Source organism: Lactuca serriola, chromosome 6, assembly GCF_051521515.1.
Source record: "Lactuca serriola cultivar US96UC23 chromosome 6, Lser_US96UC23_V15, whole genome shotgun sequence".
In the NCBI taxonomy this organism is placed as follows: domain Eukaryota; kingdom Viridiplantae; phylum Streptophyta; class Magnoliopsida; order Asterales; family Asteraceae; genus Lactuca; species Lactuca serriola.
Window position 1 is genome coordinate 107260115 of NC_136413.1, and position 72089 is coordinate 107332203.

Genomic DNA, 72089 nt, shown 5'->3' on the forward strand with positions numbered 1-72089 from the left:
ATGTTGTGGTTTACCTACATGTTTGCTTTTATTTAGTGAAGACAGCTCATTTTTAAAGATAAGATGATGACTCAGCCAGGAGACTAATGGTTTCAGGAATTCAAAAAGGCATTTGATGGGAAGATGTGCAAAATGGAAACGTTTTTCTCTCTCTTGCATAATCATAGGGGTTGCTAACTGTCACGCGTCAATCAACTCCGAAACCGCTTCGCGTTTCAAGAAGATTTGGTGGCGAATCTTTCTCTCCTCTAGAGACGGTATAAAGGGTTAAACCCTAGGTTTTTATCTCTTTACTGCACCCAAATTTCTGAGAGCTAGCAAAGACGCTTTTCTACCACTGTTCATCTTCTTCGAAGCACTCATCAATGGCGGATTCCTCCTTTGTTCATGAAACCTCCCATATTCTCTGAATCCGACCCCAGCAAAGCTTGGTCATTGATCTCACCCCAGTTTCGTATGATGCATTCATGTACCCCATCGTGGAGTGTCTCAAACACTCTCCACTAGTTTTTGCTCTGACCAAGGTCGAAACTGTCCCTATGGAGTGTTTATCCCAAATTTTCTCTACTGCCCACTACGATAAGTCTGTTGATCGCATCTTCTTCGACATTCTTGATACCAAAACCTCCATCTCAAAACAGCGATTCTGCTCACTTCTAGGGTTTGAACCTGATGAGTCGAGGGTTAAACCTGATTCGATTTCAGTGGGACAGTTGTTCTTCATGTTTTACAACATGGGTTACATTGAAATCCTTACCATAGTGACGAAATTCAAGAAGTCGTGTCTTCCTCCTCAGTGGAATGGCTTTTTCACGATCTTGTTCAAGGGTCTATCAGAGAGGAGTGCAGGTTCAGATGGGTCTAGTCGTCTGTTCATGACGATTCTCTACGGGTTGTACAATGGGGTCAACCTCGACTAAGGCTCAATTTTATGGCAGCAGTTAATCCAAATCCTTGCCTCTACTTCTCGCCATTCTGAAATTTTCTACGCCAGGTTCTGGACGCTCGTCACCAAATGGGCAATCGACAAGTATCATGTCCCCATTATGGCTACATCTCCACTCTCCTCTATTGGCGTTTTCCACACCACAAAGATAATTGTTACTGATCCTTCCAAGTTTCAGTTTGTTGGCTCAATTCCTGAGTCAATGTATGCTTGTGTATCAGGGGATAGCCGCATCATCAAGACCTACAAGGAGTTTCTTCCTTCGGGTCCCAGAGAGCTCACTCCATAGATGCTTCAGTCCATCAACGATGCTGACAAACCTGCTCCCAGGGGAAAGAAACCAGAAGAAGGGAAGGACAAGAAAGTGGTCAAAGGGGCGAAAGGCCCTTCTCCTAAAAAGAGAAAACCAACGAAGGCAGTCCAATCACTTCCACCAAAGAAGAGGAAAACCCAGCCCAGGCGGAAACTCATTCTTGCCTCTTCCTCCAGTGAATCTGAGGATGAGGATTCAGACTCAGAGGAGTCGTTTCGAGGCGACTCTCCTCCCCGTTCGCCTTCACCTGAGGTACCTGTGTCAACCAAACTTGTCTCTTCTCCCCCAATCGCCATCTCTATTTCCATTCCCCCCATAAACTCCACTACTCATATTCCACCCACTTCTATTCCTGTACCACCTCCCATTTTCTCAGAAGCTACAACAACAACAACCACTGGAGTTCGAACCAACGTATCTGATACGGGGGCTCGTACTTCAGCACCCAAACACACACCTGCAACTGAACATACTTCCACACCTGAACCTACTCCCACAACCGAACCTCCACCTTCGCCTTCATCTCCCAATCACTCAGCCGATACCGAGACTTTTCTTGGAGGGGAAGACACGACCTTTGATTCTATCTACTACAGTCCCTACCAGGTTCAAAGCGATGATGACAATGATGCTCCTGTCACTAAAAAGCACATCAAGGAACTTCATGAGAAAATTGATAGTCTCGTCGCTTCCTCCTCCTCCTCCTCTTGGTCTAATATCTCAGAAGCTGTCATTCAGGGGATGGTTGATACTTTCACCAAGGCTCATGAAGCCTCTATCAACTCTGCCACTGCTATTATCGAGGCATCCACAAAGGCCTGTGCTGCTGCCACCGAAAATGTCGAAAAACTATTTCACGATGCTAACAGTCTTTTACAGTCTTTACAGGGGACTGCTGAATCTAATGCAGCGAAGGTTGATTCCGCTGTTGAGAAGCTGGCAACTTCATTTGCATCAGAACAGCATCTCTTTGCCGGTCTTCATCAGTCTCTTGAAGCTGACAATAAATCTTTCCAGGTAGTTGTTGAGGAGCGATTGACAAAGCTCCAAGAAGACCTTGCTTCGGAGAACTTTGTGATGGATGTGCTTGCACGCAAAACAACTGCTCTAAAGGTCAAGAGTCTTCAGCTTTCCCAATCAGAAAAGGAGGTTGCTTCTCTTCGATCTGAGCGAACGGTCGTTTTGAGTTGTGTTTCGGATGTCCACGGAGCCCTCTCCAACATTATTGAAGCACACGACCCAATTCTCAACTACTCAGTGAGGCGAACACTTGTTGAAAAGCTTGCTCCTGCCCTTGCCCTGCTCAGCAAAATTGAGGGGCTTCCTGAGTTCGTGGCCCATCCAAAACAAGGGGGAGAAGGACCTTCAAATGGCGATAATCAATCTCAACCGCCTCCTTCTTCTACATCAGCTTCAACTAAAGCAACCGAACCACCAACAACTGGTCAGGCTTCCGGATCGGGTGCTCAAGATAAAGGGAAAAAGGCTCTGGATGACAGTGATGGTGATGATGACAAAGAGACCATTGCTGATCTCTTGAAGAAACAGGCCAGGGATAAGGATTCAGACATGAGTGCTCGGATTGCTAGAGAGGCAGAAGCAAACGAAAGGAAGATGAAGGAGGCTCATGATCTCCTTGAAAGTCGAAAAACCCTATTTCCTCCATGGACTCTCGAGAATCTTATCAAAGAAGCTATCGATACCCCCAGCTTCCTCTGGCTTGAACTTGGACAGGGTTAATTCTGTCGACTCTCAGTTCGGCATGCCCTTGACCCGAAAGGCCTTTGTCTTTCACGCATTTTCTCACGTTGCTGAAGTCCCTCATCCTCACCCGAAGGTCGATAGGGAGCTTATTGACTTCTATCTGAGGTCTGCTCAGCCTCAATATCAGACGTGGAGTGCATAAAAGATCGTCAATGTTCGGGTCCTCAAACCCTTTCGGGAGGGTAACTTCACAAATGTCAGGTTCAAAGTGTTGAGGGGGTCAGCTAAAACCGAACACGCCATTTCTCTAGCTGATCTTCCTAACCTGAATCCACATGATTGGATCATCCTGCATAACATCCTCCTCACCAATGAAGCTGAATATGGGCCGATCATAGATCACTTCAAAAGGATGTTGGTTTGCTACAACATGGAGGTTGCCAAGATGGATCAGGAGATTGCTAGTGTATTCAAGAAGAAGCCCACCATCTCTCCAGTTGGTTCTACAAGTGATTTGAATATGATGCAGATGGGGAGGATCGATCAAAAGCGAAACTTAGTCATGTTCACCAGACATGAAGGCCAAAAATGTATGTTCGCCTTGGCTGACAAGCATCTATATACCACTTTGTGCTTGGAGCATGTTTTGGGGATCATTAATCGGTGCAAGCAGAATTCTGAAGATGACAAAAAGTATTTCTATGATATGATCCAGTGGTACATTCATTTCAGACAAACCATTATTGCCATCATTCCTCGTCTGTTCGATACCACGAAGAAAGTTCCTGCTGCAGGATCCAGCAAGCCAAAGTAAGATCTCGCTCCAATTGACGCAAAGGGGGAGATTGTAGGGTCCATTAAGTGTTGCGTCTTAGGCTCGTTGCTTAGTCCAATTTTGTATCCGGATTGGGCCTATCCATCCGTGATTTTAGTATTAGGGTTTAGTATGCTTGCATGCATATTTGTACGTAAGATTTTGGAGTCAATCATTCATAGCGAAAACCTTTTATCGATTGTAACCCTAAAAAGCCTCTACAGCGGAAGTTCTTTGTCGAGCTTTGCTGAGGCGTGAATCTATTGAATCATTCAGCTTATTTTGATTCATTCTCTTGTTTGATATTTCTGTTTGCATTATTCTGATTAACCTGTGTAAGATCTAAACGATCAAAGCATTTTTCAACTCATTAGATTGTGTAAATAATCTATTCTTCTATAATGGGCTAATGATCCATGGTTTGTATGGATTGGGCTAAAACCCATAAGGTGCTTCATGGATAATCCATGGAAGTTATAAACCCATGGATCATGGAATATGAAAAGCCGTGTCAATTAGGTTTTCCATGTGTAACCCTACTCGTAACACAACTATAAAAGGACCCCATGGCTAGAAAAATCGGCATTACGACTATGTGTTGAACAAGACGGCGATCCGATTTTGAGTAGTGTACTTCTCTCAAAGTTATTCCAAGATTTGTGGTGTTGTGTGAAACATCTGAGGCATCACACCTGAGGTACTAGGCTCACAAGGTTCTCAAGGAATCTAAGCCACAAGAAAGGTATGTTCTTCTACTAGTTTTTATGTTTAAAAGTTCCCCATGTCATGCTAGTTAGGTTAAGAACCTTGGAAAATCAAATTTTCATGTATCTTAGTAAAACATATATCCATGGTTTATAGGGTAGCACACCTTAAGAGTGTTAGAGTGCTCAAAATCCTTCAGTGGTATTAGAGCCTAGGGTTGTTCTCTTGATACTTGACGCAAATTGTTGAAAAAACACAAGATTTATGCATTCTACCGAGTGAAATCGCCGAGCCCATGGGGGGGACTCCACGAGTTCATGTGTTATTTCATCCTACTCGTCAAGTAGGTTCTTGCACTCGACGAGTAGAGGCCCTAAATGCAGATTTCGAGTTTTGTTGCTGGAAATGGACTAGAAACATTACCCTAAACTGTTTTGGTCTTATAAAACTTGTTTTAGATAGATTAATGGTTATGCTAATCCATTTACAATGGCTATAATCAAAATTTCAATTTTTGTATGTGTTATTTATGACTCTTGAAATTGTTGATATGAATGTTCATACGCTTATGAGTTTAGAAGATCATAGAAATTATTTGCAAATAGTTTGTTGGTTTAATTCTTGATCCTAATGTGTTTAAATGGAATCCATAATTTGTTATCAAGCTTTGAATTACCAAAATTCTTCTTTTTAAAGTCCATTAAGGAACACATAGGTTACATAAAATGAAGAGTCTTTCATTTTAATAAACCATTAACTCACAAGTTATGAAGTTGAAAAGTTTTGAAAGCTACAAAACTTGCCCTCAAGCTCTAAAGCATGTAAAGTCACTTGAAAAAACTTTAGTTCCAACCCCTAGAATTTTTAAAGTTAACATTCAACCCTTATACTTTATAATATTATAAGTTAATATATATATATATATATATATATATATATATATATATATATATGTATATATATATATATGTATGTATGTATGTATAAGAACAAGTCGTTTTACCGTTAGTAGGCCTCATTTACGAAGTCGGTCTATAAGGGGGTATAAGGTTGCTGCCTATAAAATGGCAGTTTAATGGGTGTCCACTCTCACCCACCGCTTCCTTGACTGGTGGATGGTCGTTAGCCGAACGGGTAAGACAAAGACTATATTCTCCCTTCATTATAAGTATAATGATAAATATAATGTAACTAAATCATTTATAAATTCCCAATCTTAGTTACTTTAGGAAAATGTGAATTTGCTGCTAACCCATGAAATTACACTTTGCACTTTGCTTAAGTCGGTAGTGGAGCGCGTATGGTTAACCGACACACTAGCCTGGATTTAACAAGGTAGGAAAAGGGTAACTTAATGTTTATCATAGAATCGGTGGAGCGTGTATGGTTAAACGGCACATCGATTAAGTGATAAATATTTAGGGTACCAAGTATATTTTCATGGTTATTCACACCTTGTTTTGTGATCCTCGGCATCCTAGTCGCAAAACTTGAGAGGACACAATCGAGATTGAAACATGCCATTGAAAAGCTAAATGAATCTCAATAGATCTAGGAGTTTCAAATCCAATTAAAACCTAATAAATTATTTCGTTTTTCATGGTGGAAATTGGTGAATCGTCATTCGCCTACCTTCAAATATTTTATAGCTTCGATTACGACATCCCTCTTCCAAGTTATAAAATATTGTGTTGGGTCCTGGCCTTAATATTTCATATTGGGTGTTCTATTAAGGACTTAAATAACCTAACTTGAATTTCTGCCATTTTCATATCTGGTTCAGACAACTATGATCGTGGCAAATCTCTTGTAACAAGATTTCCTAACGAAGATACTGTCCCATGGTTGGATCATGGAAATCACTCTTCTCTTCTTCTACCTCCTCTAATTATTCTCCTTAACCCACAAGTTCTTGAAAAGCTCAAGGTCACTCAAGACCTATTGGCAAGCAAAGTCTATGTGTGCTTACATCTTGGAGATAAAGTCACATATTGACAAGCCGGGAGAGTTGGGTGTCAAAGTCTTGAGAAAGTTGGTTGTTGACTAGGTTCTTCAATCACTTTCTAAGTCACATAGTGAGTTCTTTAAGGACTACTATGTAACAGACTATGACATGACTCTTGATCATCTTAACTATTTGCTTGATGCTACTTAATCAGTAATGATTTGGAGAACCTATAAAGCAAATTAGAATGGAAGATCAACTTCCCAAACATCCATGGACATTGACAATGGTAACATTGAATATCCAGAAAAGCTTTCCCTTCCCAATGGAAAGGGATCGACCATAGTAAAATCGGTTGACCTAATGGTAAAGAGAAAGGCTAAGTCTGAGATATTCCCATGTACCATTACCAAAGAGTCCATATGTCTATTTCCAAAGGAAAGGGCATTGGTTGCAAAGTTGCCCTGTCTACCTGAAAGATCTGAGAGAAGGAAGATTCAAAGAGTTTGACTCTGTTTTGGGTAAGCCCACTATCTAACTCTATTAAGTTCCTAATTGATGATTCTTAATACAAAATGTGACTCGGTTACATTTTGATGTTTGGCAAGATCAAGCAAAGGGAAGGAACTTAAAGGAAGAGTATGTTGAATATGATCGCGAAGATGGATTTCAATCGCATGGTTTAAAGATCAGATTCTTGAGCTACTACTTAGGAGTTATGATATATTGCTAAGAAATATGTAATAGCATAGTTTTCATTTAAAGTTGCATTGTAAGGAAAAAGTTTTTTCCGCATTTTAATATATAAATAAAATTTTGTTTTATTATATATATCTCTTTGTAATGGCATTTATGGAAAATTGATATTTGTATGTTTCTAGCAATAATGGAAATATGAATTTGATTCTTTCATTTGTGGTGGTGTCTAAATTTACCAAATAAGGAAAGATTCTCATCACCCAAGTTTTCAGTTGGACCGAAACTCAGAATCATGCAAGTAGTATGATGAATGAGAATTTTCATCTTTGAAAAAATTAAGACTAATTCCTTGTTCACATGTATATGTGAGTCAAGTGAAGGACTAAGGGATCGAGTACACATTCTAGTGTACTGGTCAAGTCCACCACAAAAGATCGATAAGACTATTCGTCATGATTTACTAAAGTTAAGTAAATATAGTTATACGTACAAGTTTAAGTATAATTCTGAAGCATTGGAGAAGTGTTGATGTAAGGCAAAACGAATGAGAAGAATCAAATTTGGTAGAAAGATAAAAGTTTTTCAAATCTGAAAAGATGGGAGAGTACTTTAGTATCCTGTTTTGTGATCATCTTCATGATTAAGAAAACCATATCAGAATTGGTCCTCTAAGGACATCTTAGTGCATTCCTATGGCTAAGAAGAGGAATCATGAATTGTTGAATTGGTTAAATCAAGAAGATGAGTCATACTTCGTTCCAAAACAATTCTTTGAGTCATACTCAAAGATTGTAACTTGAGTGACACATGTTAAAGAAGGTTTATTAACACTTGTCAAATGTATGAGTAAAATGTGTTCTACTCTGGTACATTTGAAATTGGTACGTTGTGATGTTTGGGATAAAAAAAATACCAACTAAGGCCAAATGTGTGAAGTGTTTGTCTTGATAAGAATCCGCACAATCTCTTGAATATTTGTTTGTCAAGGAATGGTTCTTGGCAAGAGATTCTTTTAATGTCAAGAGGACATTGGGAGTCTAAGAGATCCTAGAAGAGGTTCAAGATCTAATTAAGAATAAAACCTGTAGTCTATCACTAGCATACAACTTGAGGTTTATAACCTATCGTGTGACATGTTCCTATTTCTTTGCCCATTCCAGTTAAAGTTGGCTTTGCATATGAGTTCTGAGAGTTCTCAATTTGTTGTATAACAACTTGGAAGCAATAGCAGGCCCTTGTGCCGCCAGGTGGAAAGAAGACACACATGTGTGCTATTTAAGGATAGGTTTATGATTTTGATAAAGTTTTATTAAAGCATCTCGTATCAGAAATCTGAACTTTGGTAAGAAAGTCAATAAAGTATTGATTTCTAGAAGTCCAGCTGATTTCTAGATACATGTCAAGGCTAGTGGGAGCATAAGTGTTATGCTAATAATCATCATGTTAGTGGGAGCATGATAATTATGATAAGTGTTACAAGTTAGCAATATTAATTATAGAAAACAAAAGTTTCAATTGGGAAAAGTTGTTTTGCTATAATTAAGGGAGTGGAGATTATACTTCATTTCCATTCTAAAAAGCTTAGATTGAGATTTGAATCATCTTTAGTCAAGGATATACATATATATATATATATATATATATATATATATATATATATATATATATATTTTATGTTGGAATGGCTCAACTTAAGGAGATTATATATATATATATATATATATATATATATATATATATATATATATATATATATATTGCGTTCTCAAAATTCGATTATGATTACGACATCCCTCTTCATAGTCGAATTATGAAAACATGGTAAATTAAAAAATATTGTAGCAAAAGACTGATCAAGGATCATGTCTTTATGTGAGAAATCATCAATTGTGGCCTATATGCTTCGGGTATAGGATTGATTACATCTGCTATAATATTTATCCTTTCTTAATTTTCCAAATGTTTGGGGGAATTAAGAGGGGAAAAGTGTTAGAATTGGATATGACAAAAATGATTAAGCAATTGTCGAGGACAATCTAAGGTTGACCAAAGATTGGTTGCTCAGAGATAGTTGGAAGTATAGTGTTAATTTTGGAAGGAGCATATTGATATATTCTGAAAGAAGGCAACTCTTGTTCATAAGTGATAGTTAAAATAGGAATATGGAAATGTCTCCATAGGTGGAAGTTATTTAATCTGTGTAAGATTAGAAAACTTAATGCAAGAAGGATGTACAAAGCAATGAATTATGAATATGTGACTTCATTTCCATGGAGTTGATCTCCATTGGAATACTCTGTAATGACTGTTAACAAGTCTTTGTGACTTTGTGCATAATCATTACAAGAGAATCAATGCATATAAGTTTAAAATCTAACAGATCTCGGTAACTGGTAGGAATTTGGAACTCTTACATTTACGATAAGGATTTGGGATTGTGAAATGAGAATCATTGGAATTGTGTTCAATCAATCTATTTCACAAAGTAATGATCATAGACAACCTTAGTGTGCATACTTGGTGTATGCCAAAACTAATGTTTGGACAAACATAGTGTGCATACTTGGTGTATGGCATGACTATTGTTCGGATAAACATAGTGCGCATGCTTAGAGCATAGCATGACTATAGTTTTGATTCAACTATAAAGTTGATTAGTTGAAACATTATACAATGAATAATGTGTAATCAATATGGTAATAAATAAAAGGTGTTCTATTTATATTCATAAGTTCTGAGACCATATTGGATTTGATTATTCTTGTGTTTCACTTTGCATGTTTTGACTTCCAAAATAACTAGGTTATTCTTCCCGAATGACTAAGTTATTCAAACCATCCACAGTCGGTCATATGTTGGAAGTAGATATGAATCAAGATTGTCATGAAGTTGGCTTGTAGATGTCTAAGATGTTGGTCATAGCAAGAGTTGCTACAACACTCATGGATACTCATAAGTTCTGATTATTGGATTTAACTCATGCTCACTTGTATCACTTTATGAAATTTATCACGAGTGATCGTGAGACGGTAATATCATATAAGTCTTCAAACCTAGAGATATGAGTTGTTGACTATGAGTTGGTTATACATTGATTGTACGAAAACACATTGGTAACTCGATGTTATAAAATGTGCCTTTGTGTACGATTCAACAAGTAGTAGAACAAGCATATGAGTCGAAGTTTATCTATTCCTTCTTGGATTAGAAGTGATATCTGGGCCCCTCGATGATTTTGTGTTGACCTATGTACCGGGCCCGGTCTAAACTAAATTGATGTGCTCGATTAAGTTCTATGTCAAACAAATCGGAAATCAGGAACCAAACTGTTGGACAATAATTAAGACATTGTTCCATGTATTTGTCTGGCTGATATGTAGAACAGAGGATTATATGATCACTTATCTTAAAGGATGTATCATCATCATCTCAGTTCCACGAGACCTTGAAAGAGCTACAATTGTTGATCGGTTCCTGAAGTCATTTTTCCAGTTATAGTATTAGACTTATCCAAGTGGGAGACTGTTGAATTAGGCGTCTAAGTTCATAACTATTTCTAGAATGTACTTGACCCGGTTAACATGGTCCATTTTGGGTTGCATGGCATTCCAACACTTGGATAGACTAAATGAGAGAAAGGACGCTCATGGTTTATTAATATATTATAAGTTCAAATATATTAATAATAGTATTTAATTAGTATTGATCAAGAATTAATTTAGAATTAATTTGGTTATGAAAAGGGGACTGATTAAATATATGGGGTTGATTGTACAAATCCTCCATTCTTTTATAGTGGGTTAATGATCTATGGTTTTATTGAAATGGACAAAAACCTATAAGGTGCTCCATGGATAGTCCATCGAGGTTATAAACCCATGGGACATGGAATATGAAAAGCCATGTCAATTAGGGTTTACATGTGTAACCCTATTTGCGACACAACTGTAAAAGGACCCGATGGCTAGCAAAATCGACACTACGACTATGTGTAGAACAAGACGGGTAGCCGATTTTGAGTAGTGTACTTCTCTCAAAGTTATTCCAAGATTTGTGGTGTTGTGTGAAATATTTGAGGCATCACACTTGAGGTGCTAGGCTCACAAGGTTCTCAAGGAATCCAAGCAACAAGAAGGGTATGTTCTTCTACTAGTTTTATGTTTCAAAGTTCCCCATGTCATGCTAGTTAGGCTAAGAACCTTGGAAAATAAAATATGCATCTATCATAGTAAAACATAGATCCAAGGTTTCTATGGTTGGATGTACACCTTAGGTGTGTTAGATTGATCAAAACCCTTTAGAATATACTATCAAGCCCTAGCTGCAGAACAAAACCCTAAACCCATCCTGGTGCCCTCTCCATATATAACTAGTTCTCCCCAACTTGGGGTTCGAACTAATACACGCTGGCCTTTACAATTAATAATAGCACCGAAAAGACTCAAGCAATCCATAACCATAATCATGCAAACATACCGCATGGGGATAGGGACCAAAACAATTGGATAAGGCACTTCGAAGATATCCAGAATACAACCCTAATATACTGTTGATGCAGAAACCCTATGTTCGTTGGCAATAGAAACTTGCAACGAATACTCTAACTCCCCAATGGGCTTATCAAACTCTCTACTGAACAATCAAGACACAAAGGACCGACTCACACCCGAGTCAAACAAAACTAGAGCAGGCAAAAAGTTCACTAGGAATGTACTGAGAAGAGGAAAATAGATAAGCATAATATAAAACATAATCAACATAATAATGGATAGAAATGTACCATTCACTACATCTGGAGCTGCTCTGGCCTCCTCGACCATGAGCTAGAAAGCACGACCTCATGCCCTCAGGGTCTCCACCCTGCCCTCAGATAGCCACCTCATGGCTATGGTCGGGCCCTGCACCGCATCAAAAGCCTGGAGCTTCATATTGTCGAAATCCCAATCTTGAAAAAAATGATCTAGTCCAACCCCAGCAGTCGCAACGGTTGCGGTGTCTACAACAACAACGGTCTCAGACAAAGCAGCATAACGCTCATCAAAGTACTCAATCATGGCAATCTTAATAGACCCAAACATCTATGGAATCTAAGATCAGAAAAGAGCAACAACCACCTCATGTAGGATCTCCCTTATCCTGTCATCCAATGCAGGTGACCCACCCTGACTGCTAGCTCCCGATCCCGATCCGAAACCAGCCTCAAATCGTCTCGTAGTCACCATACTGAAGATAAACTAGGAGAATGTCAGATAATATGCATATCATATCAGGGGAACCAACTCCCAACAAAGCCCTAGGGGTTGTGACTTCCTTGTTATGCGTATGGGTCATATGCTTTCAGTAATACAGACTTATACTACCTTCCACACCTACCTGTATTTGTCTCAGAGGATCATCACAACAACCCTAACAATGCACACTAGCATAATCATATACTCAATCCTCACTACGTTGAGGAAACGCTAAACATCTCGAAACTGGCCGGCTGATCCCACACAACTAATCCATGAAACTTCCACCAACCCTGCAACACTTGTGTGTGCTAGTCATACATAACACTGGACCCTATAGATAGTCGAATAACTTATCCAACCCTAAGCCCTTTATCAAACAAGAACAGTAAATAAGGCCAAACAAAACATTCTCAGGCTATAAAATCTTAGTTATGCATAACCATGATGCATACACTAAGAAACTATAGTAACGATGTCAATCTCGAAGAAGAACCCTAGGCTATCAGGCATCATATAGTCATGCATTTCTATCATGCAAAATCCTGAAGATCCCTAGCCTTTCACTCGCATGTTGTTCTAACATACTACAATATCAAATAATACTATGATATTTTGAGGTCTACTTATTGGCTCCGACTGATCGTACACCTCACATCCTCCTTAATAATTTTTAAAACCATTTGAAAAAATCATTTTTAAAATCCTTTTCCTTAGTTTGAGACTGGATTCACAAAAGTGTTCCTCCAATTCACTCAAACCAAGTTTATGATACCAACTTGTAATATCCATAAAATTCATGATAAATTTAAAGCTTAAAACAACCCATAAATCAGCATTGTTTACAAAATAGTTTTCAAAACATGTTTAATAACAGAGTTTTCCCAAAATCATAAAACCAAAAATGAGGAGGTGCACGATCATGCCTTCTCCTTCCCGTGATCCTCTAAGTACCTGAAACATAATCCAAAACTGTAAGCTTAAAGCTTAGTTAGCTCCACCAAAATACCAACATACAAAGAATATCACATACACAATAATAGCATGTACTGGGTCCACAGCTAACAGACTGGATTACCCCTGAGCCTAGAGCATAAGTCTGGATTGCTTTCAGCCCACAGCTTATGTCTTCCTTTCTCCTCGACCAGATCAATCCTCGGACTGAATACCATTAAGCCATCATCCAGGCCCTCAACTCATATATGGAATGCTCATGAGCTCTCAGTATGAGTCCGGCATGCCCTCCCCGGCCCTCGGCTCATATCTGGCTTGTTGTAGGGTTTCTTGGCTACGGAATAGACCAGTACAACCTCAACTCAACCTACACAATTTGTTGACATATAATAGATAATAACATACACAAATAAAGAGACAATATCATAGGTAGTCCTACAGATCCACCACACTACCATATCAAAACAAGCATGCATATCTATTCCATACTCAACATATCAACGATTATCAAGTTATCAAACCAATGGGCTGAGCTTGGTGCCTTTGACCCGAAAGTATAGTGAGGAAAACTCACCTCACAACTATATGGAACTGATAAGGTACGTCTCCAAATTTGAGCTCTCTACTCAATACCTACACCCACCAAGTGACCAATTCCATCAAAATCCCGAAATATCCAAAATGCCCTCAAAGTCAAACTTGGTGAAAATGGTAAAACTTGGTCAAACTCAAAGTCAACTGGTCAAATCCACTAAACTAACTGAGTCAACTGAACTGAGTCAGCTCAACCAAATCAACTCAACAAGGGCTGGCTCATACGAATATGCGGGGCATAACCCAGACGAACGCTAAGTGTATCCAACCTCGCATTGACTAGCTTACGGGGTGACTGAACGCGTACACGAGGCGTACTCCCACCTACGCGAGGCGTAATCTCTCAAACCTCAAATCCTCATTAAGTGCTTAATGGCTTAAGCACTTAAGTCCATACTTCAAATCCATGGTCCAAAAGCACCCTAGAGGTATAAAGTATCGACCTTTATGATTTTGCACGTCCGCAAACTCCTTAACACAAGGTTTTAATCCATTAAGACCTTCTACAAGGTGTATGGGAAAAATCTAGCCATTGGAACCTCAATTTTATGACTTAGGACCCTTCCTAGGGTCTGGAAGAACAGCTCAAAATGACCACAATTAACCATGCATAGAATGTGACCTTTGTGATAAGAAAAGCAACATAAAGCTCCCAAAATTGGGATATAATGACCAAGACATCAAGCTGTAGGCTTTATATCTTTTGGAGCTTCATAAAAGGAAAAGATCACAGATCCACAAGCTTGCTTCCACTTCAAGGCTTCTTGATGCAACTTCTCCTTCCTCTAACACATCAAAAACACAGTCCAAGGCACAAAACACACTATAAGGGGAGAGGGTTTTGCAAGGACGTCTGAAAGGGGTGTGGAGGCTGAAAAGGTGGAGATAAATGAGACATAAGGATGCTTAAATACCATAAAATCCCAAAAATTTAGGGTTTCATCTAATCATTAGTATGCCTACCGTACATAAGTGTACGCCTAGTGTACTAGGATGCGCCCTAGTACGCTCAACGTACCGTCATGTATGCTTAGTGTACTCTTCCAACCCTAAAATTACAATATTACCACTATGGCTTTTCATGGCTATTTCCTTCCATTACAAGGACCAAAATGACATGAATTGAAACCATAATGATGAATTTTAATGTACCTAAATATCGGGGTGCTACAGGTTCCTTAGGAATTTTTTCGACTATGTCCACTCCCCACTTCATGAGTGGCCAAGGACAAATGATGGGGTGTAAAGGTCTCAATGTTTGATAAAGGATTTTGTTGTTTCTTTGGCAAGCTGAGCGTGTAAGAAGGCATCTCTCTTCATGATTGGCCAAAAGTAACTTGTTATTAATACTTTGGAACATAAGGATCTGCCCCCAGTGTGGTTGCCGCAATCCCCTTCATGTATATCTTTCAAAACTTCCATAACTTCATGACCTTCTAAGAACCTTAGATACGGGTCTGCCATGGACTTTTTATATAATACTCCTTGGATCATCACAAAGCATAAGACCCTCATTCTGAATGCTCTATCACTTTTTTCTTCTTTTGGGATTGTATCATTTTGAAGGAATTCTATGATGGGTTAGATCCATCATCTTCAATGTTGTCATGGATTCTAAATGTTTGGTCCAGGATCCTGAGTATTAGGATCACGATGAGGGTTTGGAGACCAGGATCTTCGATTACTGTGATGCTAGATGTTTGATCATGGGTAATGAGATCTTTTGGTATCTTGGTTGGATCTTTGATTGCTATGATGCTAGTTTTTTAGTCATGGGTGGTGAAATCTTCTGGTTTCTTGGTTGGATCTTCTATTGTTGGGATCATTATCTGGACTATTGAGATCTTGGTTTCTAGAGCGATCCTGAGGGAAGATCCTATATTGGCTAGTGTGTCTACTTTGACATTATCTTCACTAGGAACTTGATTTAAACTAAAATTTGTAAACTTCGATGCCAATATTTTGATTAACTGAAGGTATTGTGCTAATATTTCACCTTTGACTACATAGGATCCATTAAAATGGTTAGTTATTAATCATGAATTGACATATACCTTAAGATCCTTGGCTAACTGTATTCCCATGATTAGTGCTTCATATTCTACTTCATTGTTAGTTGCATTTAATTCACAACTAACTTCCTAGGGTAGGATGTCCTCCTGTGGCAATTTTAGTATGATCCCAAGGCCTGTTCCTTTGAAATTGGATGCTTCAGCTATAAAGTGTTTCCATTTCCTAGTGCTTGCTTATTTTTTAAGTTGTTGAGTTTCTAATTCTACCTCAGTTTGCAGATCATCAATAAAATCAGTTACAAAATCTTTTATTGACTTTATTGCTCTCGTATTTGATGTTAAGTTGTTGAGTTTCTAATTCTACGCCAAGTTGTTGAGTGTCCATTTCCTAGTGTCATTGACTTTATTGCTTATCTTTGCTCGTATTTGATGTCATATGTTCTTAGATTTACCAACCATTTAAAAATTCTACCTAGCACTTATGTTTTTCTCATGGCATTCTTAATATGATAGTTAGTTTTGACATTTATAGTGAAAGTTTCGAAATAATAACGTAGCTTGGTAGAGGTTGTAACTAGTGAGAGTACTAATTTTTCGAGTTGTGAGTACATGGTTTCAGGGTCCAAGAGACTTTTACTTACATAGTAAATAGGGTGTTGATCTCCGTCAAGATCCTTATCCAGGATTGCACTAACAACAATAGATGATACTGAAAAATAAAGGAGGAGTGGTTCTCTGTCTAATGTTTTCAGCAACAAAGGTGTTGAGCTTAAATATCTTTTAAGCTCTTGGAAGGCATCTTCATGTTCTTTGTACCGCTCAAATCTCTTGTTATTCTTCAATATGTCATAGAAAGGTTTTCACCTCTCTAAGGATCTTGACATGAACCTATTTAGAGTTGCCACTCTTCCTGTTAACCTTTGCATATCCTTGGCTAAAGTTGGGGATTTTAGATGAATTATTGCTTTGATCTGCTTCGGGCTTGCCTATACTCCCCTCTTAGTGGTCATGTAGCTAAGGAACTTGCATGCCTTCATTCCTAAGTTGCATTTGGATGGATTCAGCTTCATGTTGTATTCATCTAATATGTTGAAGGATTCTTGAAGATCCCTACGGTGATCTTCAAGTCCTTTTGATTTAACCACCATGTCATCAATGTATACTTCCATGGTGTCCCCAAGTTTGTCTTTAAACATCCTATTTACCAATATTTGGTATGTTTCTCCTACGTTTTTAGACCAAAGGCATAACTTTATTGCAATATATACATGTGGGTGTTATGAATGCAATATCTTCTTGACCGGATGGTTTCATCTGTATTCGTTAGAACCCAGCTGATGCATCCATGAATGTTATTAATTCATGTCCAGCTATGGCATATACCATAGATTCGATGTGTGGCAAAGGGAAATGATCCTTAGGGAAAGCCTTATTTAGATTTGTGTAATCCACACATAGTCACCATTTACCGTTTTTCTTCTGCACCACCACCACGTTGGCCAGCCACCTTGGGAATTTAGCTTCTTTGATAATCCCAGTCTTAAGTTTGTGAGTTATAATTTCTTTGCTTATACCTGTCATATTTTCGTGTTTCCATGAAAAAAAATTCTTCTGTCCTTTAGGAACTTCACTAGGTCTTTCTCAATTTCTTCGGATATTGAGGATCCTATAAGTACACTGGCCTCATGATCCTCAATATTTATTGGAACTTAGTTTACATATTTTTCTTTTGTTTCTAATAAATTTCATGCCCTTTAATTTAATTTCTATGCTTTTCATGCTTTTATGGATGGCTTCATCAAAGTTTTATAACATTCTTTGGACCATTTTTGATAATCAATGATCTTCACTGTCCTCTAAGGGGTATGCATCTAGACATATTGTTGGTATGTCGAGGGTACTACTTTCATATCATGGATCCAGGGCCTACCTAATATCACAATGTAGGAAGATAGAGCATCAATAACACATAAGCGTTGCACAAAATTTATCCATTCGAAGTGGATATGTGTAACACCAGTCAAAATAGTTCAACAACAATCACATGTGATTATGTCAATCATGTATTGTGATTTTCTTAACCTAGTAATGTGATAAAATTAAAATGTAATTCATGTTAAAGTATGAACATTCATACATAATTTATGATACAACTCAAAGTATACATCCATACGATTCCAAAAATATAGGGAACGTCTAAATCTGACTTCGCGTGAAGACGTTATGATAAACCTTAACACTATAAATCTCTATTTATAAGATTAATTTAAAATAGAATTAGAATTAGCTATCGGAGTCTAAAAGAGAGTTGTAGTACTCGTAAATACCTATGCGTGGATATAAAGAACGTCAAAAACGGAGCTCGTATGCATAAGTTATGACCTTCCGAAGATGCAGCTGTCTAAGGACATGACACGTGGCAGAAACCCTAGCCACCTTAAGTCACTACGTGAAACATGTCAGGGACACTAATCAGGGATAGAAAACATGCGTTAAAGATACCAGATAACTCATGGAAGTTCACGAGGTGACCCTAGGTATGTTAGGACGCGAAATGGCCCAGAATAGCCTATAAATAGCGATCAAAGCTCATTCATTCCTTACACCTTTTCCTTTCACTCTCTCTCTCGTTTCTGAAGGCCGTTTCCCTTCCCGAGCCTGACAAAGACGAGCTTTTGCCCCTTTAGATTCTATAGATCATGCTACTAGGGTGAGTTTCACGACCCCATTTTCTAATATTTTTGGGGAAAACGCATGCTAAATATTGAATACAAGTTAATACTATATTTATATGATAGTATGTTCGTTAATCGGGATATAGTTATTTTGTATCTATACAAATATCATAAACTTGTTAGCGTGTTATTGTTATAGTATTATACTAATGTATATCTTGAGTTATACTTAGGATTCTATATATATATATATATATTTTGTGTGTGATATAGTTCCAGAGTTCTACTCAAAAGTTCTATATGTTAATTGATACGTATGTTGTTATTATTAGTTTTATGTCAAGATAAAACTAGGAACGTTATATGTTGTTATTATTGGTTTTATGTTAAGATAAAACCTGGTTTTAATTCTAATTATAGCTGTTGTACTGCCTAAGTATTATAAATATTAGGAGTAATGCTTAAAGAATAGTCTAATAACTTAGGGTTTTAGACACGAATATGTTTTTACTACTAGAACTAATGGAACTCGACAAGTCTACATGAGTTATTGTATTCATCAACTAAGATTGGAAATCTTAGGGAAAATCCTCTGACCTGTAACCGTTAATCCCGTGTGAGCGAGGAAGTCGTGTATGAATAAGATATGGGTTGACAACCCTACTTGTGGTTGCTAGCTACAACATAGCGATGTGCGAGTGACGAACTGTCCTTTTGTTTGTTTATTATTCCGAAATTGATGAAGTGTGAGGAACTTATCTTAAGATGCGTAACTTGTAGCATCAAGCAGAGGTTTGAAACTAGTCATATAGTCGCGGTTACGGACTCATGGTAGCAAATTGTTAAAAGCATTATCCTTTGTCGTTATACAAGTATTAATGTTAAGTATAAGTTTCCCAAAAACTTATACTCTAGGTACAAGAAACTGGTAGGTATACTACTTGTATATTAAGTAGATAATTATACCTAACACACATACTCGTATAGATTGAAATAGATTTATACGTAGCGGTTTTACTCATATAGAATTGAAATAGATTTATACGTAGCAACTTTCATTTGTAATGAATTACAAACACTTATATTCATAATATATGATACTTATAGGTAAACTACTTATTTGGTAAGTAAACTTTTATACCTAGGGTATATATGCTAAACGTTGGAGAGTGAAAATGATACTTTCAAAACTATACTTTTGAACTTGGAAAATGTATTATTTTTATAAGGAATTAAAACCTGTTGACTCACCAACTTTATGTTGACGTATTTTTAAAATGCATGTGTTTTCAAGAAGCTGGTAACTATGATACGAGAAATGACGTTACACTGCCCAGTGTTTCCGCTGACGGCCGGGGTGAGACAGATTTGTATGAGAGCTATTAACTATTGTGAACTAGTACTTTCTTAGGAAAGCATGACTATAGTTTAGGGGTTACTCTGTTAGGTTTAGGTATATCCCTTAACCTAAAAATAAAAAGTATTATTAAATATACTACTGAAGGACTACTTACGGGAGTGGTGACAGGATGGACACGTCTCTTGGGTTGCTGGATTTTAGAACGGCTATATGCTAAAATGATCCTGCCCACCGACTGTCCTGACTGGCCGGTGCCTTATCAGCTAGACCTGAAGTAACAAACAATAATTAATGATACCTTTGAATACAACAAAAACAAAGATATAGAGTTATGTATGAACTCAGTCCCGCGATGATAGCACATGTATAACCCAATAATATAGAAAACCTAAACCCTCGATAGCAATACAAAATAATGTTTTAGGTCAAACTACTTAGTCGAGTTTTATTGTACATGGTACGAACCACAACTAAACGTAGACAGATCACTTATGTTTAATTATGGTTAGACCGATGCACAACTAAAATTGGATACGATGGTTGATAGACTAAAACACCTGAAGATTCTAGAAGATTAAAGATAGATCTTAAATCAGGATACCATCAACTCGGAGTACAAGAAGACGATGTTCTGAAAACAACATTTAGGACTCGGTATGGTCAATCTAAGTTCTTAGTTCTACCTTTGGATTTACCAACGCTCCAACAATGTTCAAGGACCTCATGAATAGTGTTTTCAAACCGTACTTGGATAAATTCGTGATAGTATTTATCGATGATATATCGATATATTCACGAACCAAGGAAGAACACGGTCAACATTTGCAAATAATATTGGAACTACTAAGAAAAGAAAATTTGTATGCCAAATACTCCAAATATGAATTTTGGATTAGAGAAGTACAAATTTTTAGAGCATGTAGTTAGTAACAAAGGGACACATGTCAAACCCTCCAAGATTGAAGCAATTAAGAATTGGGAAGCACCAAAGACGCCAACAGAAGTGTGTCGATTCTTAGGACTTGCTGGTTACTACCGTAGATTCATAGATAATTTCTCCAAAATAGCCAAGCTGCTTACAACACTAACCCAGAAGGATATGAAGTTTAACTGGGAAGACAAACAAGAAGCTGCTTTTCAGAAACTAAAGCAAATGTTGTGTAATGCACCTATTCTATCCCTTCCAGATGGGACAAACAAGAAGCTGCGACGCATCAAATCAAGGATTGGGATGTGTGTTGATTCAAAGAGGAAAGTTATTGCTCACACATCTCGACAACTTAAGGTGCATGAGAATAATTACATTACCCATGACCTTGAATTGAGAGTTGTAGTTTTTGCAATGAGAAGTTGGAGACACACAACTGGCCATAGAACATATAGGTGATACCTTATGTGCCAAGCTAGAAATAACCCACGAGACAACTCGAAAGATCGTACAAGTTAAGGATCGATTAAAGGCAGCACGTGATCGTCAAAATAGCTATGCTGACGTAAGACGTAAGCCTTTAGAATTCCAAGTTGGAGATAAATTCATGTTGAAGGTCTCTCCTTGGAAAGCCGTAATTAGATTCGGGAAACGAGACAAACAAAACCCACGTTATATAGGACCTTTTGAAATTCTAGAAAGAATTGGTTATGTCGGATACCAACTCAAGTTACCTCAAGAGCTAAAAAAATATACATAATATTTTCTCCAACTATTTAACAAAACCCCATCCACAAGATAAATTTTGGGACGAAATTATTCTAATGGGGGGAGAATGTAACACCAGTCAAAATAGGTCAACAACAATCACATATGATTATGCCAATCATGTAATGTGATTTTGTTAAACTAGTAATGTGATAAACTTAGAATCTAATTCAAGTTAAAGTATGAACATTCATACATAACTTATGATACAACTCAAAGTATACGTCCATATGATTCCTAAAATATAGAAAACGTCTAAATCTGACTACGCGTGAAGAAGTTATGATAAACCCTAACACTATAAATCTCTATATATAAGAGGAATTAAAATAGAATTAGAATTATCTATTGGATTCTAAAAGAGAGTTGTAGTACTCGTAAAGACCTACGCGTGGATATAAAGAACGTAAAAAATGGAGCTTATATGCAAAAGTTATGACCTTCCGAAGATGCAGCTGTCTAAGAACAAGACACGTGGCAGAAACCCTAGCCGCCTTAAGTCATGATGTGAAAATGAAGTTCACGACGTGAAACTTGTCAGGGACACTAATTGGGGCTAGAAAACACGTGTTAAAGCTAGTGGATAACTCATGGAAGTTCACGACGTGACCCTAGTTATGTTAGGACGTGAAATGGCCCAAAACAGCCTATAAATAGCGATCAAAGCTCATTCATTCCTTACCCCTTTTCCTTTCACTCTCTGGTTTCCGAAGGCCGTTTCCCTTCCTGAGCCAAACAAAGATGAGCTTTTTTCCGTTTAGATTCTATAGATCATGCTACTAGGGTGAGTTTCACGGCTCCACTTTCTAATATTTTCGGGGAAAACGCATGCTAAATATTGAATACAAATTAATACTATATTTATATGATAGTATGTTCGTTAATCAGGATATAATTATTTTGTATCTATACAACTATTGTCAACTTGTTAGCGTGTTATTGTTATAGTATTATACTAATGTAGATCTTGAGTTATACTTAGGATTCTATATATATTTTGTGTGCGATATAGTTCCAGAGTTATACTTAGAAGTTCTATATGTTAATTGATATGTACGTTCTTATTATTGGTTTTATGTCAAGATAAAACTAGGAACGTTATATGTTGTTTTTATTGGTTTTATGTTAAGATAGGTTTTAAATCTAATTATAGTTGTTGTACTGCCTAAGTATTATAAATATTTGGAGTAATGCTTAAAGCGTACTCTAATAACTTAGGGTTTTAGACACGAATGTGACAACCCGATATTTCGAGACAATATGATGGATCACAAGTCAAATTTAGATCAAAATTTAACTTTCCTAAAATCTTATTTGGGTTAAATAAAGTAGTAGGAATCGTATCAAGGTTTTCGTACGTATAAAGAACCCTAAAATCCGAGTTATAACAAAGAAGTTATGACCAACCGAAGATTCTCAGCAAAACCGGCAACACTGATAGACGTAAAACGCGAAGTTTCAATACAATAACTTTTTAGCCTTAAGTATCTAAATGAAAGTTGAAGATAACATTAAACCGTAAGTGTACATAAAAAGAACCTCCAAATCTGACTTCATATGAGGAAGTTATGATTTTTTGAAGTTTCAGACATAGCAGTAGACAGCTAAAAACTCGAAATCGAGATCAAGTGGATTTTTTGCCAACATGACCTAAACGAGAATCGAAGATCTCATCAATGCTATTGCAACTGTAAAAAGTTTGGCGAAAACAGACAGCGGATGAAGGAGTTATGAAATTTTAACAGACTTTTCCTGTCTCTGCCTATTAAAAATATAATATTAAAAATAAAGTCAAAATTTGCCGACGGAGTTTAAACGAAAGTTGTAGATCGTAGTCTCACATACGCGTTGATATAAAGAACGTCGAAAACGGAGTTCATATGAGGAAGTTATGAATTTTTGAAGTTTATTAATAATTAAAATACTTAATTTAATTATAAATACCCGATATTATCCATTGGAGGAGGAGTCACCGGTTTGATCCGGATTACGCCCAGCGTAATACCTTGGTACACCCAGCGTAGGATTCAGACCCTATATAAAGGGTGCGAGGATGCTGGCCATTTTTGCTCAATTCTTCCCTTTCTCGCGCCGAAGCTCTGCGTTTCAACCCTCGGAGTCATCCCAAAGGCCAGGTTTTCATATCCATGTTTGGAAGGAAGTTTTACGCTCCCGAGATTCCCGAGAATCCCGAGAAATCCGATTTCTCAAGTAGAAGTTCTGCTCGCTTTTCGTCTCGCTTTCTTCAATCAATCAAGTGAGTTCATACCCCTATAATCCACACTTTTAAATGTTTTATAAATGCTTTTATATGCTTTTAAGGGGGGGAATACAAGTAAAACACACGATTGTTATCGTGTGCTATATAAAGTTTCATTATAAACTTTTTATGAACGGAATCATATGTGATTTATAACTATTATAAGGAAACTTTCATATGCAAAATGTATCACGATAACATCATATCTTTTGAAATGAAAAATGTTGTTATATATGTATAAATCAAACACTCTGCTTATACTATATGTATATGTGTCCATCTTAGACACTATAGAAATTATACTTTTCATAACAAGTGAACATTTTACTAGAGATTGCTATACAAATGAGACACACTTAAAGAAAACTATAATAGGTATATGATAGGCAAGTTCCTAAAGACCCGGCCAATATGACAGACCCGAAACCGACTCCAGAACCCGATCAGGTGAATACATGGGTCAACCTAATTCAATCAAAACCTTCCATCACTTGATTGTAGATTTTACCCCACGTGTTCCTCCACATATCAGTCAAGAGTATTTTGTTTTATTTCCATGTTATTTTATTTTCCTTATTATTTTAGTTTATTTTGGTTTCTCTACAACAGTTATTTACTTTCCCTAAATGTAGCTACGTGGGTGGTGGGTTTTGTTTTTCCTTTTTTTCCCTGTATGTATGGAGGGATGATGAATGGAAAGAGGCAGTTTTTGGAGGTTTCCTTAAAATTAATTCTCTAAGTTTAGAGATTATTTTCCATTGCTATCCTAATTTTGGCAGGATTAGGAGGTGATCTTGGAGGCTGATTTGAGAATCTCGTGGTGTATATGTATCGAGAATTTCAAGTTGGATTGCCCGACGATTCCTTTTGGGTGGTGACGACTGTATCTCAGAAGGAGCGTTGCTGCTCTTTTACTTTGTTTTGGTTTTAATTTTGGTTTAACTTTTGATGCAAATACAAAGTCGTTGGCCATCAGTATAGTTTTACGAGAACATCACGAACTCTTTCATAATAGAAATACTATTTCAAAGAGATACATTCATATACAAGAACAAACGAACATTTTCATATGTACTTCGAGTAGTTTTCACAAACGCTTTTACATGTTAAAACATTTTTAGAAACTGGCATACGAACTGTAGGTTTCCTTTTTGAATCTGTTATAGTTGCACTTCAAAACAAAGGTTTTCTCACACTTAAACTATTTTGTCAAACGGTTTTCGATTTGATTTATAAACTGACATCAAGTCATAAATTCTTATCTATTAAACTTTTCAATGGTTTTACAAAACTTCTTTTATGCTTTTATATTATAAATTGCATGCCTCTATATGTATAGTTATATAAGAAATGTTTAAAAGACTTAGGAAGGCTATCCACCCTGTTTCCTTTTCCTCGATTTGGATGTGGTCTGATGGGATATTGGGTACTCATCCGAAAGTCGTTTAAATATTAATTATATATCATATGTACATATATAGTCATAAATGTTCCATCAGTTAATTTAGTTCCGACACTCTTGGGTAGCAAGGGTGTCTAAACCTACTTGGACACTCATCAATTACATTCTAGTAAACTATTATATGAATAGTTTAGGGGATACAAAACATTATCCCTATTACAAGAAATTACACCAGAGTCAGTTCATTCATGAGTCTAGACTACATGATATATGAAGGGATACTCTTACAGAGATTCCTCTTACATGGATACATTTATATGGATACTCTTACAGAGATTCCTCTTACATGGATACATTATTATGGATACTCTTACAGAAATTCCTCTTACATGGATACACTTATAGGGATACGTTTACAAAGATACGATGTGGTAAGAAACAATAAGGGACTAACCATTCCTGAACCCACCTGTTAGCAACAGAGGTAATGATCATCTACGGATGTCTACGGTTAATACTTATACTAGGAAGACATTTACGGGACTTACCATTCCTTCAACCTGCTGTTAGCTACAGAGGTAAATGAACATCTACGGATATTCAAGGTGAGAACATTTCGGCAGTCGCGATGTCGTGTTTATCCTAATACCAAAGGATAATACTTATATGGCTATATTTTCCCTATTACTTTTACTTTGTGATACATTCACGTAAACGATGAAGTAGACTATATATATTGTTAATAGTAGACATAAAGGGGAAAACCATCTTTGTTACAGCAAAACATACAAGTCTCGGTAGAAGACTACTTTCAAAACATTCAGGTCTTGATAGAAGACTACATTTATGCTAATAGAAAATATCTTCTAGGAGTTTTCAAAGCATATACAAACAATTACATTGAACGATTTCAAATGTTATCATCAAACTTATACGAATAATGACATTAAACACTTATGAACTCACCAGCTTAAATGATGACCTACACTTTCAAAATAACTTGTATTCTCAGGTCACCAGTAGACAGGTACGATGACCAGGTTTTGCGAAGACGGAGCAGTCAAGACTCGCCTTTTATTTTGATTATTTGTTGTAATGTCTTATTACTATGAAAGAACACACATGTATTTAACTATTACTATTAATGCAATGGACGATGTTGTTGCTTGTTTACTACTTCACATTGTTGTGAAACATACATGACGTCCTCCGCCCCAGAACGTTTCCGCCGTTCTCGGTTTTGGGGTGTGACAGATTGGTATCAGAGCATTGTTTATAGTGAATTGAGTATATCAACCCATAAAAGATATACTAACTATAAATACAACGGGATTAAAAATACTCTGACTTAGAGTTTATACTTCTAAATAATAACATATTTAAGTAAGTATACGTGCCTGCATTCATACTAAAATCGGTGTCACAACGACAAGAACAAAAGTATTACGATTGTTGAATATCACAAGTAAGCTTGGGGATGTATAGTCAGTCTTGGGAGTGGCATAGCCTGATCAACTATACTGGTCCGAGGAGTGATTAGCATATGCCCAAGAATGGTTGTGATGTAGCAACAATTCTAAAAACTTACCAACATTACCACAATGAGAACATTATAACAGAACCTAAGTCTAAAATACCATAGGGGTGTTTTGGGTTACCATAATTACTTACTTGAGAACTAAAAAGAATCTTCATTACTAAGTTGATAGTTGCTAAGTGGATGCACTAAGGCTATATGTAACTAGGATGTTATAGACTTAGAATCGGTGAAATTTTTGCTTTACCCTTATTCCTTGTGAATTTGGAGTTCAGGTCACTTATTCGAAAGCCTATCCTGTATTGATTACATATGACTGGTATGCACTTTACAAATAGCGATGTAACTAATGAAGATTTTCTAATAATTATCTAGATAGTTCATCTAATAATTATTTCCTTACCCCAATTCTCGCGTAGATAACATAATTGGACTCCATCCCCACGACAACCCGTACCTTCCGAACAAAGGCAATGTTGGATGGTTTGAAGAAGAACTAGAGAGTGATCATCCAATCCCTTTGAATGATCACCATGCTGAAAACCTTTCGGATGTTGATAACTCCAAACCCAAAGTTGAGAACCTACCCCAGGCAGCTCCCGTTCCAATTCCTAACCCTCGTCCGACTTTTCATGGCCTGACGCCCCTTGGGTAGAATGTTTGGAGATAGGGAGCGAAGAGCAAGATCAAACTATGTCATTGGATGGAGACCGAAGCTTCTACAACACAAGTGAAGGAAGCTCAGCAGACATAATTCTTCCAATTCTGGCCCGCAGAGTTGCCCGAAACGAAATTCAGGGCAGGACGGCTCTCCAACGTATCTAAGAGGTTAATGCCAATGCCAGAATCCATACCATTCGCACCAATCGACTTGATCACAAGTGAGAAATCCGAGAGAAACCATGAGACCCTGCTGCAAGCACTAGCTGAAAACCCGAGCCGAAGTCATAGAGCTCCAAGTACGCCAGAGGGTGTACGAGAGATACCTGCTTGATATGGAATGTCAACTAACCGAACTAAGGGTTCACCATAGGGGTGACCGTTGCCAGTAGGAGATACCTTACTTCCTTCTTTGTTTTAAAGAACCATGTTCCTGTCTATGTTCTGTGTAGTACTTTCTATTTGACTACCTTGTACTGTAAGTACTTTTGGTTAGGTCTTTATGATGTCAAGAACTATCTCCTATGGATATGATGTAAGACCTTTTACAAGGTCATTTTCCCGAACTTTTATGTCATGAATATCAAAGATATTCACAGTCGGCTAACTTCTGTGTCATTCTTTATTCATTTTCTCTTATCATACTTTCATTGGAGTCTATATGAAACATGCTTTAGTCAAGTCATTGGACTATAGTAATTTAGCTCCGGAAACATTTCCAAGTCTCTTTTAGTGGTTTGATCATGTTATTCACCAACCAACGATACCTCGACTTGAACGACAAGCGTCTTGAGACCATTCTACGAACACACTTCCACTCAGTACTAGGACTGCATCATAGGGATATAGGTCAAACTTCCACAAACATACTTCCAATCCGTACTAGGACTGCATCATAGGGATGTAGGTCAAACTTTCGAGAACATATTCTTACTCTTTACTTGAACAATCGAAGTACATCTAGAGTTAACTAGAATCACTCACAAAATCTTTATCTTTCGTGTTATAGAATCATGTCGTCATCCGGAAACAATCAGCCGAGCAACGAAACCCATATCCTCCATATCGACGTCGCTACATTACAAGCTACAGTAGCAGCTGCTGTGACAACTTTCCTTACACACATCAACTCAGGCAACACAAGCAAGACCGACAAAGGAGTCGAGAGTTCTGATGGTAGTACCAAACCGGGAAACCAACAAATGCCAACAGTCATAGACTTGCGAATCCATAAGACCGAAAGGAAGAGACGATATCGTCAAGCCCTAAAGGAGCGCAAGAGATCCCAAAGACTTGCCATGCCACAGCAACAAGTAGCAACTCCCGCAGAACGCTTTAGGAAGCAATTTCCAAGGTGGTGTAATGAGGAAGGCACTCGTGTCCACATAACACTGGCTAAACACCTCACTCCCTCCACCAAGGATAGCGCTAGCCAGTCATGCTACCACTGCGGGGAGATAGGGCACCTCAAGAATGATTTCCCTATAACAAAGAACTTTGGCGTAGACGGTAGGATTCTCAGGATCACAGTTGCAGGAGGACCTACTCCGAACCCACGTTAATGTAATTTAGGCGTTTCGTTGTAACATACTTATAAACCATCCAAAACTAGTGCAACCAGAGTCTTATCTTTTGCGGGATCCCATCGGTATAGGGATGCTCGTGCTGCGTATACTTGCCTTTTGTAGTATACCTTATTCGCAGCAATAGTCTTGTAGTAGTCAAAAGTACTGTAACTCTGTTGATGGTTGCACGGTTGTGTTTTGTCTATAAACATCTTATGTTCAAATCTAATGTCTTTAAGTTTCCTTATGATTCTGACATTATCATACGACTTGATTCAATTTGATCCTCACAAAATAGCTTCATACGTACATCTCTTTCTTCGAAATTGCCTTTCCAGCGAAATCGTCATATCAGAACACCAAGTACTCATGAATGGAGTACCTCATAGTTTTTTTCCTTTCCGAAGAAATCCCCAAAGTATCACTCGTACAATACGTCAAGTTCAAATCCAAAGATCCATACGGTTGATCTGTCGCTGATGAATGTATACATAGGGGTGATATATAATCAAGGTTCTATAGGTTTAGAATTGACGATTCCACTGTAACTTCTTTTTCCTCGATGGGATGTGAGCTTAAAGAAGAATCAGTTATTCGACTACCTTTTCAATCTTAATTATATACGACTCGTATACATGAGATTGTGATCGTTGAACCATGTATGAATTCTAATATGAACTTCAGGACGGAGACTGCCCAAGACTACGAGTGATCGTGCTGCCATGCGAATAAACATAGAAGCCAAATACATGCCCTTCCTGTCGATTGGGACAAGAGAGACAGATAGAACAAAAGTACCTATCCTTTTTCCTTAATTCATGAGTAATCATACTTTCTTTTAGATCTTTACGACATCTAATCAACCACAAGGTTCTGACGTCATAATCAGTATGAATTGGTTGTGTTCTTATGCAAGAGGAAAGGTCGCTACCTATACCTCAAGACAGCTTAAGACACAGGAAGTTAACTATACAACATGATCTTGAGTCAGGAGCAGCGGTAATTGCTTTGAAGATCTGGAGACACTACTTGTAGGGTACAAGATGTACTATTCTCACAGTCCACCAAAACATTCAACATACGTTCGACCAAGAAGAGTTCTCATGCCAATGAAGTCAAACGAAAGAAGTAAAGTCGTATCCCGATAGTGAAATGTTCGCTGGAATGCCAAGTGAGTAACCGAGTTCACTTAAGAACACTAGAAGCAAATAAAACTTCTAACGGTAGCATGATTATCAATTCTGGTTAAACTCAAATTTCGGGACGAAATTCCCTCTAACGGGGGGATGATGTGACAACCCGATATTTCGAGACAATATGATGGATTACAAGTCAAATTTAGATCAAAATTTAACTTCCCTAAAATCTTATTTGGGTTAAATAAAGTATTAGGAATCATATCAAGGTTTTCGTACGTATAAAGAACCCTAAAATCCGAGTTATAACGAAGAAGTTATGACCAACCGAAGATTCTCGGCAAAACCGGCAACACTGATAGACGTAAAACGCGAAGTTTCAACACAATAATTTTTTAGCCTTAAGTATCTAAATGAAAGTTGTAGATAACATTAAACCGTAAATGTACATAAAAAGAACATCCAAATCTGACTTCATATGAGGAAGTTATGATTTTTCGAAGTTTCAGACATAGCAGTAGATAGCTAAAAACTCGAAATCGAGATCGAGCGGATTTTTGCCAACATGACCTAAACGAGAATCGAAGATCTCATCAATGGTATTGCAACGGTAAAAAGTCTGGCGAAAACAGACATCGGATGAAGGAGTTATGAAATTTTAACGGACTTTTCCTGTCCCGGCCTATTAAAAATATAATATTAAAAATAAAGTCAAAATTTGCCGATGGAGTCTAAACGAAAATTGTAGATCGTAGTCTCACCTACACGTAGATATAAAAACGTCGAAAACGGAGTTCGTATGAGGAAGATATGAATTTTTGAAGTTTATAAATAATTAAAATATTTAATTTAATTATAAATACCCGATATTATCCATTGGAGGAGGAGTCACCGGTCTGATCCGGATTACACCCAGCGTAATACCTTGGTACGCCCAGCGTAATCCGAGGATTCAGACCCTATATAAAGGGTGCGAGGATGCCGGCCATTTTTGCTCAATTCTTCCCTTTCTTGCGCCGAAGCTCTGCGTTTCAACCCTCGGAGTCATCCCAAAGGCCCAGTTTTCATATCCATGTTTGGAAGGAAGTTTTACGCTCCCGAGATTCCCGAGAATCCCGAGAAATCCGATTTCTCGAATAGAAGTTCTGCTCGGTTTTCGTCTCGCTTTCTTCAATCAATCAAGTGAGTTCATACCCCTATAATCCACACTTTTAAATGTTTTATAAATGCTTTTATATGCTTTTAAGGGGGGGGGGAATACAAGTAAAACACACGATTTTTATCGTGTGCTATATAAAGTTTCATTATACACTTTTTATGAACGGAATCATATGCAATTTATAACTATTATAAGGAAACTTTCATATGCAAAATGTATCACGATAACATCATATCTTTTGAAATGAAAAATGTTGTTTTATATGTATAAATCAAACACTCTGCTTATACTGTATATGTATATGTGTCCATCTTAGACACTACAAAAATTATACTTTTCATAACAAGTAAACATTTTACTAGAGATTGCTATACAAACGAGACACAGTTAAAGAAAACTATAATAGGTATAGTTTTACGAGAACATCACAAACTTTTTCATACTAGAAATACTATTTCAAAGAGATACATTCATATACAAGAACAAACGAACATTTTCATATGTACTTCGAGTAGTTTTCACAAACGCTTTTACATGTTAAAACATTTTTAGAAACTGGCATACAAACTGTAGGTTTCCTTTTTGAATGTGTTATAGTTGTACTTCAAAACAAAGGTTTTCTCACACTTAAACTATTTTGTCAAACGGTTTTCGATTTGATTTATAAACTGACATCAAGTCATAAATTCTTATCTATTAAACTTTTCAATGGTTTTACAAAACTTCTTTTATGCTTTTATATTATAAATTGCATGCCTCTATATGTATAGTTATATAAGAAATGTTTAAAAGACTTAGGAAGGCTATCCACCCTGTTTCCTTTTCCTCGATTTGGATGTGGTCTGATGGGATATTGGGTACTCATCCGAAAGTCGTTTAAATATTAATTATATATCATATGTACATATATAGTCATAAATGTTCCATCAGTTAATTTAGTTCCGACACTCTTGGGTAGCAAGGGTGTATAAACCTACTTGGACACTCATCAATACATTCTAGTAAACTATTATAGGAATAGTTTAGGGGATACAAACATTATCCCTATTACAAGAAATTACACCAGAGTCAGTTCATTCATGAGTCTAGACTAAATGCTATATGAAGGGATACTCTTACAGAGATTCCTCTTACATGGATACATTTATATGGATACTCTTACAAAGATTCCTCTTACATGGATACATTATTATGGATACTCTTACATAGATTCCTCTTACATGGATACACTTATAGGGATATTGTTACATAGATACTATCTGGTAAGAAACAATAAGGGACTAACCATTCCTGAACCCACCTGTTAGCAACAGAGGTAATGATCATCTACGGATGTCTACAGTTAATACTTATACTAGGAAGACATTTACGGGACTTACCATTCCTTCAACCTGCTGTTAGCTACAGAGGTAAATGAACATCTACGGATATTCAAGGTGAGAACGTTTCGGCAGTCGCGATGTCGTGTCTATCCTAATACCAAAGGATAATACTTATATGGCTATATTTTCCCTATTACTTTTACTTTGTGATACATTCATGTAAACGATGAAGTAGACTATATATATTGTTAATAGTAGACATAAAGGGGAAAACCATCTTTGTTACAGCAAAACATACAAGTCTCGGTAGAAAACTACTTTCAAAACATTCAGGTCTTGATAGAAGGCTACATTTATGCTAGTAGAAAATATGGGATTTTCTAGGAGTTTTCAAAACATATACAAACAATTACATTGAACGATTTCAAATGTTATCATCAAACTTATACGAATAATGACATTAAACACTTATGAACTCACCAACTTAAATGTTGACCTACACTTTCAAAATAACTTGTATTCTCAGGTCACCAGTAGACAGGTACGATGACCAGGTTTTGCGAAGACGGAGCAGTCAAGACTCGTCTTTTATTTTGATTATTTGTTGTAATGTCTTATTACTATGAAAGAACACACATGTATTTAACTATTACTATTAATGCAATGGACGATGTTGTTGCTTGTTTACTACTTCACATTGTTGTGATACATACATGACGTCCTCCGCCCCAGAACGTTTCCTCCGTTCTCTGTTTTGGGGTGTGACAACGAATATGTTTTTTCTACTAGAACTAACGGAACTCGACAAATCTACATGAGTTATTGTATTCATTAACTAAGATTGGAAATCTTATGGAAAATCCTCTAACCTGTAACTATTAATCTCGTGTGAGCAAGAAAGTCGTGTAAAAATAAGATACGGGTTGACAACCCCACTCATGGTTGCTAGCTACAACACAACGGTGTGCAAGCGACGAACTGTCCTTTTGTTTGTTTATTATTTCGACGTTGATGAAGCGTGTGGAACTTATCTTAAGATGCGAAACTTGTAGCATCAAGCAGAGGTTTGAAACTAGTCATATAGTCGCAGTTACGGACTCATGGTAGCATGTTGTTAGAAGCATTATACTTTGTCGTTATACAAGTATTAATGTTAAGTATAAGTTTCCCAAACACTTATACTTTAGGTACAAGAAACTGGTAGGTATACTACTTGTATATTAAGTAGATAATTATACATAACACACATACTTGTATATAATTGAAATAGATTTATACGTAGCGGTTTTACTCGTATAGAATTGAAATAGATTTATACGTGGTGGTTTTACTCGTATAGAATTGAAATAGATTTATACTTAGCGGTTTTACTCGTATAGAATTGAAATAAGATATATATATATATACATATATATATATATATATATATATATATATATATATATGTGTGTGTGTGTGTGTGTAGCATCTTTCGTTTCTATGGAATTACAAACACTTACATTCATAGTATATGAGACTTATAGGTAAGCTACTTATTTGGTAAGTAAACTTGTATACCTAGGATATATATGCTAAACATTGGAGAGTCAAAATGATACTTTCAAAACTATACTTTTGAACTTGGAAAATGTATTATTTTTATATGGAGTTAAAACATGTAGACTCACCAACTTTATGTTGACGTATTTTTAAAATGCATTTGTTTTCAGGAAGTTGATAACTATGATACGAGAAATGACGTTGCACTGCTCGGTGTTTCCGCCAACGACCGGGGTGTGACAATATGTAGTTTGATTTATTTAATTGTATGCTTTGTCTCTCCGCTAAATACTATCAACATTGAGGATCTTTTGATGATATCAAATTCAGGGATGTTCATCTGGGTTAAAGCTTCTAAGATTATCATGTTCATAGAGGATTGTCCATCTACCAGGATCCCGCTAACAAAGTGATTGGAAATGTAGGGAGTTATCACAAGTTTGTCATGGTGAGAATCTTGGACATTTTATCTATCTTGTTCATCGAAGGTGATTTCTTTCTCGCTTGTAATAGATATGTTCTTCCAGGGTATTTCTTCTTTCTCTTCCTTGGATATAGTAGCGTGTCTTTTTACTACAAAATAAGAAGTTCCAAAAATGTTAGAACCCCAGAAATAGTGTTAATTACCTTAGCATCTGGAGGAGGGGATCCTAGTTTTTCCAGGATCTTCGCAGGTTCTTGCTCATTTTCTCTGTATCTTTCTTTTCTCCATCCTAGGATCTCTTTAAGATATCATTTGCTTAGGAGATAGCTAATCTCCTTCCTGAGGTCTATACAGTCTTCAGTGACATGGCCAAAATCTTTATGGTATGCGCACCATTTGGAGTTGTTCTCACAACTTGATTTTTCGTCTTTCCTCGGCCACCTTGCTCATGGTAAATATTAAACCTGAAATATCCATAGAGAAACAGTCAGAGATCCTAGGAATTCATCTTCATTTCCCTATTATCAAGGGCATTAACCATGTGATGGTCATGTTTGAAGTATAGTTTTTCTTTATAGGATCTTTGGGTCAGGATTCAGCCTTCCTATTGGGATTGTCATGTGAATTTGGGGTGTTGGTCCTCTTCTGAATTACTTTGTCTTCTTCTAGTCTGATGAATCTCAATGCTCTACTTCTGACTTCATCCATTCTTCTGCAATGGGTCATCACAAGGTCTTTATAGAATGGAGAATCCTTCTTCAGGCCCATTTTAAAAGCTTCCACTATAGTGGTCATGTCAATGTTGGGAATGTTCAATGGTTCCTTGCCAAACCAGCTTACAAAGTCTCTAAGGGCTTCATTAGGGGTCCAAGACCACTTGATAAATATCACTAGTGATCTTTTCAAATATCATGATGCAAGAGAACTGATTATTGAAAATCTTAACTAAGTGAGAAAAATATGTAATGGAGTAAGTAGGAACATTGAGAAGCCATTTCAAGGTTGATCCTGTAAGAGTCGAACCAAAACCCTTGCATAAACAAGCCTCTTCTAAGTGCAATGGAATAGGAATGATTTCCATTATTACACTATATTGTGATATGTGTTCCTCAGTATTTGTGGTTCCAACGTAACGTTTAATGTTGGGAGTTTGGAAGCGTTTTGGAACTTCAGTGTCAGCTATCGAGGGAATAAATCACGAGATCTTGTGCATGGTGGGGGATACTTCCGGTATAGGGTTAACTACTACTGGCATGATCGAGATCATCTGCCTTAGTTGTTGAAGTTCCTTAGCCATGGTTGGCCTTATTAATGCATCAAGATTCATGGAGTTAGTATTAAAGGCATTATTTTTCGAAGAAGTTACAAGTGTCATTGTTCTTAGGAGTAATGACGGTTTCGTCAAGATCCTGGATCACAAGAGCTTGATATGTTGGGGTTACATCCCAAGTCAAAACAACAGTGTATGCTAGGGTTGCAGTCTCTTGGACGTTTCCTTAAGGATCCTATGCTATCAAACTTTAGGATCTCTACTCTTATCCTTTCCACTTCCCTGAGCAATTTCATGTTGTCCTCCTATTGTTGAGGCATTTGTTGCGTCAACATCTTCATCACGGAGAAGAGTTTATTATTGGAGATCAAAATAGGAGGATCTTGGAATCCCAGGGATCCTGTATTCCTGTGGCTAGTGATTCAAGAGGTGCTCATTTTAGAAGCATCAAAAATTTTGTTCTAACCAGGAGGTCCATTTGGAGGTGGTGGAAGACCTTTTAAATAAATGGGAGGAGTAGAGGAAGGAGATAAGGTTGATTACCTAGACATGATTTTCAAGCATTATGAACACCACGACCCAACGGTGGTCGCCAATCTATTTTGGTTAAAACCCGATTTAGAAGATATCAACAAAATTTTATGAGAGGCTATAGTGTTGCGGCTAATATGGATATAAACTTGAGATTTAAAATGACACAAATGATTTACTAGGAAAGACCTTGATCCTTGCTAGGATCTTCGGCACAAAACCTTGGGAGGTGATAATGATCACCTGTCATGTTTAATTTTATTGATGGAAAAGCAAGTTACAGAAATGAGATTGAAATTACGAGAATAACTGTTTCAATGAGTCTACGTTGTGTTATAGTGTGATTTATACATGTGTATTTATATCCTAGGTCGAATAACTAGAAGTCTAATATTACCGGGATCCTATTGAAGAAGTATTTGCACGTTTCCTTGACTTGGTATTTTCGGGTCTTAAGCTTGATTGAAATGATTATACATAGTTGTTGAGTATTTTGTTGACTAATTATACACACATGAAGAATAAACAAGAAATATATATGTTAATTTCGTTAGGAATTAATAATGGTGATTGTTAGAATCTTGATGTATGTTTCAGGATCTTGAGACTCTTTTAAAATCTGGGATCCTGAATAGGTTTAAGGATCTTGACCCCTAAAACATATCTTTTATGTATCATATTAATATTCTTGATTTACTAATATTGACGTGATGAGAAAAACATTAATGGACTATACATATCTTGTATGTATCATATTTATATTCTCGATGTAATGCTCTAATACCATGTTGATTAGTGTTTCTCGAATCACGTCAAATGCACTACATCAAGAGTATAAATATGATATAAAGAAGATAATAGGGTTATAGTTGTTTGGGATAAATACAAAGGGTCATATAACAAAAATAAAATACAGTAAATAAAAATTTTATCGTTATGGAATATAAGTGATTACCCTACTCTAGGTAATCATTTACTAAGAAAGTTATAGAAAATGAATTTCTACTTAAAGTTGGCTAATTATACTAGTTTTTAGTTGGGCTTTCACAATTATTTCCGAAGACTCCGTTGAACATGTGAAACAAAATTAGTTAGTTCAAGCACATATTAGTGTAGCATTCAAGACAAATTTCGCAAAAGCTTTCAGCTGATTTTGAATAGTTTAGCTCAAAAAAAGACAACATCATAAGTAGTTGAATACTTGAATGTTAAATTTAATGGAAATGGCAAAATTGGTACGGTATTTGCAGAAATCTGGCGACTTTTTTTTAATCATGTAAATGTCTATTTCATGGTCCTTCGAGTTTAAATTTGAATAATTCATGTTTAGCTTATTTTCTGCTACATTTACTTGTTAAAAAAAGAGGTTTGGTTATTCTTCTAGCAATTATAACCCTTAAGTTTCATGACACTATGTCGCCACAAGCACAATATATAGTAGCTCGCTAGGGGACTGCATGAAAGCATAATTCTCACATTGAGCCGATTTACATGCGATCAGAATCTCACATATTGCAACTTTTAAGATTCAAAAGTTTCACCATTTCAACAAAATATGCTGACATAGTTTTTTTTATGTAATGTCAAGATTCTTATATAAAAGGACTAAACTTATGAGTTACTATATTATTACAAATACATGTCGTAATTAACTGTAGAAGCACCTTCCCATTAATTTTTTTGCAAAAGCAACATCAATAATAATATCATCAATGAAAAAGAATTTAGAACTTAAACCTCTTTGGGATAATTTTAACTCCTTTGGGGTAATTTTAACTCCTCCATGCATGATTATATTTATATTTGGATGAATGGAATAGTCAAATCAAGAGCTCGACGAATCTTTGTAGGGTCAAATACTTCAACCACAACTGAAAAAACTGATCTAACGGGCCGATGATCGGACATTTGTGAATCCAAACTATCATAACGAAGTTGTTCAATGCCTTTCCCCTTCCATAAAATCCGATCACACCTGCATTTTATGAGTAAGATTCATTAAATTTTTCACTCGATAATCATATCCATTTTGACTTTTTCCGGACCTTTAGCTTTTTTTTTTTTACAAAATGTGAATAGGAATATTATGTATTAACAACCAACAAGGTGTTGTTGTGTAGAAAGAGGGTGATATTTTTCACTAAAACTTAGCTTATTTTTAAAATCTTATTTTATATTTATTTTAAATTTATTTATTTATTTACTTTTTATTTCATAACAAATATAACAAAGATATGTCACTCTTTTATTAAAAGGACGAATGGAATTTAATACTTTCACCCATACCCTAGACATTCAGAAATCCACGGAAGGATTCGTCATAATTAAAATTCTACTTTTACTTCCGAAATTTTAAATAGGAATGAGCACAAATAATTTCAGTTTGTAGCTATAGAAAAAAGGACATAAGGATCTTCTAATTTTTTTTATTATTATTTTAAGTTTTGCATAGCATGAGACATATTTAGCATTAGAAAAGTTGTTTGGTTGACTTTAAAACTGTCAAAATGTTCACATACCATGCTGGTGTTCTTCTTTTCTCCCCTTCTTTAGGAATTTCACCTATATAGTGATCCGAATTGATTTCATACTTGTAAGTGGGTGGAAAGTTGATAACACCTTCCTTCCATCCCTCGAAGACACACCCACTTCTAAGTTCTTTGCATAGCTGTCATTAACATTAAACTATAATTATTTTGGATGACGAAGAGAATAAGGGCTTTCATGTCTTTTGCACAGATTAAAGACTGAAAGCGAGTCTTTGTTATATCTTCTTAGATGTTATAGAAATTCAAAATTTTGTCCCGTTACATTGCAATGAACATCAAAGGCAATAGGTCGCCATGCTCTTTTATCACCTAACAAACAAACACGCCATATGCTAAACTTTATAATCATGAATCTAATTAACTTGCCTGATCACTGTATAACAGTTTCTCCCACTGCTTTAGGGCAACGAGTTTTCTGACGTCTGCATCTGCCATATTGATACGATAATTCAAATCGCCAAACCAGAATATCTGGCTGTTTAATGGAGAAAAAAACGACTTAGTATCAAAAGTATGAAAATGAGGCTTTCTCGGTTAAGTCCTATTTTTTTTAGAAATATACACTATTTTTTTTATCAATCTACATCATTTTCTAAAATATTATTTAAACCATCGTTCATCTAGACAACACTTGAAAGAAAAAAAAAAACATGGCCTTACTCATGAGATGGAATTGTTTTAGGTTGATCATGGTCTAATACCGATAAGAAATGAGTTCGTCTCAAGATCTCGTTAACATCAGAGTTGCGCCGCCCATCATCCCCGTCCTTGTGTCCGGAGCTCAAATGAGAACAAACGAAACATATTCGTGTTTGATAAAGAGACATGCTAACGGAAATAGATCCCTGTATCAAAAACTTTCGATTACTTTCTTCTCAATAAGAAGGTTTAGATGCATAGCATTTTACATTTATTTATATTTGTGTTATAGTATATTAATATATTACTTTCACTTCTTGGCATTATAAAGTTACAACATTATAGTCAAGGTTCTAAATAATGTTAGGTGTGACTTGTCGACAATGACAAGCCTCAAGTTTTTACGAGCTATCGTGAACCATGTCGATTGTAAGTCATGAATTAAGGCGATAATTTTTGTATATAACTAATATTTATATATATTTTCTACTATTATTCATTTTTATATACATATATGACTTAAGGTGGTATTTTGTTAAAGATTGACATCAAATAGAAGCCTTCAAGCCATGACGAAGCTATGACGAACTTTTTAGAACCTTGATTATACTTTCATTTTTTTCTTATTAAGACACTGTATGAGTTATCTATTAGAAAAAGACATTTTATTTTGAAAAATCTACCCTTATAATATTGTACTTTTCCTTATTTTAATATAAAAACATTAAAGTGTTAAAGAAATGACAATGCTATAATTATGTAGATTTTCTAAATTACATTGTATTAAGAGGATATGAGTGTACGTTGAAGTTTTTCAAATTATGACACTATATGTTGAAAATTATAGAAGCATATGAATGTACTTTCAAATTTATTTTCTAATCAGGAAATTGAAAATTTTACCTAATTATAGGAGTGATAATTATTTTGAATTTGTCTGCTACGACTCGATGTATTTATTAGAGTAGAATGTTGTAATAGGAGGAAAGGAAAGTAGGATGTTATAATAAACAAATTAATTGAAGTATATTTTTATTTATAGTTCACATACAAAGACTTCTAATCATGAGTTGATTCAACAAGATGCAAAAAGTTACCTTATTTCCCATATAGCCCATAAGCCCGATGCCAATGGGCGTTACTTTTACATTGCTGATATTCCTTCTCAACCTTCTCCGAACCCAAATTGAAAGGTATATACCAACCATCTGTTTACTCACGATTCGAACATACCTAATACATAACAAGTACTTTTGGTTTAGTTTGGTCTAGCACTGTTAAGTTCAATTTGTCATATTACAAACTAATGTGTATAAAAGAGAGTTTAAATTAATTAAGATAATCATGCTTTATATATTCCGAAAAGGGAGATTGTTTCTTTTTTCATATAAAGGACAAAATAATAGGAAATACGGAAAAGCACTTATAGGTTCACCATTTTATCAATTTAATCACATCACTATTTTTTGTATTATAACATTGTACTCTTTGAACTGTTACTAAAGTGACCATTGTTGTTGCTCACACAATTTTGAGAAATGATAAATACATTCTGTCATTTATTGATATTGCCACAAAACTATTAGTTTCTTTACTTTGGTTATTATGGTTAAAGTGATAAAACAGAACCGTTTATTAGCTAAATCGATATAATGGTCGCCAAAATCGATATGGTAAAAGTATGTTATCATTGTATATATTTTTATAATTATATCAAAATAGGGCAATAAGAAAGATGTTTTTCTTAAAATATGCGTAACAATTCAATCTCTACCAAAAATAGTTGGACAACTAAATTCGATAATCTAGTGGAAATACAAGGTATTTTTTCCTACAAGGTTGAGAAACACACCTATCAATTTTTCCGCCACTTTTTATCTGTGGATTTCCTTGCTCGACTTCTATTCTGTCCATGAGAGAATCATCATCTTCTTCCATTACTAGTTCGGATACATTATATAGAGAATCAAAAAGATCATCCCTCTCTTGTTTCTCCGTCCAAAGCAAACCCACGTCGCACGAGCTATGCCGCAACATTCTCAAACCCCCAAGATCAACCACATTACCTCGTGGACCGAAATTGTTAGCTGTCAAGTAGGAACAAGAATATTATGGTTAGTTGTGCTAGCAAAAGTCAGTGTAGTATATATATTCCATCTTAACTACTATAAAGATACAAATACTTTGTAATTCTAATGAAGAATACAATTCATATGATTTCGTTGTTGAAAGCTCTCTAATACTCAAAGTGTCGCTTACATTCATGTGTGAACCAATCTTTACGAACTTGATCCGAGCTACTTAGCACTCTACGTAAGTTGTTACCGGAGAAACATATATCGTGTTTTCTATCCGGTGTGTATTCGGGCCAATCGAGGCCGTTGAATCCCGTTAGCCCGATCATCGAAGTAATCTCTTTCCTTTCGGGATCAGTTATTTCGGTTGATAGAAAATCCACACTGCTTTTGATCTCGGTAACAGGAGAGGTCGGGGCACTATAGCTTTTAGGTATGTATTCGAGTTCTTGTGATTTGTTAAGAGATTTTCGAATGACTGCCTCCCATTTTATTATCGGTGCTCGAGTCTCGGCTCCAAGCACATTCCCCGCGTTCAAAGGAACGACTTCTTGAAAACTGTTAAACGAAATTTTTGTTAGGGATTCTGGTTGCGAAAAATGTTTCATAATAGTTTGTTTTTGTTAAAAAAACAAGTCATTTAAAAAATAAATTCGAAATCCTAATAAAAAATGATATTAATTTGGATGTATCATGTGAATTAGATAACTTTTCTAATCCAAAATTCAATGTATTCTAAACATTGTTATTATCAATAACGACACAACAAAATTTCACAACGTACAAATATGAAATTTGGCTACATTGGCATTGTCCTTTTCAAGAATTTTATAATATTGGAAAAAACCAAAACTTGGTTATATTTTAATAAGTTGTTTCGATCAAAAGCACCGTGTGAACAAAAGATATAAATTTCATAAGAACGAAAAAAAACCAACAAAACTTCACAGCAATGTTACAAACTACCACCAAGTAAAAACATACGTTACCCGAAACCAAAATTACAACAATACCATTACTTACCCGAGAATATATACGTCAGCCGGTTGGTGCATACTAAGCCAATCGTCGATATCAAGGCCATCAGGAGGAAGCTTTCCCGCAACATTCCAAGTCCCGATCATTAACCTACAAGACATGATGCATGTATTGGTGTTGCAATATAATATATATACAAATATAATTTTTTAAGAATTGTGATTATGATGGAGAAGCAAATCTATCATATTTATAGCCAAACCTCAAATCTTTCGTTTTAATACAATGAAGATCCTCTGATTTCCCCCTCTTGTGTTTTACCAATGTTTTTGCTGGTGTCACTAAAAATATACAACCATTAAACCTGCTTAGAAAAGCCCTTAGCAACTATTAAGTACAAATTTTATTTGAAAATTCAATTAGGGATGAACTACAATTTGGTCACATTAGAACCAGATTAATTAGGAACTGATTTGCAATGGATTCCAGGTATATTGGATTAGCGAGAGGCTGGTACGGATAATCGACCCATTGGAAACGGAATTAATGACAGATGAACAGATGGACCAACCAATGCCAGCATTCTAATACTGAAGTAGCATTATTTTGCCTTTTGTTTTGTCATTATTTGAATATCTTATAATCTATAACATCTACTGCTTTACATTTGCTTTTGATTTTTATTTAATGATTAAAACAAATTATTTTACAAGAAAAAAAACGAGATAATTACCATTTGAAGTTTCACTCGAGCATGTAGACATGTTCCTCTCTATTCTAGGAGAATTCTCCTCGTTAAAACCCATATGTTCGCGTTTATGAGAGGAACCTGCAAAAACGTTCAAACCATGATAACTAAAAAGTAAGACCTGGTATGTTTTTCTACAAAAGCAATTTTTGCGTATTTTTCCCTTTTGGTGGATACACGTTTCTCAAGTGCACGTATTCTTATGCAAACATGGAAAAAGACAAATGACATTTAATCACTTTCAAAACAAACAACACCTAAGTCTCCTAGCTTTTGTTACATATGATAGGATGTGATTTATTACCTATAACATGATTGCCACATGCAAATTAAGTTGTACGACGTTTTAGAAGCATTAGAAATAATGGTACTAAGAATGATTTCAACGATATCTAAACTGGAACTTTTTTCCCATCTACTAAGGCTTAGGGGTATCCTCACGCGTGATTTGTGAATGATGATGAGGCCACGTAGGTATGTTACCATTCCACAGCCGATCCACTAGGTTGTGGAAACCGTGTTCAGTGAAGAGGCAAAAGGAAGAGAGAGAGAGAGAGAGAGAGAGAGAGAGAGAGAGAGAGAGAGAGAGAGGGACCGGATAGCCCAACTAATCCAATGCATCGTCTCTATCCATCTTCATAACCACTTCACAGCCAACTTACCGGTGCTTGGGGCGGTGTTCACGCGGCTTATGGGCTGCCACATAGGATCTCACGCGTGGTTTCGAGGAGCATACTGGACAGCCTAAGATAAGACAAGGGCTCGACTCACTCTCTCTTTTGTGAATATGACATAAATGACCTTCTCACCATGATGAATATAGCCCTAGAAGTCTTCTTAAGTCCCAATATTAAAGTCAGCCTAAGACTAGAAAAATTAAAGCTTTTTCACGATCCAAAACATACCATCATCTTCACTTTCAGTATCCATTTCGTCTTCACTAAAATCATTATTCTTTGGATGAATATTTAACCATTTTTTCATCACAATTGACGGCCAAAATGCCTACAAAAAGACACATCCTTCAAACATAAATACCAAAGAAAGAAAAAATAAAATAAAATGAAGAAAAGCGATAAAGTTTTCTCGAAATGTACCACAGATCGTTTCCCTCTTCGAACATGCATACTTCCAAAGAATTATCAAAATCCCTGAAGAAAAAATGTGAACTTTAAGAAACAGATGAATGTGAAGTTTATTTAAGTGAATTCATGGTTCCAGAAGCCACGTTTATATAAATAATTGGTCCAACACAGAAACTCACAAAACTCAACTTGCAAGAAAAATCAATATTTTGGACCTCACTACAAAAACTTACATGAAACATCACAATCTTTTCAAATAACGACATAAAAACAGCCAAATAGTTCCAAGACATCATTTTCAAACACAACTTCAGATCGATGAGATAAACCAATGACTATTAAATACTCTTCGAGTTTCATTTAGATTTGCAGAAAACCACTAAATTGAGCTTTAAACATATTTAATCCAAGAAAAGTGGTTTTTTGTATTAAATATGTTTAATGAGATAAACAAAAACATAGATTAATATCTTACTCGTGGTCCCTAATGTAGTTAATGCAAGATCACCAACCAAAACATCACTCAAATTATGATTTGTTTAGACGGAAAAATTTAGAACATGTTAAAAATGTATTAATTCAACTGGGCCAAACTCACTTGACAAAGACAAAATTGTACTTGACATAATATAATAACTACAAAGGGTTAACGGCAACAACGTCGATATTAACGCCATCTTCACAAATCCCAAAACAACATTTTTTTTTTGTTTTATGTCATACGTCAGTCTTGTAATTATTTTTTTATAACATTAATATTTACACGATTAGAGCAAATTGCTACAACTCACAACTACTTTAATATATATTAGACATACTAGGTTTTAACCCACGGGTGTTATTTCTAAATTGAATTTAAAAATTAATTATTTAATAAAATAATATTTCAATAATTCTTATAACTTATAAATTGTAATATTGAATATTTTAATAAATTTTTTAATTTGTAAGTATTTAATTACAAAGTAAATGGGAAGTATTTAATTCGGAATGAAGATTTTTGAAAACTCTTTTTTTTGATGCATGATTCTTGTTGGACATATGCAGATGATGCATTACCAATGTGTGTAATGAAATTAACATAAAATACAACAATATGTAATTATAAAAAAATACAGTAATGTGATGGATTAAGTGTGATTTGCTAAAATTGAATAAAACGACGTTACAAAAAAGTTGGCTACAAATTTCGAAAAACTTCCTTATAAACAACATTGGAAGTTTTATTTGTGAGTTTTCCATCTTTATCTAAAATTAATAATTTTAATCCCTCTCTGCTCTGAACTCTAGATAAGGCAACATACAATTGTTCATGTGAAAAAACTAGATCTTTCAGAAACAAACCAACCTTTGATAACGATTGTCCTTGACTTTTATTAATAGTCATTGCAAAACATACGGCCAAAGGAAACTGTCTTCTTGTGAATTTGAAGGGAATCTTTTTTTCTGATGGAGTTAAAAACATTCTTGGAATAAAAGTCCGATTTCCAATATTAGTTCCAGTTATTATACGTGCCTCAATAACACGTTTGCCCAATGATAACACCTATAGTCTTGTGCCATTACATAAGCCGTTTTTCTGATCAATATTTCTCAGTAACATTACTAGAACACCAATTTTTAAAACTAACTTATGATTTGGTAAACCGGATACTTTGAGACCATTTAATACATCAGGATAGTATAGATTTGCATCAAATTGATCATGGAGAAATTCGGACTCACATATGCTGTCTGAACTTAAATATTCAACTTCATCTCCTGGAAACTTCTTAAGCAAACGGTCATTTATTTCCTGGACAACTTCATTTTTCGGAGCAAGTATCGCTCTTTCTTGGAAATAATTTATATCGCTATAGTTCTCTAAAATTGAAGGATATACAAACTCAATTAAGGAACCTATAGGATCATGTGAATCGTTAATGAGAATATCATCCGGAATATCGATAATCGTTTCACCGTCGTTCGGACCACCAAGTTTTCCTTCTCCTATATCCAACAACCAATTTGCAAAATCTCTTATTTTTCCTATATCTAATTGATCCCTTCCAACAGTTAGCCTCATGTTTTTTGTTAATCTATGGACTTTGCAATGTTCCCATAAATATGAAGAACTCAAAGAAGCATTTACAATGTTCTGTCTACTGCCACCCGGAACAACAGGTAGAATCTGTCTAAAATCTCCTCCAAAGACAATAACTTTCCCTCCAAATGGAATATTTGAGCTTGTTGAATTTACGCACCTTAGTAAATCCTTCAAAGTTCGATCTAAAGCTTCAAATGCATGCTTATGGACCATAGGTGCTTCATCCCAAATTATTAAAGAGGTTTTTCTTATTAAGCTTGCCAACTCACCATCTGGATTTATGTTACAAAAAGAATCCTCTGTAAGCTCAAATGGAATTATAAATCAAGAGTGTGTTGTTCTACCACCAGGCAATAATAAGGAAGCAATACCGCTTGAAGCAACATTTAATACAATATTTCCTTCAGATCTAATTGCTGCAGATATTGTTTTCCATAAAAAAGTTTTACCCGTTCCACCATAACCGTAAACAAAGAAGACACCTCCTTTATTTTCTTGAATAGCACTCATGATGTTTAGTAAAATATTACGGTGCTCATTTGTTAATGCAAGAAACATACGATCATAGTCATTCTTTATCACGGGAACGTCGTAATCTAGCTCCTCGGTGATAAGCCGATTGTTTGAAGAAGAAACGGATTCAACATCTGGGTATGCCATGTTTTTGAAGTTTTTGAGTGTAGAGTTGTTTCGAAGTAAAATTTGTTGTATTTCGAACAAAGTTAAGTTCTTAAGTTCATCTACTCCGAGTGACAATTCTGCACGAAAATATTAAATAATTAATAAAATTTGTCATCGATATTTAATAATTTTATTAATAATGATTTAATGGTTGTTGAATAATAAAAATAAATTAATTTAAAAAAAAATAAGAAAAAATGTTATACCTGCAGACTTAAATCTTTGTCGTTGTCTATATAGAATTCCATCTGCCAAATATTCCCATGTATTTTCCAAACGACCTCTGGTTTTGACATACTATTACACATCAACAATGTAGCAAATAAAAAGAATAGATAAAAACCAGATCCAGAATGACTTGCTTCTTTAATTGCATCAATGTATTCCTTGTCATCATCTAATAGCCCGAGTGCATAACAAGCATCTCTAAAAGAAGAATGTGTTTGACCATTTACCATGCAAATATCATCAAATGATGTTGGTCCTTTTACTTTATTTAAAAGAATCCTTAAGAAATATGCCTCACCTAGTTTAGGTGAAACATAATGAATTCTACCGATGGCTTTTCCTACTTTCCTTCGCTTCCAAAACCGACCATTTAATATCCAAACAAACTTTGTAGGGAATTCAACATATGTGAGTTTTCGTGCTTCACTGTCGATTGCATTACATTCCATCCAAGCTGTGAACTTTGAAGCCGCAGCAGAAGGTTTGTCAAGAACATCATCAATAGCATCGTCTTCACCATATACAATCTGTTGTTGATTAGGAAGATGAAAAGGTAGTCTGACAACAGAAGGATATCTGCAATAAACATCATATGTAAAAATTCGCCATGATGCTTCACATGCTGATAAATATCTACAATCGTAATATTCAGCTATTTCATCGACCGCATCATTATTTTCACATTCATTGTTGGTTGGTACAACAGCAACTGTAGCTCTATCAGGACCTTTATTTATGTATTTAAACAAATACTTTATAGAAGATCCCTGATTGCACCATTCAATATTAATATGTGCCTGATATCTTTTCAATAGATATTTGTTGTATAGAACAACATTTCTATTATCCAACCTTACACCTGATTTTTCTACAAAATGACCACCGTTTCTTCGCCTATATAACGGAAAACCATTCTGATCAACAGACGAATGATTACTGAATTGTTTTGGAAAGTTTTTAGAGCACTTTTTATCCACCATGCATGGACAATTCATATTTTCAGTTCCACATGGACCATGAACCATAAACTCATTTACAAGTGAATACAATTCAGGATCTTCGATTCTGTCTGGTATCTCTGCTGAAACTATCGGATCGATAAGTTCAACAGTTGGTAGCTTGTTGTCAGAATGCATGAATAGACATATATGACTATGAGGCAAACCTCTTTTTTGGAATTCAATGGTATAAACATCTGTAAAAGAATTTGCCAAAAAAAAGTAAAATGTGATTAGATATTAAAACATATTTAAAATATAATAATAAGATCAATGTTTTATAAAAAATTTAAAAATATTGTTTTAATTACATGCTTGAACTTTGCCGAAAATTTGATTATCCCTTAAGTCTTTAATGAATGCATCAAGCTTGATCTTGAACAACCTACATAGTATATCAGGCCCGTCTTCTGGTTGAAGTGAAGTATCCTTAAGAAACCTTTTAATCTCAGGCCATTTGGGATTACACGTAAAGGTTATGAAGAAATCAGGATATCCAAACCATTTGCATAGTGACATGGCATCCAAATAGTTTTGTAGCATATAACGTGCACCTCCGGTAAAGGATGAAGGTAATATGACACGTTGGCCGACATTCAAGATATTAGTCGTTCCTTGAGCTTTTTGGTTACGTAAATTTTCATAAGAATCACATCTAAGAACATGTTGTTGCCTACGTATGTAGTACATTCTCTCCGTTTCCATCATAGTGTAGGTATCTACCAGAAATTGTTAAAACAACCTTCTTGAATTAAGTATGGGAGAAAACGAATGATCTCTGTCTTGAATCCTATAAGCGATATATTCTCTCATTGTACATTTCGCACGCTTGCCGTTGTTCGTAAATGACACACCTCTATGAAGAATGTCAACACTATAACCATCATCCCCATATGGAAATAGCAATGGATATTGGAGAGGAAGATACGAAGGATGCAATTCACTGATACGTTGTAGACAACCATTTTTTGTTTGAACGACGATATCCCTCTTCTCGATTGAATCCGAAATGTCACCAATTATTAAAGCAGCAACCTCAGAAGCAGTCGGTAGGTTATATGTTCTTCCATCTTGCTCCCTTCTCCCGATAAGTCGTAATTTCATATCAACTTCTGGATTTTTCTGAAAAGTATCTCTTACCATCCTATAAGATCTAACCAACACATTATAAGAATCTCATCGATTCCCCCATAATCGATCGCAATCAACAAAGAATGAAAGGTTAGTAGAATATTTCATCTACGATGCCGTGTCGTCGTCCGATTTGGTCATATTCAGGTTTGAAAAATACGATCTGAAGGTAGCCTCCCCTTCTTCCAGTACCACAATCAATTATTTCCATGATGACCATCATGACTAATCAACCTGGTTTCCAACCTAGGGTTTATTCGATTAACATCTGCTCTTTCCCCAATTTCAACCAATCGTGGGTTCGGATGATTTCAGGGGTTAAAACCCTAGATCTCCAATGAAACAATGAAGGTAAAATCATGTGATAGACGAAAACCGTGATGATTAAAAATTGATTATTGATCATAAACATCTATTCCAACATATTTTTTTACTGATCAGTAAAATGAAAGTTTATTTAGATTTCGGTAACACTTTTTGTTCTAGTATTTCCATAGGTCGATTAATGATTTTTTAATTGCAACTGTTTCACAAGATATAAAAGATTTTGATCTATTATTTGTATATATTATAACATACGAAGATCTTCAAAAACCAAGAACACATAAGTTTGTTTGAACTTGTATGAAACAGTTTGTTGTAAATTTCAACCAAAAATTCATAGAGAAACCAGTGTAGTGTAAACTCATAATACTAACCTGACATAGTGATATGGAAATCTTGCAGGAAGTAAGACGGGTTTAAAATGAAAAGCAGTTGATTTGTGAACTGGAATGAGGATTAGAACTTGAATGAAGCACCCTGATGTACGTTTGATGAAAAAAGAATCGCAGAACCAATTCAAAAATAAAGAAGACGAATGAAGAAAACGTAAATTTTCGGTTTCACGTTCTGAGGTAAAGTTATATATATATATATATATATATATATATATATATATATATATATATTGGAAAAAGGTTTTGATTTTATGATTTTGTTGTTGTTGCATCTTTATTGGATAAAATTTTGTTCCTGATTTTTTGGGATTTATAAGATTACAACTGAAATTTAGTTTAATATAAGATATTCATCTAAAAAGGGAGTATAGAATATTAGGAAATAGAATCTTGAATATACGAAATTTATAGATGATTAGTAAATATGCTGACACGATTACTTAAATTAATAATAATACATAGAAAAAGTATTTAGTAGATGAAATAAATAACAAAATTCAAATATATATATATATATATATATATATATATATATATATGTATCAATAAAAACTAAGAAATAATATTCACATGGTTTGAACGGGTTGACATTTTAGTGAAAAACCTAATTATCAAACATTAAATTTTGGATGACTTGTTAGAAGGTTCATCATCAAATGATAGACTACTAATTATAACATTGTATTTTGAAAGTACATTGCTATAATTTAGATAACCAAAAGTAAAATACTACAATTACAAGAATGTATTTTCAAACTACAATGCTATAATTTTTGTAATTATTTATTATATTAATGTAAAAGCACTAAAATAAACAAATCATAAAAACCTTATATGTCTGTTTACTGAAAACTATATAGAACCCTATTTTGGAATCCAGTCTGCCAAGTGTATGATGAAAAGACAGAAATAGATTATGCTGTTAATTATAAAACCAAGATTATCATAACTATATCCAAGCCCAGGCTGGTTTAAGAGAAACAAACAAACATACATTCAAATTTGATTAATACTTGGACAATGAATGTAAAATATTGTAAAAACATATTTACCTAGTGTGTGGTTTAAAAAAACTTATAGAAAACCAAGTTTAATTAGCTGTAGGACAATGAGAGCTTCCAATCGTGCATCACGATTATGTAGGTACTCAATCTTAAAAATCCTAAAAAATCATAGAGATATATAAATTTAGTTTTAGTAGTTGCACTGATTCCTACAAAAAAATGGGCTAGCAAGCATATTTTATAAAATTACTGAATTTGATTTAATTTAATTTACTAATCCATCTTTCCATGATGGGTTCTTGTAGCCAATTGAGAATGCGGGGATGAAAGTCAAATAACCAAAACTAAAGTTTTAACAAACTTTGACATAACCATTGTGTATGTTACATAACAAATCCTTCTTTATGATCTCTTTTATTGGAGTAATATTCATCCATTTCTTTCTCGTTTGTCTGCAGTTAATCAATAGAAAGCTGGATTAAAAGTTAAAATGGAATAAAAACTGAAATTAGGAATAAAAACTAAAAGTTGTCCCATGTTAATTATAGGATTAATTTTTTAAATCATAATTCATAGGATGGAAACATTACATACAAAGGCTTCCTCTCCAGCCCCTTCATAGTTTAGGAGATGTATGCATTATGTTGTCCCTTCTTTTTTATCTAACTTCATTAATATTAATTCACGTCAAAGACCAAAAAAATAAAAAGGCAAGACACCAAGTATTACTTTACACAAATGGGCACAAACAATCCATAATTGAGATTTTGATATTTCTTTAATTAAATTTAAGTAAAGTAAACCCAACACCAGATGATAAATCCACCACCAGGAAGTCCTACATGTACCATGAATGAACAAACTTAGAACTTAGGATTCTTACATTCTTTGACTTTTGGGAAGGCTAAGCTCCAAAAGGTTCATCAACTCACCGGTCAATTGCTTTAAATAACTTGAAGAAGACAACATATAAACCCACAACTATTACAAAACTAATTATTTTAATCAGATTAAAATAAATAAATAAAGATGATCTAGGTTGTTTATTCTTTTTCGTTATTTTTGCTTGAAAATATTACTCAATCATGTATAATCCTAACCTAATAGAACCAGAAAACCTAAAAATCATAATCAAACAATATGCCCTTATCAATTTTTATTATATATTGACTAAGACACCTGCAAACCATGTTTTTCTTAAAATAGAGATTTCGTCAACACTATTAACATGTTTTATGAAAATGACTTTTGCTGTCTTATTTGTTGTCTCAAAAAGACTTTTGCATTCTTTTTACCTGTACTTATTATAGCATCCTAATTTCATTTATTATTATCACAAAATTGTACTTTCATAAATATACCAAGTTATAACAATATAATCCAAATGTAAAACAATTTTCATTTGTATAATAAGGTAAACTTTTATAAGTATAATAGGGGTAAAATGGGTAAAATAGTCATTTTATCAAGAAATAACAGTTTAGACTTCATTTATTTTACTTTTTAAATAAAAGAGCCAATCTTTGCTAATTAAGAGTGTAAATAAAAACTATTTACAAAACAAAAATTGAATATTAAAATAAAACATACTACTACACCAATAGATACGAATAGCAATACACTTCAAAGGGGAAAATCAACAATAGCATTATGCTTAAAGGAAGAGACAAAAAAGGCATTATACTTTTTAACTAAAAGAGGTAGCCAAAAAATCATAAAAACCTTATACTAATTAACAACCTGGATGAGCTGTAACATTTGAACAATAATAACCCCATAGGCAATATCGGCCAAAAATTTAAAATATTAAGAAGAAATTCAAAAAATATTTACAAGCAAATAAACTTCAAAATATATTTTATTTGAGTTATAACCAAAATCAACTAACTTGTCCACTTTAAAACAATAAAAGTATCCAAAAATATTCAAAACCAATAATATTTCACATCCTAAATACCCCAAAATAAAAATCATACCAAGCAATCAAAATATCTTTATAACCAAAACAAATGATCAAAATATATTAAATGTGTCTTATAACCAATAGCAACTCACTTTTCCATTTTTGGAATCAAGAGTGGAGTTTCCTCTGCGGTTGACTTTCTTTTAGCCTTAGTTGAACTTAAATCATCTCCAGAATCAACATCATAAATTTCTTGGAGGTTGCGCTTCAAATCACCTGATATTTTGCTTGGACTTGTTGCGGTTGACTTATCAACTGTTGAGGGTGTAAAACTTTCGTCTGTTTGTGAGATCACATCCTAATTTAAAAAAAAATAATAAGTGTTTAATTCCTAAAAAAAACTAATATAATTAAAAGTTTATAAAAGAAAATGAAAAACCTTTTGAACAGGCTGTACAACATCATCGGATTCCAAAGCAACTTGATTTAAGGAGACAGATTGAATACTCTAAAAAATAAAATGGAAATATGTTAATCGTTATGTATTTTAACAGTAAATAATTGTAAATTTTCAAAAATAAAAGATTACATACCATAAGTTCTATCTTACTTTCCAATTCAGAAACAATGGACATATCTTCTGTAACTCTGAGAACTGTGTAGATGTTATTATAGTTGTTGACATTGTATTCTGTAATATCTACAACAAAACCAAACTTGCGGTTTTTCAACACGTTAAGTTGCATTGGAAATAGCGCATCACTGTCTCCCGCCTGTAAGATATATTTTAATAAATTAAAAAATAAAGTAAATCTTTTCTGATTTTAAGGTATGAATAATATACCGCATCATGTATCTTTTTCAACTCGTAGGCACTTATATTTAACAGCCTCTTTGCTTCCCTATCAAAAAGAGTCATACCAATGGTTCCAGTACAATCTTGTACGTTGATTGGAATTATATACCTAAAACAAAAAAAAAATTATGTCATTGTTAGTGTTGTTTTACAGATTGACAAAATTAATAGAAATAAATATGTGTATACTTTATAACTGACTGAAATTCAGATTTTTTGCATTGTGCATTTGTACACTCGACAACCATAGTTTCTGAAATTCCCTCAGGGTTGGTATACGAATGATTGGCTTTGGGAACAGAGTTTTTTTTTCCACATTTTTTGCATGCTTCATAATACCATGGTAGATTCTGCCTTATATTAACAATGGAAGCAACTAATAAAAACTTCATTTCCTGTATCATATCAAATGTAAAACTTATTAAAATAAATTATGCAAAAGTAAAATGTAAAACATATCAAATAATGCAATATACCTTAATTGGTTCGGTGATCTCACATGTGACAACCTGATATTTCAACTCTTTGTAATGACCTAAAATGTCAAGTATTGTAACCACTTTTGAGTTAATAAAATTAACTTTGATAATAAATTGTCCAAAAAGTTCTATTTAAATTCCCTCTATGTTTAAATGTCATTAAACCATGATCGTACGTAAAAAGAACGCTCAAATCCGACTTCGTATATTGAAGTTAAGATTTTTCCAAGTTCGGCTTAGCAACAGACAGCTAAAAACTCGAATCGGAGATCGAGCGACTTTTGGCCGGAATGACCTAAACGAGAATCGAAGGTCTCGACAATGGTATTTCAGCGGTAAAAAGTCTGGCAAAAACCGACGTCAGATAAAGAAGTTATGAATTTTTTTAAAGAAATTCCTTAATCACGTCATTTTATAATTAAATAATAAAAATAATTTCGGAATTTGCCAACGGAGTCTAAACGAAAGTTGTAGAGCGTAGTCTCACCTACGCGTGGATATAAAGACCATCGAAAGCGGAGCTCGTATGAAGAAGATATGATTTTTTGAAGTTTATTAAATAAATTATATATAAATTAAATCAAAAATCCGGTAATATCCGAAGAAGGAGTCAGCATCCTCATTCGAGTTACGCGCTGCGTAACCCCGTACGCCCCGCGTACCCGAGGGCCTTGGTCTCGGTCCGTCCACGTCGCCCCTATGTGAAGCTACCGACCCGCCCCATCCAACCCGCCCCATCCGATCCGTCCCATCTGAAGCCGAGGCAGTCAAGGACTCGCTCATGCATGACGTACGCGTACGAGCGTACGCCCCGCGTACCGAGGCTTCTCAGACCCCCTATAAATAGAAATGCGAGGGTTCCCGGAAATTCACCCCATTTCTCTCCTTTCTCTCACGATCTTGCCTCGATTTCCGTACCCGTTCAAACCCGAAGCTCTGGTCTTTTTGCTCAAGTCCCGAGGGTCGATTTTACTCCCGAGATTCCCGAGAATCCCGAGAAAAATCCGTTTCTCAAGAGGAAACTCTGCCCGGTTTTCCATCTCGCTATCTTCAAACTTTCAAGTGAGTTTCATACCCCTTAATTAACCTTTTTAAGATATTCTAAATGCTTTTATATGCTTTCAAGGGGGGGGGGGGGGGAATACAAGTAAAACACACGAGTATTATCGTGTGTTACATAAAGAATTATTTTATATGCTTTTATACATATCCAAATCACATGTGATTTATAAACTTTATAGGAAACTTTCGTATATAAAATATGTTACAATAGAATTCTATCTTTTGAAATATAAATTGTTGTAATGCATGTATAAACTAAACATTTTCTTAGATTTTATGTATACTTGTCTATCTTAGGCTCTACAAAAATCTATACTTTCATAACAAGTGATTCCTTTTCTAGGTATTTCTAAACAAAAGAAACACACTTTTAGAAAACTATAATAGGTATAGTTTTACGAGGATATTGCTAACTTTTACATACTAGAAACATGATTTTCAAGAAGTCACTTTCATATACAAGAACAAACGAACATTTTAACACGTAAATCTGTTTTTATACCACGGCTTTGTGAGACATAAACTTCACGTACGTTCGAGTACACATTTCAAGTCCTGTATTATATACCAGAATCCCTTGGAGGGGGAGCATGGTGTTTGTGTATAGATCTATACGGGCTTGACAACCCGCGCCCTGATTGTTAGCTACAGTCCACCGTTTGGGGTGACAAACGTCATAACATTCCAACGCCTGAAGAACGTTGTGTATAGGCATTCCGAGTCAATAGTATGGTTATAAAACTCACATGGGGTATTAAAAATGCATTGATTTACAAGGTTTTCAAACACATTGGTTATTTCACACTTACATACATTTTAGAAACAAACATTTGTCTTGAGAGAAGGCTACTTTTATACTAGTAGAAAATATAGGATTTTCTAAACACAAACAAACAAGGACAAAACATTTCATTTCATACAAACATTGTCATTTAAATACTTATGAAATTCACCAGCTTAAATGCTGATCTACTCTTTCAAAATTACTTGTATGTCCTAGGGAATCAGTAATTTCAGGTATCATTATGCTTTTGATGAAGGGATGCTGCGGTGCCAGTTTAATCTCATATTTTGACATCATATTGTAATTGGTTTTGAACATGTAACTTTTTGACAAATGTAAACTTTCAATTATATATATGATTGTTGTATTGCTTTCTTTACTATGTATTCTATTGTTACGCTACCACATGAAGTCATCCGCCCCCGAACGTTTCCGCCGTTCAAGTTTGGGGGTGTGACAGATTGGTATCAGAGCAATGTTTATAGTGAACTAAGTATATCGAACCACATAAGATATACAAACTATAAATGCTTAAGGGACTAACACTCTCTGACAAAACATTTTTCTTTTTTACACTTAAGCAGCGTTACGTTTAACTTAAATTGATAGTTCATTTAAGTACAATTACATGCATACAACAAATTATTTTCATGATATCTAACTATACAACAAGTATTTAGACAAGTTGACACTACGATTAAGCCTCGATATATGTAATCAGATTTTGGACAAATATAGCGTGATCAACTATATTTGCCCAAGATTGGACCAACGTATATCGAGGAATGATCGTAGTAAGCAACAAGTCAAAACTTACCAAACCGTTACTAGAATCAAACACAAGAATTTAAATATTATAGGAGTATTTGCTACCTAAACTAGTTTAACTTACATGTTTTGCAAGTTTCAACTTTATTCAACTCCTATAACCCTATTTCTCGTACAATCAAATGGCTGGATTTCACCACCCCGGCGACCCCTACTTTCCCAACCAAGGCAACGGAAGATGGGTCGAAGATGACCCCGAAGAGGACGAGGAACCCATAGAAGTGGATGATGACTCCGGTACCGACTCAGAACCGGAAGTGATCGATCCACCACCCGTTCAACCTCCCGTCTTCGTAAGGAACTTTCAAGGACCGACTCCCGTCTGGGGAAGTCTCCTCCATCATTGGAGCCAACAACAGAACTTACGCCCTCCCTACGGCATGTGTTGGGACTTCTATGATGTCCGCGGCGGAGGTTCGGCTGATCGGGCACTCCTGGTAATGGTGGGTAAGCTAGCCAATCAGTCCTATCAGTCCGGAGTTCAAGCTAGCCGACTCCGGGATGTCAACGTGGAAGTGCAGGTTCACACTTCTGACATCCGTAGGCTGGACAAGATACAAGACAATGCTCAACTCCAAACCGAGGCATTCCAAGCGCAAATGATTGCAGCCCTCGCTGAACTAAGGGAACAACAAGCCGCTTTTGATAGGCGTCTAATGGAGTCGAAGCAATCAGATGCAGAGTCAAGCTCCAAGCGCAACCTACGTCGCAAGTAGTGCTTGTCAAAGACTCAAATTTTGTTATAGCTTAGGACCTCGGCTAAAAGTCTTTAAATTTCTCGAACTTTGTAATCGGAGACCCTTATAGGGGTCAAATTTTCATGATCGTTGTATCAACTTTTATATTAATATAAGTGACACTATTATTACTACGTTGAGTATTTCGTTCAAACCTTGAAAAGTCTTTGAGAAACCAAATACTTGTTTCATACTTTCAGTCTTACAAATAACTTTCATTTTTCTATTTTAAGACTCATACTAGCATCGGTTGTTGAACTATAGCAATTTAGTTCATGAGACACATAAATTCTCTATTCTATGGAATTCTTATCTTTACCTTTTCAACCTATAGTTTAAGGATGCCTCCGCGTAGGAATCCAAGGCAAAACAATGGTGGGAAAGCACCTGTACCACCACCACCTCCACCACCTCAATTTGATGCTATTATGTTCCAAGCAGCAGTCACCGCAACGGTAGCAGTTGCCATGTCACAGATGAATAACTCGAGTACTAATGGCTCGGGATCTGGCACACACCCATCCAACCATGGCGAGAGTCATGGACCACCCTGAGAATGCACCTATAAGGACTTTACTAACGCCAAGCCCCGGATGTTTTATGGATCTGGTGGTGTGTTAGCCCTGAGATAGTGGATTGAAAGGACAGAGTCAGTCTTTGAAATCTGCTCCTGTCCCGAGCACAGCAAAGTCAAATTTGCAACTTTCACCCTTATTGATAGAGCTTTAACTTGGTGGAATGGCCACGTTAAAGTACTTACCCTGATAGTGGCAAACTCCATAAGCTGGGAGAGCCTAAAAGCCATGATGATGAGAGAATACTGCCCACGGGGAGAGATTCAAAAGCTCGAACATGAACTATGGACTCTCGGAATGGTTGGTACCGACATCGCAACTTATACCAACAGATTCTGCGATCTGGAAATCCTTTGCCCAGATATGATTGCTCCCGAGAGCAAGAAAATAGAAAGGTACATCTGGGGACTGACGCCCCAAATACGATCAAGCGTGTTAGCTTCCAAACCTGACACCTTTGAAAGTGCCAAGGAACTGGCACAATCTCTGATTGACTACGGAGGTCATCAGAACTCAACCGTTTCTGCACCAGAACCACAGAAAGGAAACAACAACAACAACAACAACAACAACAACAACAACAACAACAACAACAACAGGAAGAGAGTATGGAATAAAGGGAAGGGTGGGTCTTCCCAAGAATCCTCAAAGAAACAACTGGTTTCAGTGAATGCTGCCACTGTACCTACTACAGTCCCTACAAATCCCTACCCCACAAATCCTTATGTGGGTAACCTTCCAAAGTGCACCAAATGCACTTACCACCACCATGGACCTTGTCAGGAAATGCAGTGCGCCAACTGCAACAGGAAGGGACACACAGCCCGTTTCTGCAAGGACCCCGCAAAACCGATCACTCAAGTTCCCAGTGCGGGTGTAGGCCAGACTTGCTACGGTGGTGGCGAGGTGGGCCACTACAAGAGGAACTGCCCTAAGGCAGCAGGCACCGGCGGTGTGGGACGAGTTTTGGCGATAGGCCACGACGAAGCTGTAGCTGACCCAACTGTAGTTGCTGGTACGTTCCTTCTCGATAATTCATATGCATGCATATTATTTGATAGTGGAGCGGAGAGAAGCTTCGTGAGTCAAAACTTTATTCATTTACTTAAACCTAAACCTAGCAAATTAGAAAAATCATTCATTGTAGAGATGGCCAATGGAAAAACCGAAAACACTAACTGCATATACATGGGCTGTACGTTAACTTTAGACGGCCATTCTTTTCCAATCAATCTCATGCCGGTCCAAATTAAAAGTTTCGACGTCATAGTCGGCATGGATTGGTTGAGTCTTCTTCGCGCCGACATCATGTGCTTTGAGAAAGCAGTCCGTCTTAATCTCCCTAACAACGAAACATTAGTTATCTACGGCGACAAATCAAGTACAAACCTTCGCATCATTTCGTGCATCCAAGCTCGAAAGTGCTTGCAGAAGGATTGTCGAGCATTCCTAGCGCACATCGTTGATACAAGTCAAGAACTGAAGGACATCAAGAACATTTCGGTAGTACGCGACTTTCCCGATATCTTTCCAAAAGAACTACCAGGATTACCACCACAACGCCAAGTTGAATTCAGAATCGACTTAGTTCCAGGGGCTACCCCAGTAGCGAAGTTGCCTTATCGCCTCGCACCAGCAGAGATGCAGGAACTTTCCAGTCAACTTAATGAACTCCTTCAAAAAGGATTCATAAGACCAAGTTTCTCACCATGGGGAGCACCGGTCCTGTTTGTAAAGAAGAAAGACAGATCGTTCCGTATGTGCATCGACTACAGAGAGCTGAACAAACTTACTGTCAAGAACCGTTATCCTCTACCCCGTATTGACGACCTATTCGATCAACTTCAAGGAGCAAACTACTTCTCAAAGATATATCTACGATCCGGATATCACCAATTACGAGTTCTAAAGGGGGATATTCCAAAGACAGCTTTCCGAACTCGTTATGGACACTACGAATTTGTAGTGATGCCGTTCGGATTAACCAATGCACCAGCAGTATTTATGGACCTAATGAATAGGGTATGCCATCCTTACTTGGATCAGTTCGTCATCGTCTTTATCGATGATATACTTGTATACTCCCGAAGTGAGGAAGAGCATAGTCAGCACCTACGAAAAGTCCTAGAAACACTGCGAACGGAGAAACTCTATGCGAAGTTCTCTAAATGCGAATTTTGGATTCGAAGAGTCGAATTTTTAGGCCACGTTGTTAGCGAGAAAGGTATACACGTGGACCCCTCCAAAATTAAGGCCATTGAGAACTGGTCGGCACCAAAGACACCTACAGAAATTCGTCAATTTCTAGGTCTCGCTGGCTACTATCGCAGATTCATAAAGAACTTCTCTAGCATTGCGAAACCTCTTACTACATTAACCCAGAAAGGTGTGGCCTTTGGCTGGGAAGCGAAACAAGAGAAGGCATTCCAGACGCTAAAACAGGCCTTGTGCACCGCACCGATACTATCCCTCCCCGAAGGGATAGAAGACTTCGTAGTGTATTGCGATGCGTCAAATCAAGGACTAGGTTGTGTTCTTATGCAGAGAGGGAAGGTTATTGCTTATGCCTCCCGACAGCTTAAGACACACGAAGTGAACTATACGACACACGATCTTGAGTTAGGAGCAATGGTATTTGCTCTGAAGATCTGGAGACACTACTTATACGGAACAAAGAGTACTATTTTCATCGATCACAAGAGCCTTCAACACATTTTCGATCAGAAGGAACTCAACATGCGACAACGACGATGGGTTGAGTTACTAAATGACTACGAATGCGAAATTCGTTATCATCCTGGCAAGGCCAACGTGGTAGCTGACGCCCTCAGTCGAAAGGAATACACTGGTCGGAGGGTCAAATCTTTGACTATGACTATCCATTCCCACTTATCCACACAAATTAAGGCGGCACAAATGGAAGCTTTGCAACCTGAAAATGTGACGGGTGAATCCCTGCGAGGAATGGAAAAGAATCTAGAAGTCAAGGGTGGCGGAGCCTACTATCTCATTGACCGAATCTGGACCCCGAAACATGGTGGTTTCAGAAACGTAGTCATGACCGAAGCACACAACTCAAGATATTCCGTTCACCCAGGTTCGGATAAAATGTATCTGGATCTTAAGAAACTGTACTGGTGGCCTAACATGGAAGCAGAAATTGCTACCTTCGTAAGTAAATGCCTTACTTGCGCTAAGGTTAAGGTCGAGTATCAGAAACCGTCAGGATTACTACAACAACCGGAGATACCAGAATGGAAATGGGAGCGGATTACTATGGACTTCATAACCAAGTTACCCAAGACGACGAGTGGACTCGATACCATATGGGTCATCGTCGATAGATTAACCAAATCCGCACATTTCCTACCCATCAAGGAGACTGACAAAATGGAAAAGCTTACAAGGACTTACTTAAGGGAAGTAGTGCGACTGCATGGTGTTCTGATATCCATTATCTCCGATAGAGATAGTAGATTCACTTCAAGATTCTGGCAGTCACTACAAAGTTCCCTAGGGACTAGGCTTGACATGAGTACAACCTACCACCCACAAACAGACGGGCAAAGTGAGAGAACGATACAAACTTTAGAAGATATGCTAAGAGCCTGCGTGATTGACTTTGGAAAGGCATGGGATATCCATTTACCCCTTGTCGAATTTTCATACAATAATAGTTATCATACAAGCATAAAGGCTGCTCCGTTCGAAGCCCTCTATGGTCGAAAGTGCAGATCCCCTCTGTGCTGGACTGAAGTTGGCGATACCCAGTTAGCTAAAGGAAGAGTTCCTGAAAGCACTCTCACCGGTCCGGAAATCATACGAGAAACGACAGAGAAGATCGTTCAGATTCGTGAACGATTGAAAGCCTCTAGAGACCGACAGAAAAGCTACGCTGACCAAAGGAGGAAACCTTTGGAATTCCAGGTAGGAGACCACGTTTTATTAAAGGTCTCACCGTGGAAGGGTTTAATACGCTTTGGAAAGCATGGGAAACTAAATCCAAGATACATAGGGCCTTTCGAGATTCTTGCCAGAATCGGCCCTGTGGCTTACAAGCTTAACCTACCGCGTGAACTTAGTAACATACATCCAAAATTCCACGTCTCGAACTTGAAAAAGTGTCTGTCCGATGAGACTCTTGTTATTCCACTCGACGAGATCGAGATCAACGAGAGCCTCAACTTTGTGGAAGAACCAGTAGAAATCATGGACCGAGAGGTCAAGCAAACAAAACAAAGTCGCATACCCATCGTGAAGGTTCGCTGGAACGCCAAGCGGGGACCTGAATTCACATGGGAATGCGAAGATCAGATGAAACAAAAGTACCCTCATCTCTTTCATGTTCACTAGTATCTTTACTACTTTAAATTTCGGGACGAAATTCCCTCTAACGGGGGGGATGATGTGACAACCCGATATTTCAACTCTTTGTAATGACCTAAAAAGTCAAGTATTGTAACCACTTTTGAGTTAATAAAATTAACTTTGATAATAAATTGTCCAAAAAGTTCTATTTAAATTCCCTCTATGTTTAAATGTCATTAAACCATGATCGTACGTAAAAAAAACGCCCAAATCCGACTTCGTATATTGAAGTTAAGATTTTTCCAAGTTCGGCTTAGCAACAGACAGCTAAAAACTCGAATCGGAGATCGAGCGACTTTTGGCCGGAATGACCTAAACGAGAATCGAAGGTCTCGACAATGGTATTTCAGCGGTAAAAAGTCTGGCAAAAACCGACGTCAGATAAAGAAGTTATGAATTTTTTTAAAGAAATTCCTTAATCACGTCATTTTATAATTAAATAATAAAAATAATTTCGGAATTTGCCAACGGAGTCTAAACGAAAGTTGTAGAGCGTAGTCTCACCTACGCGTGGATATAAAGACCATCGAAAACGGAGTTTGTATGAAGAAGATATGATTTTTTGAAGTTTATTAAATAAATTATATATAAATTAAATCAAAAATCCGGTAATATCCGAAGAAGGAGTCAGCATCCTCATCCGAGTTACGCGCTGCGTAACCCCGTACGCCCCGCGTACCCGAGGGCCTTGGTCTCGATCCGTCCACGTCGCCCCTATGCGAAGCTACCGACCCGCCCCATCCGACCCGCCCCATCCGATCCGTCCCATCCGAAGCCGAGGCAGTCGAGGACTCGCTCATGCATGACGTACGCGTACAAGCGTACGCCCCGCGTACCGAGGCTTCTCAGACCCCCTATAAATAGAAATGCGAGGGTTCCTGGAAATTCACCCCATTTCTCTCCTTTCTCTCACGATCTTGCCTCGATTTCCGTGCCCGTTCAAACCCGAAGCTCTGGTCTTTTTGCTCAAGTCCCGAGGGTCGATTTTACTCCCGAGATTCCCGAGAATCCCGAGAAAAATCCGTTTCTCAAGACGAAACTCTGCCCGGTTTTCCATCTCGCTATCTTCAAACTTTCAAGTGAGTTTCATACCCCTTAATTAACCTTTTTAAGATATTCTAAATGCTTTTATATGCTTTCAAGGGGGGGGGGGGAATACAAGTAAAACACACGAGTATTATCGTGTGTTACATAAAGAATTATTTTATATGCTTTTATACATATCCAAATCACATGTGATTTATAAACTTTATAGGAAACTTTCGTATATAAAATATGTTACAATAGAATTCTATCTTTTGAAATATAAATTGTTGTAATGCATGTATAAACTAAACATTTTCTTAGATTTTATGTATACTTGTCTATCTTAGGCTCTACAAAAATCTATACTTTCATAACAAGTGATTCCTTTTCTAGGTATTTCTAAACAAAAGAAACACACTTTTAGAAAACTATAATAGGTATAGTTTTACGAGGATATTGCTAACTTTTACATACTAGAAACATGATTTTCAAGAAGTCACTTTCATATACAAGAACAAACGAACATTTTAACACGTAAATCTGTTTTTATACCACGGCTTTGTGAGACATAAACTTCACGTACGTTCGAGTACACATTTCAAGTCCTGTATTATATACCAGAATCCCTTGGAGGGGGAGCATGGTGTTTGTGTATAGATCTATACGGGCTTGACAACCCGCGCCCTGATTGTTAGCTACAGTCCACCGTTTGGGGTGACAAACGTCATAACATTCCAACGCCTGAAGAACGTTGTGTATAGGCATTCCGAGTCAATAGTATGGTTATAAAACTCACATGGGGTATTAAAAATGCATTGATTTACAAGGTTTTCAAACACATTGGTTATTTCACACTTACATACATTTTAGAAACAAACATTTGTCTTGAGAGAAGGCTACTTTTATACTAGTAGAAAATATAGGATTTTCTAAACACAAACAAACAAGGACAAAACATTTCATTTCATACAAACATTTTCATTTAAATACTTATGAAACTCACCAGCTTAAATGCTGATCTACTATTTCAAAATTACTTGTATGTCCCAGGAAATCAGTAATTTCAGGTATCACTATGCTTTTGATGAAGGGATGCTGCGGCGCCAGTTTAATCTCATATTTTGACATCATATTGTAATTGGTTTTGAACATGTAACTTTTTGACAAATGTAAACGTTCAATTATATATATGATGGTTGTATTGCTTTCTTTACTATGTATTCTATTGTTACGCTACCACATGAAGTCATCCGCCCCCGAACGTTTCCGCTGTTCAGGTTTGGGGGTGTGACATCACAGACTGTTTTTAATGGAAAATTGCCCTTAAAGTCATCTGTATATGAAGAAGAGTAGCTTTGAAGTGTAGTTATGCTTTTTTCAGTTATACCAAAATTGTCATGACATTTCAACCTGTGATGTTTAATTTAGATTCATGAATATTAGGTTTTGTGTTTTTTTAAGTTAAAATACATTATAAAAAAATAAAAAACAATTGGAAACTAACTTATTTTTAAACTCATTTATTTCATAAATGTCAGAATTTATGAACAATTTCGTTACTTCAAAATGACTTTTAGCTTCACCAAGACCTGTAAAAAATATATATCCAATTAATAAAAATTATATAAAAACAGTAATTATAAACATCTATATATAAAGACTGAATACAAACCATTCCAAATGTTTAGCTTCAAAAACTGCATCACGATAACAACAAAATTAACCGTCGGGTTATTTTTTAGGTATTCTGAAATTTGATATGCTTGACTTCCAAAAATAGTAACCTTCAGATGTACAGAACTAAATAAACCAAAAAATAGTATATTAATATTAATTTGTGATTAATTAAAGATAATAAATAATAAAATATAATCTCACTCTAGGTTGCTAAGAGTGAGTTTTATATAATGCTTGGATGGTAATGGATTTGAAGTTTCAAGAGGCCTAAATGACACGATATGTCCAATAACATCTACACAACAGATAACACAACATAAACTATTGAATTATAATCGTAATATTTAAATAATAAAATGTATAACCAAAAAAACAAATGATAAAAAATGATTTTATTAATATTTTATGACTAACCAAAGAATGTGTCTCTTGGGCATGTTTGTTCTATGATAGAATTAAAGTCAACAAACATAAATCCATTGACTGGACCCGAGAAATCATCACATTTTTTTAGGATGCTTTTCCAATCCAAAGTTAAGGTCTGTTTATGACCTGTATAACTAAAACCATTAGTAACAGCAGCCATATTGGGTTTTATAACTATATAACTTTCATCTTCCTTTAAAAGATGACGAAATCTGGAGAAATTCTGATTGAAGACACGAGCTTGGTATTGTGTACTCTGTTTAAAAAAAATTAAAAATTATTATGTTCATGAAACATGTCTAATATTGAATGATGAATAAAAAATATATCAAATACAACAAACCTCCTCGTCCATGATGATCATTTCAATCGAACAAACTTTATTATTTCTGACAAAGTTCCAAATTTTAAGCACCCGAACCTTGATATGCGATTTTTCATCTATCTGGTCAATGTTATTTAGGTAAACCTTATTTCCTATATCCATTTTCTGCAAGAAATTTAATCATTATAGAATTGTAAGGAAAATTAGCAACCTTTTAGAATGTATAGAACATCCTAACCAATAAGTAAAACAGAAAAATTAAAAATCAACACATGACAATAACAACTGACTTAATATACTCATAAATTTTTAAATTCAATAATTCATTTTATAATAAAATGGAATACAAACAAAAAAAAAATAATTCATATGAAATAATGTTTTAGATTGAATAAAAGTTTTTATAATAAGATGGAACACAAATATAAAATTAACATGAAAACGACAATTATACCGACAATGCCCCTGCAACATACTAACACTAACAGATAACATAACAATGAGTAAAACAGAAAAATTAAAAATCAACACATGACAATAACAACTGACTTAATATACTCATAAAATTTTAAATTCAATAATTCATTTTATAATAAAATGGAATACAAACAAAAACAAATAATTCATATGAAATAATGTTTTAGATTGAATAAAAGTTTTTATAATAAGATGGAACACAAATATAAAATTAACATGAAAACGACAATTATACCGAAAATGCCCCTGCAACATACTAACACTAACAGATAACATAACAATGAGTAAAACAGAAAAATTAAAAATCAACACATGACAATAACAACTGACTTAATATACTCATAAATTTTTAAATTCAATATTTTTTTGAGATTGTATTTAGATAAATACAAACAAATTTTAAAATTTCATACCATCAAAACAAAAGTTACTGTGCAGGACTAACCATTTAGAATTTTAATAACTTTGTAGGTAAACTCCAATGTTTTGGCATATCATGTCAGAATTATGGGTTAATTCACTAATTTGTATTAATGAATTTGAAGCTGGATCACAACAAACATGTTAAAGAAAAAATAGTTCTCATGTTCATTACTTTTTTCGTATACATATACATTAATACGTAATTAGACAAAGTAACAGCAAATCAAAGTAAATGTAACACCAAAAGGAAAAAAATGTAATAATATAGTTTCACATCTGAAAAAGACTATTTTTAATTTTTTTTAAAGAAAATGAACTTGTAATGTTCATTAGTTTTTCGTCTTTTAAACTGAAAAGGTAGAAGAAGTAGACGATTAAGAAGAATTACAAAAAAGAAGAAGAAGAATAGAAATCATACAATGAGAACGTGATAGATACCGATAAATAAGAACATGAAGGGAATAGAAATATTTGTAATTCTGATTTTTGAATACACTAACCTGATATTTAATTCTTGAAGCGTTGCAGAATCACAAAGAATGAAGAAGAATACGTTTGCTGTGGTTTCTATGGAGCAGAATTGTTATGGAGCAGAATGGTAAAAACAAAATAACCGTATAAATGATATTTACATTTGCTGAAAAAATACTGCAGATTTTTAGGGATTTAATGATTGCAATATATTTAATTTGCAATCAAAATAAAGAAACTTTCAAATTTAATCGTGAATTTCGAATCTGATTATTGATTAACATATTTTTTCAAATTACTTCCATAATTTTTATTCATTTAAAATTAATGGTTGAGTATTTTGAATGCAGTTGACAGCTAAAATTTCTAGATTTATTGCATCAGTTTGAACTTTGATTCAATTTGGATTCAATGGCATTTACGTAAATATAGATGAATAAATGAGCGGGAAAACTCAATTTTGGAGGTCCTTAAAGAGTGACACGTGGCAGAGTTCTACTTATTTATTAGAATTAGGATTAGTCATTTATAATTTATAAAGTTTGTTCCATTATTATTAATAATATAATAATTTGTTAATCAAGTAATAAAATATCATTTAAAATAGTTTTGTAATATAAATGTAGTTCATTTATTTTAATAAAAACGAATCTTAAAATTAATAAATAACATTAATATAATAAACATTGTTAAACATGTTTATATAGTGGTACATTAGGTGTGTAACGTGTTAAATATAGATCTTTTTTAACAATGTGGGTCTAATATATACTGATACATTTGGTGTGTGATATGTTATGGCTTTAACATGTTTATATAGTGGCAGGATAGGTTTAGCTGTGAGTTAAGTTGGGAATTAGGTGAAATACTAAAAAAATCTAGTTACGTTGTTGGTAGGTATGAGGTATTATAGTGTCAGGTAGAAGTTAGTTTAATGTTAGGTGGGTGTTAATTAGGTTTTAGGTGGAAAACTATTTATCCCTCCTAACATAGTATAAAGATAATGATATTTATAATGCTTTCAAACCTCTCTAGAATATTCATTAAACTTAGTGCTGACAATTGATAACATGACACGACAAAAATACGTGAAACGAAGCGAAATTGAGACGAAATTGAAATTCGAATTCGTGTTCGTGTCAGGTGGCAAAAACACGACGTCGTGTCGTGTTCGTGTTCAAAATTTGACACGAAATTGACACGATTTAACATTTTTTTTTCGTGTTTGTCATGTTATGTATGAATAAATAGTAATTAAATACATTAATTTTTATTTCATGTTATCTTTGTCGTATCGTGTCGTGTTTGTCGTTTTTTAATCGGTTCGTTTTTGTGTTAGTTAAAAAAAACAAGAGATCATGTCATGTTGTATTTGTGTTACATAAAACCTTGTCATGTCGTGTCGTGTCAGACAAAAACACGATACGATGGTCCGATTTGTCACCCCTAATTAAACTTATTCAACCATCCATCTTTCTGAAAAACGGATTTGAAGTGGATACTAGTAGATGGATGATATCACAAGGGAGTTGTTTAGTGGCATGAATAATCAATTAAAAAGCTTGATGAAGGGGCATATGATTACTAGGAACATACATAGCTTGTGTTGCATGAAATGGAAGATGGAAAGAAGTGGACAGATTAGTACTTAAGCGAAAAACATGGATAAGTGGATGGGAAAGTAAAAAATGCAGAACTATCATTACACTATAAAAAAAAATAATAATAATAATACTAATAATCTAAGTTCATTTCTCTTCCATGTTTACAATGATATCAACATAAAACAGAGTTGTATTGACCAACATAAATCTAAATTCCCATATGATGATGAGTCTGATAATAGGTTTGCATATAAGATGAATACTTATTTAGTATGTAATTAACACCTCTTTATATCAAATTATGTATTTTACTTTTTAAAATCAAACATACAAATAAGGAGACTGAGAAACTCAACACATTATTATGAACTAAATATTAAACCTATAAGTTTAAAATGCAATGATGTCTAAGAGTCGAATGTATCTTTACGCACTCACAAACATCAATTAGTAAGAGCCATAGTTTCAAAAATATCCATAGTCACCTCCATCGAGGTGCCTAAGATTTCCAAGAAATATACATAAAGTAATATTTTGAAAAATATATAGGGTAATGGCACAAAAAACTCTTTTTATACAGAAATTTGATTTTGACACCGTGTTTTTTTGTGTCAATTTTGAAACTGTATTTTTCAATTTGTTACAATTCTGATCACTTGACCGGTTAACCAGGTTACATGCTGACATGACATGATGATGTATCAGTTTTGATGACGTGGCATGCTGACATGATATGCTGACGTGTCAAAATTGATTTGTTTTTTCCACAAAAAACATTAAGTTTTCACTTTTTTTTCGATTTTGACACCAAGCTAAATTTTTTATTTCAATTTTAACACTATGTTTTTTTGTTCCAATCGAATATCATTTATCAAATTTTGTTCAATTTTGTCTATTTTCCATTTGAAACCATATAAATATATTTTTTTTATTACATTTTAAACCGTAAAAACATATTTTTTTTCGTTTAAAAACCACATTTTAAAGTTGTATATTTAATATAAAATACAATTTTTATATAACTAATACATATTTATATATAAAAATAAGGTTTGAGTGTAAAAAAAATGTATTTATACAAAACTATGGCTTTTAAATGAAAAAAAAATATTTATACGGTTTAAATGTATTAAAAAAATATTTATACGGTTTCAAATAAAAAAATTGTCAACATTGAACAAAATTGGAAAAAAATGATGTTCGATTTGGAACAAAAAAACATAGTATCAAAGTTGAAATAAAAATTAAATATAGTGTCAAAATCGAAAAAAAAAAATGAAAACTTAGTGTTTTTTGTGAGAAAAAAATTCAATTTTGACACGTCAGCATATCATGTAAGCATGTCATGTCATCAAACTGACACGTCAGCATGTAACCTGGTTAACCGGTCAAGTGGTCAGAATTGTAACAAATTGAAAAACACAATATCAAAATTGACACAAAAAAAAACACGGTGTCAAAATCGAATTTCTATGGAAAAAAAATATTTTTTATGTCATTAACCAAAATATATACATACAAACCTACAGGTAATCTTTTAAGAAAACCTGCCTATACAGAGGCACCCCTTCACTAGAACTACAAAGTATGGTGTTAGATGTATGCCTTGCTCCACTAATATATACTATCTAATAGTGGTGTGGTACCATGTTCCAAAGTGTCAAAACTTTGTGATATATCTAAACACATATTGCCCAACAACCAATGTGGATTAATGACGTTTATAGAAAAATCAGTAGAAAACTATTTTAGTGTATAATTAGTTTAATAGTTCACAATATTGACTACATGTACCCACCCGATTAACGGTCCACCAACATGTTACTCCCATCAGCATGATTTCACTACTCTTTTGAAAAGCATTGTATAATTTTCTTAAAAAATTGTGTGCAAAAAATAAATTAATTTTCTGACAATTGATTATGTCTGCGACAATGGGGACATACACTGAAAGTTATAAAATATTCAAATAAATGATAAAATATATTAGATAGATATGTTATTAAATATGAACCAAAAAACTATTTAGATAAAAGAGTTTTATTTATTATCTATTAAGTTGTAGAAAAATTGAAGAAAATAGTTTTATTTAAATAGTTAAATAAAAAGGTATTTAATCATCTAAAAAATAACTAATTAAAGTAATTAATTAGTTGCTTTCAGGCTTACTTCATTAATTATTTAAAGATTTAGTCTAAAGCCCCTGTTTAAAAAAAATCTTTAAGAAAGGGAACCTATTAGTTTTAGGTAAGCGTTTTCTAACCCTCCTCTCCTAAAAAACCCAAGTGACGAATTCTAGAGCCTCTCAAAGGTTTTGAAAGTAAGCTCTCATTCTTAGAAAGTGAAAGTGGTTAAGATTTGATTAATTGAAGTCTGAAGATATAGCAGTCATCTGGATTCTAGATTGGCTTGAAAATAAACACATAGATACAAAAAACATATATTCCTTTATGGTAATAGGAAAAAAATAATCATTATGATTTTTATTGTCAAACATGATTATGATTAACATTGCTTGTGATTTATAATCACCTTTCATTCTCACATACACATAATAAGCTTATTTCTCAATTGAATATATATATATATATATATATATATATATATATATATATATATATATATATATATATATACACACACACATACCTTCGAATCTATGTTGTGTCTATCCATAAGGATTTCAAATTAGAC

General features: G+C 35.2%; 3 protein-coding genes across 4 annotated transcripts; all 3 read right to left on the minus strand.

Annotated features, from left to right (window-relative positions):
* Positions 1-38071: 38071 nt before the first annotated feature.
* LOC145056643 (type I inositol polyphosphate 5-phosphatase 2-like) lies at positions 38072-44679 on the minus strand. Of its 2 annotated transcripts, XM_079004345.1 has the most exons (12): positions 44540-44679; positions 44348-44447; positions 43428-43523; positions 42957-43035; positions 42740-42844; positions 41901-42274; positions 41494-41728; positions 40739-40874; positions 39663-39847; positions 39369-39477; positions 38973-39121; positions 38072-38428 (listed from the first exon to the last, which is right to left on the minus strand). In XM_079004345.1, exons 1-12 carry the CDS (start codon positions 44567-44569, stop codon positions 38251-38253), a joined length of 1776 nt encoding a protein of 591 aa, XP_078860471.1. In that variant the 5' UTR covers positions 44570-44679; the 3' UTR covers positions 38072-38250. The 2 variants fall into 2 exon arrangements, with proteins under 2 accessions (XP_078860471.1, XP_078860472.1); XM_079004346.1 differs by lacking the exons at positions 44348-44447; positions 44540-44679 and adding an exon at positions 43747-43999.
* Positions 44680-46073: 1394 nt separating this feature from the next.
* On the minus strand, positions 46074-46826 carry LOC145060060 (uncharacterized). The gene has a single exon (XM_079007788.1). The coding sequence runs from the start codon at positions 46824-46826 to the stop codon at positions 46074-46076; it is 753 nt and encodes a 250-aa protein (XP_078863914.1).
* A 111-nt stretch (positions 46827-46937) lies between these two features.
* On the minus strand, positions 46938-49663 carry LOC145060061 (uncharacterized). Its single transcript, XM_079007789.1, has 5 exons — positions 49339-49663; positions 48832-49239; positions 47657-48717; positions 47501-47591; positions 46938-47371 (listed from the first exon to the last, which is right to left on the minus strand). The coding sequence occupies exons 1-5, from the start codon at positions 49661-49663 to the stop codon at positions 46938-46940; spliced, it is 2319 nt and encodes a 772-aa protein (XP_078863915.1).
* Positions 49664-72089: the final 22426 nt, after the last annotated feature.

Coding starts and splice junctions, on each gene's coding strand:
- LOC145056643 (XM_079004345.1), bottom strand. CDS start 44,569: ATGCATGTTCGAAGAGGGAAACGATCTGTG. Junction 41,729..41,900: donor AGATTGGTTCACACATGAAT/GTAAGCGACACT, acceptor CCTACTTGACAG/CTAACAATTTCGGTCCACGA. Junction 38,429..38,972: donor AAAAGAAGAACACCAGCATG/GTATGTGAACAT, acceptor CATAAAATGCAG/GTGTGATCGGATTTTATGGA.
- LOC145060060 (XM_079007788.1), bottom strand. CDS start 46,826: ATGGTCCATAAGCATGCATTTGAAGCTTTAGATCGAACTTTGAAGGAT.
- LOC145060061 (XM_079007789.1), bottom strand. CDS start 49,663: ATGGTAAGAGATACTTTTCAGAAAAATCCAGAAGTTGATATGAAATTA. Junction 49,240..49,338: donor CAACGGCAAGCGTGCGAAAT/GTACAATGAGAG, acceptor AATTTCTGGTAG/ATACCTACACTATGATGGAA. Junction 48,718..48,831: donor TTTCGGCAAAGTTCAAGCAT/GTAATTAAAACA, acceptor ATTCTTTTACAG/ATGTTTATACCATTGAATTC.